At 27.6% G+C, this 72,089-nt stretch overlaps 1 protein-coding gene across 1 annotated transcript; it reads left to right on the top strand.

Moving 5' to 3' along the window:
• Positions 1 to 15,566: 15,566 nt before the first annotated feature.
• LOC107440906 (LON peptidase N-terminal domain and RING finger protein 3) lies at positions 15,567 to 56,096 on the top strand. Its single transcript, XM_016053989.4, has 11 exons — positions 15,567 to 16,378; positions 38,157 to 38,251; positions 40,442 to 40,564; positions 41,658 to 41,756; positions 43,246 to 43,339; positions 45,691 to 45,766; positions 47,203 to 47,317; positions 49,580 to 49,701; positions 52,431 to 52,598; positions 54,354 to 54,538; positions 54,943 to 56,096. Exons 1-11 carry the CDS (start codon positions 15,841 to 15,843, stop codon positions 55,227 to 55,229), a joined length of 1,902 nt encoding a protein of 633 aa, XP_015909475.1. The 5' UTR covers positions 15,567 to 15,840; the 3' UTR covers positions 55,230 to 56,096.
• Positions 56,097 to 72,089: the final 15,993 nt, after the last annotated feature.

The raw sequence follows: 72,089 nt of genomic DNA, 5'->3' as shown, positions 1-72,089 counted from the left end.
AAAATCTGACGAATCATTATTGAGGATGACGAGTTTAGAAACCTCAAGGCCAGTTAGAATGGGGGAGACTGTTTGTTCGTGAGAACAGTAGTTCGAATCCAGTCGAAGAATCCCGGTGCATTAGATTGTGACTGGTGCACGTTAAATATGTCGTGCTCACAAAGTCCTCCAAATTGGCATTTTTTTTTTTCGGGTACTGATCCAGGAGTTGTCTTGCCTGTTGGATTGGGTTCAAAATTACAAGGCTACAGAGTTAAACATTGATAGCTGTAAACTTTCTTTTGGGTCTGCTTTTCAACGACGGTTATAAAATTAAATAGGGATTGTTATATTTCGATCAAATTTTTGCATTTTTCCTCTCTTTGTTATCAGTTTCTGATCTCTAAAGTGTACATAATTTTGATCTTATTTATTTTTAAGGATATATGTCAAAAATGGCACTTACGAAACAACCTGTATTGTCAAAAACTGAACCTGTTCAGCAGAAAACATATTTCCTGACTGTCATGAAAAATGTGCATAGTATATTTTTTAACACTTAAAAACTAAATGATTGTTTACCGGTGGAAGACATTTTCGTGCTCCGGTCGATACTGGAAACAATGTCCCTTTAAACTCAACTTTGGTTTTTCTTTTTTTAAAAAAAAAAAAAAAAAAAAATTAATAATTTGAATTGTTTTGCCAATGTAGTCATAATGCTGTATAAAATTTCTTTTTGTATTGTATGATCATAATCTTATATAACATACAAATAAGCATAAAAATTAGAAGTTATTTTTTCGTGCAGGGGCAAACAAACAGTTTTATAGATTTATTTTCTTTCAGTTTCATTTTAGATAAATATTATTGTCGTAATTAGCATTCAATATGTGTCCCGCAGTGGACTGATTGTTAAGACACGGTTTCCAGCAGATCACCGAAGTCAAGCATCACTGGCTGCGGTCAGTGTGCGGGTGGGTGACCACTTTGATCATCTGAGTAGGGACCGAGGGTGTGCGGTATTGGTCCTCGTTAAATTGTTCTACCGTAAATTGCTCGACTTCGCGTGCAGGTCGTTGGGCTACCGAAGCGGGGGTGACATCCCCTCTGTAGAGGATCAAAATTGTGATGGCGTGTCTTCGGATCGTCCTCGGGGATGTTTCCCAGACCGTCGCCAATAGCCCATTGAGCAGCTCTAGTGTGACGTAAATGAATTATAACGACAACAACAACAGCATTCAATATGTCGTCATTTTGTGTAAAAATTATTCTAAAAAATGAAGAAAAAAAAATTTGTCAACTGCCGTCAAACAGTTTATAGGTTTATAAACATTTTTATGTGTTTATAAACTCATTCACTGATTCAACTATTCACTAAAATACCCTGCAAGGAGCTATTGCTGTCTCGTTGTTAATACAAATATTCACTAATCCATTGATTAGTTTCCTCGCATTTCTCATTCTTGCTTTATTCGCACGCTATATCGAAAATCGATAATGATAACAATTCTCACTACGAAGCGAACATGTAGTGAAATGTTTACGAAGAATATCCGTCTGAAAAATGACCGTTTAAAATAAATTAAAAATGACCTCGTAAAAAAATTATTAAACAAAAGAACGAACGGTTGTTACAGTAATAAGGAATCATTAAATAAGGAACATAATCTGTTTTTTTTTTTCAGAAAATTAACCACTATTATTCTTTTATATTTGCACAAAAAGCAATAATACTTAATAGTTTAATATATACAACAAATATTTTTAAAATACATTCATTTTTTAAAATGTATAACAAAGAGGGAAATTATTTTCAAATAAAAAATCCAGCAGAAAAGACCATATATCATAAAATAATGAATGACAGATCGAGAAATATCGTTAAAAAAATCATTCTTTAAATTATCATCTTTTTTTTTATCTTTGATTAAAAAGTAAATTAAAGTAATACAAAGAAAATGTTTCGATTGTGAACGTTTTCTTAAAATTAACAAGACATGTAACACACCAAATTAAAAAGAATGAATGAAAAATTCGTATGATCATTCTCTAATTTCCCTTCTCCGGATTTTAATTTGGCAATAACTTTTGGGAGCATTGCATAAAATTTACAGCTCACCTCACTTCCCTCGGAAAATGCGTAACTTTTTCTATTCTATGTCACGCTGTACTTCCCAGCTCACCTCACTTCCCTTGGAAAATGCGGAACTCTTTCTATTCCATGTCACGCTGTACTTCCCAGCTCACCTCACTTCCCTAGGAAAATGCGGAACTCTTTCTATTCTAGGTCACGCTGTACTTCCCAGCTCAACTCACTTCCCTTGGAAAATGCGGAACTCTTTCCATTCTATGTCACGCTGTACTTCCCGTCTTCAATAAAACTTTAACCCATTGAACTTCAACCCTTATAGAAAGTTAATCAAGAATATATAATTGAAAAAATAAATAAAAACCTATAAATATATTTTGAGAACATCTGAGCATCGTTTGAGGCCCGCCTTGCCATCCGGCTCTGTTTACCTCAATTAATCATTTTCTCAACAAAAAAAAGTCATTAATGTAATCAGCAATCTTTTTATACCACAACCTTGAATTGAGCGCGAAATTAAATCTAATTTTAGAGATACCTTCCTCATCGGCCTAACAAATTTTATTTTATTTCATAACCGTCGTTGAACATCCGACCCCATTTCGGGTTTACGGCTACCAATGTTCAACTCCGTATCCTTATAACTTTGAACCCAATCCAGAAGACAAGGGAACTCCTGAATCAAGTATTGGGAAAACTTTTCCTTCGGGGAAGACTTTTTGATGGAACTAACCCGCATTGAAAATCTAATTTTAGAGATATCTTCCACATCTGCCTAACAAATTTTGTTTTATTTCATCACCGTCGCTGAACATCCGACCCCATTTTGAGTTTACGGTTACCAATGTTCAACTCCGTATCCTTGTAGCTTTGAACCCAATCCAGAAGACAAGGGAACTCCTGAATCAAGTATTGGGAAAACTTTTCTTTCGGGGAAGACTTTTTGATGGAACTAACCCACATTTGCGTTACATGAAGAGGACAACCACGAGAACCTCACACTCTCAGTCTGACGGCAAGGGGACTCTAACCCATGATCCGTCTACCACTGTGGATATTTTGTGTCAGGACTGTGGTCAACGCAAGCCGGATGCGGAATTCGCATGTACCAGCTATCACAGGGATTCGAACACGGTTCACCTCATTGGAAGGCGAGCGCTCTATCCCCTGAGCCATCATGGCTCGAATAAATCGTTACTCTAAACCGAAATTCTCGTGTTTTAATTACATATTATTAATTTAAAATATCAGAATTTGAAAAATCATATGGAAAGGGCCGAAAAAACGCTGGATTTACTATGTTATCGTAATAAATTGAATAAGTTGAAATGATATATCTCAAGTACAAAATTCGCTCGTCTTAGCAATATCGTATTGAAAATATCGCAATTTGCAATAAGACTATGTGAAAACGCCCAAAAAATTCTAAATAACTGCCGAAAAGAATAATGATCGTATCATCAAACGATGTAAATTTACGATGAGATTGACACAAATCGAGGGCGTCAAAAAGTGATAACTGAAATTCGAAATTAATACGCCGTAATGACATTGTATTAAGATTATCGGAATTTTAAAAACAATATGAAAATCATCAAGGGTGCCTGCAGCGGGGTACAGGAGGGTGCACTTGCACCCCCCTGGCTTTTTTTTTTAAACAATTAAAGAGATACAGAAAAACAATTTTGTTATAAAAAAATTTTATTAAAAATATTTTCATTCAAAAACAAATAATTAAGTAATTATTGATACATAACAATTAAATAATTGTAATCGTCTTGTCTGCTGTCCAAATCTGTTTATAACTTTTTCAATGAGTTCTGAGTCATCTTTGATTCTTTTCTTATGCACACATGCACAAACTTGGCAGATACCTAAGCTATATTTTTAAATTTCATTTAATAAAATATAAATAATATTATATTTTCTATTACTTATTTAGTTTCGCAAAGGTGTATAACACAAACTGACTTCTCGCAACTGTAAAACTTCATCAACACAATAAATACCAATGTTAAGCGTGCACAAACACGTTAGTATACGTTACTACTGTTTGTAGTTATTAGTGTTTCAAAGTCAGTAGCTATGCCAGCGCCATCAGTACAGTTTCTCGTGGCAAAATTTTGCAAGTGCAAGAAAATCTTACTTTTTTTAAATATCTTGTTAGCAATGAAGAAATATATCTTGAAAAAAATTAACAGATGAAAATATTTGTAATAACAAAACATAATGTAATAACAGAATATTTTAATTTTTTTTTTGGGGGGGGGTAGTTTGTTAGAGGGTTGCACCCCCTTTTATATTATTCGGCCGGCGCCCTTGAAAATCATCGAAAAACGGTAAATAACTGATGGAAAATCGAGCTAAAAATAGTTAGGATTTATAAAGAAATCTGCTAGAATTGACAATTTTTGTTTCTTTTTTAAATACGTTATTAAAAATACATATTTAAATACTATTTAAGTTTTTTTATCGTAATTTTTTCAGTTATAGGTTTAGGTAATTCTTTATATTTCTGTTTCATTATTTCGATTTAAAAACTCATTTTCTCCAAGATCTGTTAAATGTAATTTGAAATGCAAATTTATACGCTCAAAAAAGTAATTTTACAATCACTTCATAAAAATTATTCACTCCCATCTGCTCCAAAAACTAAATTTACTTACACCAAAACATCTTTATTCTGCTCTAGAATGGAGCTTCTGTTAGATCCATGAAATTATTGAATTATTAATTCATTTATTTATTCTTATTTTTTGTTCGAATTTATTATTGGCCATGACACGCGTACTTATCTTGATAAGCAACTAGCAATCGTTATCTAGCAACGGTGAGATCTAAGTTAAATCAATTTATGGGAATTTATTAATCGAATTCATAAACTTCTTATATAATTCTCCTTGTTATAATCATATATATGCAGTTACAGCTGTCACTGATATGGGCCACCTGGAAATCCAAAATAGGATCTTTTACTTTGTTGTTACGTCATGCTTAATATTATTCTAATGAAATATTTTCTTAAACAAGAAAGTTAAACATAAAATAAATAAGCATTTCTTAGAATTTAAAATTAATTCTCATTTGACATTGAAATTATCACACCATTCTCCGAGTCTATTTTTAACTCTATTTTTTCTATTTTTACCTCCTTAACTGTTTTTGACCGTTTTTTAATCTGATTACGTAATGGATTCGTTAGCGCAAGCTTTATCAAACGCACAGTGCCTGATTTATCATAAAGCCTGAGAGACCAGGGCCTAGGGCCCCCCACATTTCTTAGACTTCTAAATGCTATGAAATTTTTTTGTGCGTTTTTTATTACGAATTTTCTCTGAGAATCATGAGCTAACAAAAATTCAAATGAATATAAAACCAAACTATCTATTCAAATAACATATATTCAATAATAAATATATTAACAATCGTTATTGTTAATATATATAATAAATACATTAACAATCTATTCAAATAAATATCTTTAACTGTTTTGGGTCGTTTTTTAATCTGATTACGTAATGGATTCGTTAGTGCGAGCTTTATCAAACGCACAGTGCCTGATTTATCATAAAGCCTGAGAGACCAGGGCCTAGGACCCCCCACATTTCTTAGACTTCTAAATGCTATGAAATTTTTTTGTGCGTTTTTTATTACGAATTTTCTCTGAGAATCATGAGCTAACAAAAATTCAAATGAATATAAAACCAAACTATCTATTCAAATAACATATATTCAATAATAAATATATTAACAATCGTTATTGTTAATATATATGGGTCTTTCTCACTAAAACTGTCATTTTTCAGTTCATAAAATCCCAAAAAAGTAAAGTGAATAAAAGGCTCTGAAACTTTTTATATTAATAGAAATATGTAATGGCATTATAAAAAAAGTATATATCCTATAAATTATACTTACGATTTAAATTAATTAATTTTTTAAATAATTAATTTATAATTAATTAATAATAATTAATTAATTAATTTAATAAATAAATTAATTATTTTAATAAATCAATTTATAAATTTTTTAATTTATTTTTCAAATTAATTAATAAGTAAATTAATTATTTTCACTATTTAAAAAGTGAGGGAATGACACTAATAGTGAGGGAATGATATTTTATTTTAATACATGTTTCTATCTAAGTTACATCTACCTAAAGTTTGAAAATGATAACATACTAAGTATATCTAATATTTATTATAATTTAGTCTTATATATTTAATAGTTTTTACAGGTTTGGGAAATAAAATTGGCTGGCACGATTGAACAAAAAAAAATTTGATAATATACTCATCTTGAATCATTCCCTCACTTCAGCGTCATTCCCTCACTTTATACACTAGTGAGGGAATGACGAATTCATTAAAATTTAAAAATAACAGTTAGGCCTAATTAATTTCTGAAGTCAATCACATACAATTATATTCATGCAAGAAAGCAACATATAATTATCCACTTTCTCGATGAAATTGTATTTTATTTTACTCTAAAAAATGACATAAGGGAATGACAAATGTAAAAAATTTTACCTGGTTTGATTCATTCAAATTTATTCCATACCAAAGCTTCTTTAAGTTGAAGATGGAAACATACTACAATTTTGTTCTATGATGCCAGTTGTTAACTTCTGAAGTTTTTATTAAAATATTTTTATTCTAAGAAGATTGCAGGTGAACATTGTTGTGAGGGAAGGACGCGAAACACTGGGGACAAAGTTTAAAATAGTGCTGTGTTGATATTTTTATCAGAAATTAAATTTAAAACTGATTTTCTGAATTCTATATTTCAGTATTCTGAAATAAAAAACACGAATTTGTAAAAAAAAAATTTTTTTTTTCAGAAACAATTTTTTTCTTTTCTTAAATCAGCAGTGGGGACAAGTGAGGGAATGACATATTGGTATATTTTAATTACCTAAAATAAATAAAAAATAAAAATTCATAATTTTATTTTTATTCTTTTGTTAGCTTGCATTCTGAAGGACACTTTCCCTGAAATTTTTTTCTTCGTAAGCTGTAAAACAAACATAAAATATACTGGGGACATGATAATGACTGTTTTTGTGAGAATGACCCATATAATAAATACATTAACAATCTATTTAAATAAATATCTTTAACTGTTTTGGGCCGTTTTTTAATCTGATTACGTAATAGATTCGTTAATGCGAGCATTATCAAACGCACAGTGCCTGATTTATCATAAAGCCTGAGAGGCCAGGGCCTAGGGCCCCCCACGTTTCTTTGACCTCTGAATGTTATAAATAATTTTTTGTGCGTTTTTTATTACGAATTTTCTATGAGAATTATGAGTTAACAAAAATTCAAATAAATATAAAATGAAACTTTCTAGTACACAACAATTTACTTACGTAATAAATAATTTAAAAGCATTTTGTATGTAAACAATATGTAAATTTGGTTTAAAGATACGACTACTGGAGCCTCCTACATTTCTGCGCCTACAGCTCCTGGCTGGATTTCTAAATCAGACCCTGCAAACACGCAGAAACTTTTCAAAAAGCTTAACTTAGGGAATAATAACTAGGTTCTTCAAAGAAAAATGCTTCATGACTTTTCTCTACCGCTACTTGAGAAGATTTAGTACATCAAAGTGGTAAGTTATTGCTGAATCTTATCTCCAAGAAGCTGCGCAGAATTTCTAAAATGAAAATTGTCACTGAAAACGGGCAGCGGGAGAAAGACTCTCTTGAAGTGAAAAAACAAAAAAATAATTATGAAATAGCAGTTTTAAAAGTGCAAATTAAAGTACATAGCTTGATTGACATGTCTGAAGAAGAAGACAGCTCAAAATCCACGCTAAGAAAATGTAGATAGCAAGAAAAGCGCCTACTTTACTTTTTTTACAGCATGTAAGGCGACATACCAAATTTTTATCACCTACGTTACTCTTGAAAATGGCACTTACTAAATCAACTTGAAAATTCACTGAGATCTTTTTATATTTCAAGTATAATCATTATGGACCACGGATTTCATGGAAATTTAGCCCACGGAAAAAGTTCTAAAAATAACTGTGAACCATTACAGTTCATTGTATAAGATCTAGATTAAAAATATGTACAGAGAACTGGCTGCTCGAGAACTCTTTTAAAGTAGTGGGCTAGAATAATTTTATGGTGGATAAAATCCCCAAACAAAATTCAAGAGAATTTTTTTTTTAAAAAAACAATAACTATGCAGTAGTAGTTTTAAAAGTGAAAATTAAAGCTCATAGCTTGATTAACATGTCTGAAGAAAAATACAAGGCACAAAATCCTTACTAAGAAAATGCAGATAGCATGAAAAGCGCCATTTCAGTGTTAGGCGATATACCAAATCTTTAAAACCTACGTTACTCTTGAAAATGGCACTTACTAAATCAACTTGAAAATTCACTGAGATCTTTTAGAATTTCAAGTATAATCATTATGGACCACAGATTTCATGGAAATTTAACCCACGGAAAGAGTTCTAAAAATAACTGTGAACCATTAAAGTTCATTGTATAAGATCTAGATTAAGAATAGGTAAAAAAATGATATATGCACCGCGAATTTATTTGTGTTCACAAGAGAGTTCTTTTAAAATGTAATATTCATAACAGAATAGAAAATGATTTCAAATGCTATGTCCCTTTTCTTAAATAGCTACGTTCACTTTAATAAAAGCTATGAAAAGTGCGCTAAGGGGGAAAAAAAGGACCACCCTGAATAACTTTTGATTTAAAGATCGGTTTTCTTCTATCCCTACTTGTGAAGATTTAGTATACCAAAGCGATAAGTTATTGCTGAATCTTATCTCCAAGAAGCTGCGAAGAATTTCTAAAATGAAAATTGTCACAGAGAATGGGTGGCACGAGAACTCTCTTAAAGTAGTGGGCTAGAATCATTTTATAGTGGATGAAATCCCCAAACAAAACTTTAGAAGAAAATTTTTTTAAAAAAACACAAAAACAATGCATACAATAACTATGCAACATAACTATGTAATAACACGCATTTTGAGGTGTGTTTAAAATAAAACATTCATCGACGATGAGTAATCGTATCTGCAAAGGGGTCCTGGACATTAAAGTTCCAGAATTTCGTGACCATCAGCATAATTATGGAAATGTGATCAGCATTGTGCACCAACCGCTCTTACTTACAGCACTTGATGGCACCAGTCGATCCGAAGCTTGGTGATATTCAAGTCACCACAAGAGATCGAACTGCAGTGCTCAGCAATAACTATTAAGTGCCTAAAAAACTAAGTCACTTCAGCTATGATATTTTATTAAAACAGATAATTATCTCATAAATGCGAGATATCTCATAAACAGATAATTATCTCATAAACAGATAATTATCTCACAAACGGATAATTATCTCATAAAACGCAAGAGTTTTAAAATCATTTTAACTAGGTGGTAGACCAAATGCAAATTGTAGAAAGTAGAAAAACTGTTTTGTTTTCTCTCCGGCAGTACTTGCGTACGGTAAACACCATGTTACCATGTCTCCGAGTGATTTTTCTAAAATTTAACACCATCACGCTCTTGGTGACTTACAGGATAGAGCGTTAGCCTCCCAATGAGGTGACCCAGGTTCGAATTCCAGCGTTTGGCTGGCCGATACGAATTCTGCACCCTGCTTGCAGCGACCAAAGTGCTGACATAAAATATTCTCAATGGTAGACAGTTTTTGGGTTAGAGTTCCCTTGCCATCAGGCTAACCACGAGATGTTTTCGTGTTTTGCTTCTCCATGGAGCGCAAATGTGGGTTAATCCCATCAAAAAGTCCTCCACGAAAGCATATTATATTTCGGCTCTAATTTTCTATAAATGGCAACTAGCCACTGTGGCTCAGGAGATAGATCATTCGCTTCCCGATGGTTACCCAGGTTCGAATCCCAAAGCTGACTGGTTGTTATGAGAATTCTGCTCCCGAGTTCAACTGACCATAGTGCTGATATAAAATACCCTCAGTGTTAAATGGACCTTTCCCGTTGGGCTAACCTTGGGAGATTTTCGCGGTTTTCTTCTCCATGGAGCGCAAATGCGGGTTAATCGCCTCAAAAAGTCCTCCACGAGAGCATAATTAAATTTCGGCTCTAATTTTCTATAAATGGCAACTAGCCACCGTGGCTCAGGAGATAGAGCATTCGCTTCCCAATGGCTACCCAGGTTCGAATCCCAGCGTTGACTGGTTGTTGCGAATTCTGCTCCCGATTTCCACTGACCATAGTCCTGATATAAAATACCCTCAGTTTTAAATGGATCATGGATTAGAATCCCTTTCCCGTTGGGCTAACCTTGGGAGATTTTCGTGATTTTCTTCTGCATATAACGCAAATGTGGGTTAGTTCCACTAAAAAGTCTTCCACTAGTTTAGCTAGTTTATCTCAATACTTCCTCGAGGAGTTCTCTTCCTTCTGGAGGGGACTCAAAATTACAAGGCAGCGGAGTTGAATATTGCTAGTCGTAGACTAAGAATTTGGTTAAAGTTTCTCATCTACTATGTCCTATAAAAAAAATTTATCAGAAAAATTTAAAATAACTGGAAAATCCTTCCCCTAGCATGTCTGAATCTTTTTATCAAACTTATTCAATTTATTTAAAAATTACACGCCAGCATTTCAGAATTTATTTTATTTTATTTTATCCGTCGTTGAACAGCCGACCCAATTTTTGGTTTACGTCTACTAATGTTCAATTCAGTAGCCTTGTAATTTTGAACCAATCCGGAAGACAAGGAAACTCCTGGATCAGTACCCCCTGTATTGATTTGTTATGGGAACATGAAGGACTTTGCAACTCGACAGATTTTACGTGCATCAGTCACCATTTACTACACGGGGAGTCTTCGACCGGCAGGGATCGAACCCACGAACATTTCAGAATTAAAATTAGTACACTGTCCGAATGCCGGGATAGCCTGGTCGGTAGGGCGCTGGGCCCATGTCCGAGAGTTCGTGGGTTCGAACCCAGCCGGCCGAAGACTCCTCGTGTAGTAAAGTGACTGATGCACGTTAAATCTGTCGAGTCGCAAAAGTCCTCCATGTTCCCATAACAAATCAATACGTCTAGGGGTACTGGATTGGAGATTGATCGTTCTCTGATTCAGGTCAAAATTACGATCTGTGGATGAATGAATGGATGTATGAATGAGTCCGCCCTATAAACGGGTGCGACGTATGGTGTGGCAGAAGTCAAATTCTTGGCCATAGATGGCGCCACTGGAGAACAAGCTGCCTAAACAGGCATACGTCAACAGCAAAAACACTGTCCGAATGATGAAGCAAAATGTCAGCAATTATTAAGTGAGGGCTATTCAAACTCTGAGTCAATGAAAATGAACTTTTTTTATAGTCATGTCATATTACATATAATTGTGTTATAGCTGCTACATTTTTTTATATAAATATGTTCAAATAAATGATACTACTAATGAGGGACTGGTGTATTGTATAAATAATAAGTTATTCGAGAGAAAAATTAAATTTCTTGCCAAACAATTCTATTAACTAAGCATTTTTATCTTTTTTTCAGTTCATTCGTAAAAAAGTAGTTATAGGCAAAATTGAGAACTAATTACTACATGACACTTTGCAAGAAAATATTAGAAAGTAAATTTTTCCTTACCAGTCATTGAATTTATTGAAATATTAAAATCTACCATAAGATTTCATAATTCCTAGTTTCTTTGAAGCTAAACAATTCTATTAACTAAGCATTTTTATCTTCTTTTCAGTTCATTCGAAAAAAAAGTAGTTATAGGCAAAATTGAGAACTAGTTACAGTATAAAACTTTGCATGAAAATTTTAGGAAGTAAACTTTTCCTTACCAGTCATTGAATTTACTAAAATATTAAAATCTACCATAAGATTTAATAATTCCTAGTTTCTTTGAATCCAAACAATTCTATTAACTAAGCATTTTTATCTTCTTTTCAGTTCATTCGAAAAAAAAGTAGTGTTACAGGCTAAATTGAGACTAATAACTACATAACACTTTGCATGAAAATTTTAGGAAGTAAACTTTTCCTTACCAGTCATTGAATTTACTAAAATATTAAAATCTACCATAAGATTTAATAATTCCTAGTTTCTTTGAATCCAAACAATTCTATTAACAAAGCATTTTTATCTTCTTTTCAGTTCATTCGAAAAAAAAGTAGCTATAGGCAAAATTGAGAACTAGTTACAGTATAAAACTTTGCATGAAAATTTTAGGAAGTAAACTTTTCCTTACCAGTCATTGAATTTACTAAAATATTAAAATCTACCATAAGATTTAATAATTCCTAGTTTCTTTGAATCCAAACAATTCTATTAACTAAGCATTTTTATCTTCTTTTCAGTTCATTCGAAAAAAAAGTAGTTATAGGCAAAATTGAGAACTAGTTACAGTATAAAACTTTGCATGAAAATTTTAGGAAGTAAACTTTTCCTTACCAGTCATTGAATTTACTAAAATATTAAAATCTACCATAAGATTTAATAATTCCTAGTTTCTTTGAATCCAAACAATTCTATTAACTAAGCATTTTTATCTTCTTTTCAGTTCATTCGAAAAAAAAGTAGTTATAGGCAAAATTGAGAACTAGTTACAGTATAAAACTTTGCATGAAAATTTTAGGAAGTAAACTTTTCCTTACCAGTCATTGAATTTACTAAAATATTAAAATCTACCATAAGATTTAATAATTCCTAGTTTCTTTGAATCCAAACAATTCTATTAACTAAGCATTTTTATCTTCTTTTCAGTTCATTCGAAAAAAAAGTAGTTATAGGCAAAATTGAGAACTAGTTACAGTATAAAACTTTGCATGAAAATTTTAGGAAGTAAACTTTTCCTTACCAGTCATTGAATTTACTAAAATATTAAAATCTACCATAAGATTTAATAATTCCTAGTTTCTTTGAATCCAAACAATTCTATTAACTAAGCATTTTTATCTTCTTTTCAGTTCATTCGAAAAAAAAGTAGTTATAGGCAAAATTGAGAACTAGTTACAGTATAAAACTTTGCATGAAAATTTTAGGAAGTAAACTTTTCCTTACCAGTCATTGAATTTACTAAAATATTAAAATCTACCATAAGATTTAATAATTCCTAGTTTCTTTGAATCCAAACAATTTTATTAACTAAGCATTTTTATCTTCTTTTCAGTTCATTCGAAAAAAAAGTAGTTATAGGCAAAATTGAGAACTAGTTACAGTATAAAACTTTGCATGAAAATTTTAGGAAGTAAACTTTTCCTTACCAGTCATTGAATTTACTAAAATATTAAAATCTACCATAAGATTTAATAATACCTAGTTTCTTTGAATCCAAACAATTCTATTAACTAAGCATTTTTATCTTCTTTTCAGTTCATTCGTAAAAAAGTAGTGTTACAGGCTAAATTGAGACTAATAACTACATAACACTTTGCATGAAAAATTTAGGAAGTAAATTTTTCCTTACCAGTCATTCAATTTATTAAAATATTAAAATCTACCATAAGATTTAATAATTCCTAGTTTCTTTGAATCCAAACAATTCTATTAACTAAGCATTTTTATCTTCTTTTCAGTTCATTCGTAAAAAAGTAGTGTTACAGGCTAAATTGAGACTAATAACTACATAACACTTTGCATGAAAAATTTAGGAAGTAAATTTTTCCTTACCAGTCATTGAATTTATTAAAATATTAAAATCTACCATAAGATTTAATAATTCCTAGTTTCTTTTAAGCTAAATAATTCTATTAACTAAGCACTTTTTTCTATCTTCTTTTCAGTTCATTCGAAAATAAAGTAGTTATTGGCAAAATTGAGAACTAATTACTACATAAAACTTTTCATGAAAATTTTAGGAAGTAAATTTTTCTTTACCAGTCATTGAATTTATTAAAATATTAAGATCTACCATAGGACAAGGGGACTCTAACCCATGATCCGTTTAACATTGAGGATATTTTACGTCAATCGTCGGGAATAGAAGGGGGTTACTCTCCCCACAGGAAGGACAATGACCGCGTTGACCATGAGAAAGGTCGAACAAAAAGTTAAAATAAATATAAGCTGCTATATAAATAAAGGAATAAAGTTTTGAGGAAATTAAAGAGTTATGTAAAAATTAATGATTAAATTGTCACAGTACACTAAGTGTAAATGTGACAGGTGTAATCACTGGAAAAAAAATCTATTGAAAGAAAAAAGAACAAAAACTTTGGAAAGATGTCCTTATTTTAAATTTGCTATTATGTAAATGTTAGCGGGTTTGAAAAGTATAGTTTATTCTACATAAAAATTTTGCTCGAGCTAAATTTCTATTGGTTAAAAATTTTAATTTCATAATAAAAATAATACGGGGTAATAAATTTTAAGCATTAGTGACCTTAGTGATGAAAGGATGCTCCTTTTGTCTGAAAGCCTGCCCGCCACTGGCCACTCATTTGAAGTTAGAGATTAATAAAAATAAGAAACTGACATTTTTCTAATTACTAAAGAAGAGAAATTTTTTTTTTAAAAAAAAGCTCTTTTTTATTGCATAATGCGAAATAATGGCGACTGAATAGTTTCTAAGGTAAAACAATATCAACTAAACATGAAAAAAATTTCAAAATTAAATAATTAGTTATATCTAATTAAATGTCAATTGTTTATTATTTAAAAAAAATCAAATTTAAATTAAAATCTATATTCTAGTAAAAAAACATTATTTCTTACAAGAATGCATATTTTAATACTTTGTAATAGTTGTATACTTCTATATCTATTAATAGTATTATTATTTTTTTTTTAATATTCAGAAACACGTTTCAAAAACAATAACTCATCGTGTAACGAAAATTTTAATTAACTTTTAAAATATCAAATTTACTTTCATAACGAAAAAAGAAGAAAACATCAAAATGATATAAATATTATATAAAAGAGGTAGTGACTATTTTGTCTTATATAGATTTCTTTGTTTTGTTCCAATAAATAAGCATGCCATACATGAAATTTACTTTTTTAAATTTTATATTTATGCTTTTTTTCTTTCATGTATGAATTTTGCGTGTATTAATTATATCAGACAAGTTTCGAAAACAAAAAAAAATTCTCGTGATTTGAGATCATTTTTAATTGAAAGTCATAATAAACCAATTTGTTTTCATAACAAAACAAGCTGAAGAAGCATAAAAAATTATATAAGGATCGCAACGACTGCTTTGTTCTACTTTTAGAAGTGTGTGGAATCTTTTTTTTTCTCGTAAGTTCGAGTTCACAATCTATTCTGTTTTATTATGTAACGAATTAAATATAAGATTTGAATTCTCACCATAAACTCATAGAGCATTAAAAAATATAATGCCTAATCTACACAGCACACGTGATTCATCTATTGAAAGAAGAATCATTTCGAAAGGCCAATAAACCTGAAACCTCGTTTATAATGGACACGTGCTGTAGAACCTGTGACGTCAGGGCGCAGTGAATCGTTATGTAACAATTTTTAAAAATACTTACATGCTGAGGGCGCCACTAGGCAATACAAACAAAAGCTGTCAAATGAAATAACTTATTTCCCCACATCGTCCCTCGCGTGCTGACATTCAATACTAGCTACAAACTTGTGTTGATACATGTGTGTATGATTTCTGTTTTGTAAACACTTATGTTGCTGCACCATTTATCAATGATCTCCTTAATAATGCTCCTCGAATTAGACGTAAAATATAAACATCATTGCCCAGTTTCTGAACTTAAACTGAAATCTTATTTATATGAAAGACAATAGTTAATAAAATATGGGAGAATCCGGTCTGGAAGCTAGTTATAGCAGAAATAGTACCAAATATTTTGAAAGTTCCGATCGTTCTAATACAGAAAACAGCTCGTCTATTAATCGAATTAAACGGTTAGTTTATTCATTAAATCATAACGATAATCAAGATGGTCTGGTAACATATTCTCGTGCTTTTCAAGTTTACAGCTCGGATTTTCGGAATTTAGAATGTCTTGAAAGGTTTGTGGATGGCCTAATTACCAAAGCCAGGCAAAGTCTTTCCCGAAATATATTTAATCTAAATTATTTTCTTTGTGTTTTTTGTGGTGATATTTTAAGCGATCCTGTTACATTAAAATGCGGTCATTCTTTTTCAAAAAAATGTGTTTTGTCTGAAGCATATTCGGGTTCTTTTGATTGCTTAAAATGCCGTAAAACCTACAGTCATTCATATTTATCTGAACTGCAAACCAATGTTGTGATGTCAACTATCATTGAAAAGTTTTGGGCATATTCTGAGGAATCTTCTGTTAAAAGTGAAAATGAAGACAATAGACCTGGTAAGTTTAACAATTTCAAATTAAATAAACTTATGAATCCATTTATTGTTTTATTATACTTAATTTTTCTATCATGATTAACGGATAATTTATTATTAATTGAAGTTTATTAACATGTTATTATTTTTGTAGTTTGTTACTTAGATTTTGTAGTTTTATTACTTTAAATAAGTAAAGGAAATAAAGTTTGATTCATAGTCATAATTAATATGACTTTTCACTAGATTATATTGTAAAAGGAGATTAATCTATTTCTTAATATAATGTAACTAAATATAATGCACAGTCAGTTTTTATAGACTGGTTTAGAATAACAAGTTTTTTAAAAATAGATCAGTTAATTTACATTGTCAAAGTGCAAATTTTTTGGCATATATGTTTTGGTATTTGAAATGCCTCTTCAATTTTATGTATTTTAAAATTTTGTATTAATTTATCCAATTATACTTTTGTGAAAACACTAATTTTTAACATCTAATCCTTTTTTTTTGTTAAAAAATAACAATTTCAGTTTGCATATTTTTAAGTTTAGCATAGGTTTATGGATTTTTTAATTTTTCACTATAAAATGACCAATTGTGTACAAATATACCTGTGAATTTATATTTGTCAATTTTTGAAAAATATTTTTGTACATTGTTTTCCTTTTTTAAAATCACTCTTTTTCAATTTGCTTATTTTAAAAGCTATAAGCTATAGATTTCATTACAATAATTCATTATGATTTTAATTTTTCAATTTTGGAAGTATTTGTTAACTCTGAGTATGTTATCTAAAATTTTGAAATCTATTTCTTTATTTTAAAGACAAATTTTAGTACAAAAATTTATTTTTAATAAAATGTTGGATTGAAATTGACATGTTTACTTATTTATTCCATAATCCATTTTTCTACGTTTTTTTTTTTTTTTTTTCATTTAGTGATTTACTTGGATCAAGTAGTAAAAAAAGCATGTATAAGTTTAAATATAGTTTACCAATTTTGTGTTAAAAATAATTTAACTTATTTGTAATTTTTTTCAGAATGATTTATTTATTTATTTACTTATTATTTTTATTTATTAATATTATTTTACTTATTCATTAATATATACAGTGCTTTTAGATTTTTTTTGAAATTTTTTATTTAGTGTTAAAAATTTATTTCATGAAATGATTATTTACAACTCATTGTTTAACGTCAAATTTACATTATTCAGTAGAAAAATTATTTAAAAAATTCTAGTGAATTTTTTAAATAATTTTTCTTACACTCTCCAAGGTTTAAGTTAATAATGCATTTGGTTAACAGTATTTATCCCTGATGATATTATTTGTATTAATAAGCATAACAAAACACTTTAAGATAACTTAACATTAAATTTTTAACTTTGACTGATTATGAAATCGGCTTAAATGTTAGGAACCTAATTGTTAGAAAACTACCAAGTTATCTATTCTATATATCTGTTTCATATCTCTACTTTTTATGGTAATATTTTACTATATAATTGTCTACTTTTTAGAACATATTTAGTACTGAACTTGTTATCTTAAAAACTCTCTATCTTGAAATTTTTTTAATGTCCCTTAAACTTGAGATATTGAGAGTATGCTCTAATATAGCTTCAAACTGTCACAGATATTATATATTACATTTTTGTAAATGCTAAAAGGTCTTAAAATTTAAAAGTGGTAACCTAAAAAAAACAGGCCGTGATCGGTTAATGCATTTGTGATCACTACTAAATGTTATTTTGTTAAGAAACTTTATCTGCATGAAAACTCTGTCCTACTAATTTTATAAATGTTGAAGTCTTGTTTAAAAATAGGAAATTCCTACTAGCACTAAGAGGAATTTAATAAATTCATTCTTGTCTACAAAAAAAAAATATTTTTTCCTTCTTTTTTTTTTAAGAGTGATTTTAAGTTCTAAAAAATAATTTTTTTCAATACTTAAAATTCTTAAATATAATCATGTCTTTTAAATCAGATTATGCTTCTAATGCACTATATATGTGGCAATTTATGCTAAAATCTATAAGACAATATACTTTATTGAAAACATTATTTCAGTGCATATTGCAACATGAAATTCTACCTCGAATTGGCAATTTTCCTTTTTTTTCTTCTTTTTTTTAAAAATCTTTTAATAAATGTTTCCCCCCCCTTTTCAAATTAAATTTTTTGAGAAAATGGAAAAATAACCATGTTGCCGAAATTACCTTATCATGCAGTTTTCAAAATGCATACAAACTAATCAAAATCGAATCAACTTAAACGTGTGTTGAAAAAGATTGAGGTAAGATGATTAAAAGTTGAGATTTTTAAAGTGAAAATTAAAGGCTCTCATATTGATTAATTTTAGTGAAGTTTTAAATTTTGCTAATTAAACTGCCATTTCTGCAGTCAGTTTAGCTAAAGTCTTTTATATTAGTACTTTTTATGTTTTTAATGCAACAGTAAAAGTTTTTATATATTGATCTTATATTTAATTATTCTTTTTCGATAAAATTTGCTTTTATTAAACTTAAGTAAAACAAGGCATACTTTTCTTAGTTTGCCATTTGCCCGTTTTAAAAGCAGTCTAGCTTATGTATACTGTTCCAAAAATGCCCTAATTTTTATTTATTTATTTAGGATATTTTTTTTTGTTAGTGTCTTGATCTTTTCTTTTACCTCTTCAAAATCCATTTTTTTCCCTTTTACATAGTGTTTAGCGTTTTTAAAAAGTGCTTAAAGGTGCTTATTTTCGTTATTTAAAAGCCCTTAAGGGTGCTTTTTTCATTGGGTGTTTTTAAAAAGTGCTTAATTTTCCCTTTTCAAAAATGAAATTTTTTTTCGTTACCATATCGATTTTCGCCACGTATTATGCAAAAGCGTGCTTTTCACAATGTTCTATTCAACGTTTTCACAATTCATTTCGGCCTACCGTCGGTCCATAGCCTATTAAAGCGCCTATCATTTTACATGTTTGATGAACTACTTGCGAGTACGTATGTGCGTCTACTGAGCTGAATTCAGTGAGATTATTGCCTTCTCATGTGCTACTCTGCGGCATATTACAAGATATTCTCAATTTCAGACGTCATTTTCCACCCTCTGATATCGAAACGAAAAATCTCTCGATCATTTTATAACGGCTAATAATATATAATTTTATAACGGCTATAATCAAGTAAAGAGTTCTTTGTCAGAAACTAGTTATTTTCCAATGATCATGTAAAGTGTGTCATGTAAAGCATTTTGTTCGTGTATATAGTGCTTAAAAATATTTTTTGAGTGCTTAAAAGGTGCTTATTTTTTGTTGAAAGATTTGGCTACGCACCCTGTTTTAATTTCGCATGTTTTTCTTCTTCCTGCTATCTGCTGCTTGATTGTTATCGAAACAAAGAAATTTTTAATTATTATTGCGAAAATTGAATCTTGCTACTTCTTATCATAATGTTATGTTTAATTTTATTATAATTGAAAATAGTAAACTCGAAAAAATTTAAAGTGGAAAGAAATTTCACATTTTTATAGATATCGTCGTGAGTTAAATTTACTTTTCTTTCAAACGAGGAAAAATGCGCGGAAACGCTCTAGACGTTATTTTATTGATCGAATACTACGTTTCAATTCCAAGAACATAAATAACGAGTTTTACGTTTTAATTTGCTTAAGAAAATGCCTTCTTTCATTGTAGCATTATTTTACTCTATTATAATATCAAGAAAAAACTTAGTTTTTATTTTAATTTTCTTGAATGTTTGATTTGCTTATTAGAAATAAGTTCAGACTCACTTATTTGAGCACCTAGCGCGCAGTACGTAATCATCAGATTTATTAATATTTCATTAAACAATATATTAGTGTTGGGCGATATCGTGAATTTTAATATTGTGATATATCGTTAAAAATAACGGTATATTTTTTACATTGGTCAATATTTTCGCTACCTAATTACGGAAAAACATTTTTCTGAATGATAATTTGAAAAACTCGTAATCTTAAAAACGTAACAACAAATCTGAAAATTAAATTAATATTGTCGCTAACTAATGCAATGTTAAATTCGATATGATCGTTTTTTATAGTTAGCCAGCTATTATCGTTGTCAGTAATTATCATGATATTATAATTTTATGCTCTACATTTATTGTTAGACATGGTATTTATGATTTATTGTGAGAATATCGTTATAGTGATATTTAAAAACTACCGATGTTGTACAATTTATCACCCACTTTTACTATACATACATCAGGTTTAGGTATCACAGATAATAAATAAAACAACAATAACATATTTAGTTACCGTTTGTATTCCCGTGTTTAGGTAGAACTTTATTTTTTTAAATTCTTTACTGAATATAAAGCACTGTAATTTTTAATTTTGTCATGAGGTTTTTATGAATGATAAACATTTTTATGAATGATAAACACATTTTTATGAATTCAAACATTTTTATGAATTAAAACATTTTTATGAATGATAACTTAAAAAGTGCGTAATTTTAAAAACGTAAAAATAAATTTGAGAATTGATTTAGTATTATCGATAACTAACGCAATATTATATTCAACAAGATCGTTTTTTGTGGTTAATCAGCCATTACATTATCATATCCAAATAATACAGTTAACTATAATGCTCATGATATTATAGCATTAAATAATTATCATTGACAGTAATTATTGTATATTATCATTATCATTATAGTATATTATCATTGTTGATAATCATTTATGTGATCTGCATTTATTGTAAGACGTGGTATTTATGATTTATTGTTTTATTGTAAGAATATCGTTACCGCGGTATTTAAAAACAACCGATGTTGTGCGATTTATCACCCATCTTGACTATCATAGATATAAAGGCCCTATATTAGTCCCTGTTTTATTATAAAAAATGGTAAGATATATAATTCCTATGCATAGCCAAAACTTTTCTTTTTGAAATATTTGGACAGGTATCTGCTAGTGTTGTTCTCAGACTGCGCCAGGCTGTTATTGCAAATGGTAGTTATTTTGAAAATATTGTGGCGCCATCTGCGAACGATCCTTTGGACTAATTTTGAAACGTAGGGAGAATAAATTGTGGTTTTCTAATCACAGCACTCTATATTTCTCTCTCCTTCCATGTTTCTTAAATTGATTTTTCAAATTGTCAATTATTTTTTCGAGATTTTGTATTTATTTCATATATATCTTAACTATTTTGTTGTTATAATTTTTGAAAGTAACGTAGAACATCTCATGTATCTGCCTAAAAACTATTGTAATACAAGAAGTTTAAAATGCTACCAGTATGTTGTTGAATTTAGTATTATGTTATCCGAGAACTAAACGAAACTCCAGTTAATTTTTTATTTAATTGATTTTCTCCAACTAAACGAACTGTCTCAGATCAGTCGTGCTGGAATTCCTTGTAAATGAATTGCAAGAAGAAAAAAATACACGCTTTCAAATACCAATCGATGTTGTTGAAATTTGTTGTGCGTTTAGCTTATCTAAAAGAACTGTAACGTGACATATCTTATTAGAATACCTTATCACTTAAGCAATCAAAGTATATCACATGTTAAGATTTTCAAGTTCAATTTTGCATAACAAAAAACCTTGAGCTTTAATATCTCCCTCTTTTTTTATCACTATTGTAATGATTAATACTGTAAATGAAAGCAAAAGTTAGACTGCTTTCTCCCTCTTCCTATGTTTGAAAAATGATTTTCACTTCTTTTAATAATCATTGCAGGTTGAGTCTAAAATTAATATGAGTGCGGATAAGGGTGTTCTTCGAGAACTGTCTTCATTTCAAATAACGCATTTTAGCGAAAAATATATGCTATTTTTGCGACTTTTGTAAGTTAGTAGCAGTTATGTTACATTTTATTCATCTTTAGCCAGCGCCCTCTTATGTAAATGAAAAAAATGGCGCAAAATATCAGTATGAAGAAAAGCGCCCTCTATGCTAACAATAAAAATGGAGCAAAATGTCAAAGTGAAGAAAAGCGCCCTCTTATGTAAATGAAAAAAATGGCGCAGAATATCAGTATGAAGAAAAGCGCCCTCTATGCTAACAATAAAAATGGAGCGAAATGTCAAAGTGAAGAAAAGCGTCATCTGCTAATTATAATAATAGTGCAAAATGTCAATATGAAGAAAATCTACAGTTTTGTGAAAATGACTAGCGTTTGTTATTCAATTTTTTTAAGAGTTGAAAAGTTGCTCTGATACTGCATTACTTAGTCTCTTAAAAATTAGTTAAAGAACTAAATAAATTGTGTAAAATATTTTTTTTTAACCCACCTACTATCTTACATAACCCACAACTTCTAAAACTTTTTTTTTGCTTTGTCTTTTTTGTTTATTTATTTTTTAATTATAGATTCTAGATTCACGGCCTATACAAAAACGCATCGTTAAAAGCAAAAAAAAAAAGTTTGTCAAAATGCAAAACAAGACTGATTTTATTGTTTTCAGGAATTTTTGGATTTTTTATTCATTTATTTATTTACGTTGTGGTTCTAATTAATTCACTACTTCTACTTTTTATCTACCAATTATTTATTCCCCGGGGTCTGAAATAAATGTTTTTACAGTAAAAATAGTATATGAAGTATATGTTTCTATTTTAACAAAGTTCTCCAACCCTTCTTATTTTTCTCCTTTATATCTATTTTTCTTTGATGTAAAGTACTTCCTTTTTATAAAAAGGAGTTGATTCACGAATAATTAAATAATTTTTAGAGTTGTTGATATTAAATTTTTCTTAATTTAAAAAATATGTTAAATTTAAATTATTTATTTCCTGTTGTCTAAAATAACTATTCATGTTTTTTTTAATTGTCTGTTTAAATTTATTGAAATTAATTTTTAAAAAAAAACTTTTTTTTAAAATTAATTTTTAGTTGAATTTTTAGTTTTTCCAATTAATTTTTTGTTGGATTTTTAGTTCTTCCAATTAATTTTTAGTTGGAAGGCATTTGCCCCGGAACCACTGGTTGTGTCCAGCCTAATAAAAATCTTAAATAACTATTATTTTTTTCACTTTAGAGTTGCGTTATACCTTAAGCACCCTTTCATTGTTATGACCGTAAAAAAATACTCTACGAAAATTAAAAAGAAACCATTTTGAATAATTTAGGTATCGTTAATCTCGCTTTTATGACAGCTCTTCTTATTATTGTTTATTATTGTAGATCAACCATAAATATTACATTTACCTGTCTGATATGACTGGTTATTACGCAAATTCATGGCTCAACTTTTTTTTTGTGTGTGTTGTTAAGAGAATAAAATAACCTACGTCAGTGTCGTATGGCGTTTCTTTGCTACCTAAACGTGTTCAGAATTTCAATAAATCTGTACTATTTAAAAACATTCTCGCGGCGTGATAATAAATACGACGCGAAAAGAAAAGGTCAATAAAACCTGCTTTTATGTTTATTTGTGCGTTTTTAAATCTACACTCATAACTATTCTTCGCCATTTATTCTCTAAAAAAATTCTTAAGGTGTGCGTTTGATTTATAAGACCTTCGTTGATTTTTCAACTTGAGTTTTCCTTCCTCACTGTTTCAATCTGCTGTCTAGTGGTCTGAAAAATTCAGAATTTAATTTTTATGCTTTAACATGTTTCCTGATTGTGTGTTTGATGTATATGTCAAAAATATCTAACATACATATTATCAACAATATAGGGAAAAACCACCCAAAACATTTCAAACTTCAAAATATGATAATTACCCGAAAATACCTACTTAATATACAAATTCATTATTCAGTGTTTTTTTAATTCTTACAAATGCCTCAAAACATATTTTTTTGTCTCTACGCTGGAATTTCGGAACGGGCGAGTCAGAAATGTATTGGTACGGAATCAGAATCAGGATAGTAAAAAATAAAAAGCGGTGGCTTAAGTTTGGCTATAGCTAATTTGACAGACTTATTTTTGTTTTCACTTTAAATCTAATACATCCAATCCCTGTGTGTTAAAGGTGTAACTATACAATTTTTAATTCGAGCTAAGTAGTGGTGAATTAAATAAAGCAAATTATTATTACCCCGCCCACAAATGAACTGCTATAAAAACAGTTTGGCTACCAGTTTTATCTTTTTTACCCTGATAATCAACTCCCTGATAATGCATTTATGACTCGCCGTCTCGAAGTGGTTAAAGTATAATCTTTTTATGTTTGAAACTCAAAAAATATGTAGTTTTATTCCAGTTAATAAGAACGTTCAATAGTTGATTCATGTAGTGAATATACAGGACTTTTAACTCCGTTTTCTTATAGTTTTGAGACCATACTGGAGAAAGCAACCCATTGCCATTGGGGATTTTTTGTGAATTCGAGATCACCTGATTATTATCGGAATTCGAACCCTAATCACCTTAATGAGAAGCGAGCATTTATAATTATAGTCTCAGTCACAACTAATTTTTAAACCATATTTCCTAGCTTACGCTGAATCACTAAAAGTAGCGCTGATGGAGAAAAGCGGTTTCCATGTTTCAAATATAGTTACAACAGCAAAAATCACACCAAATAAAGTTACAACAGCAAAAATTTCTCATTGCAATCTCGTCTTTTTTCTTCCTAATTTACGCTCTATCTCCAAAAGTTAAAGTCATGGATAAAAACAATGTTCATATTTAAAACCAACACATCAATTATAGTCGCAAAATTCCTTACAAGCAAACTTCTTCCTTATAGAGGTCATTAAATCGCACGTTTTATGACTTACAATGAAACTCCATAAGTCGAGGTTTATACAAACGGTTTACCGCAGATTTTTAAAGCGTTTTGGTAATTTTGATGAAATGCATAATTAGAAAGTTTTTATTAATATTTAAAATTTTTATAACCATTTTTAGGCAAATTGAATATAAATTGGTACTAATAAAATCAAAGAAATCGTTTGTATTTTTATCGTTTCGTAAATTTCTAAGCAACCCTTTCAAAATCATGTGTCTTTATAAAGCCAGCTGCAGTTACAAAATATTAAAAATTGGGATGAATAAATGCAGTTTATCCAGACGTTATATCCGTTCGGTGAGTTGAATATATGAAATTCTAACAAAAATAAATTCTGAGTGTTGTTAGTAACTTTGTGACTTTGACACGTGAATCACGCGATACTAAAATAATAAGTGCATTTTCAAAAATTAGAAACCTTTTTTTATTGCTACTGGGAAAATTTATTGGCTCACTTTTATCTTCGAGTATGAATAATAAACCAAAGTACGAGATTTTTGGCCTTTAAAATTTGGACTAGAGGTATAAATGAAATAAAAATTCAAAAAAATACTTTATTGATTTTACTCATTCCTATGTAGAGTTTTGTGAAAACAAATAGTAATATTTAACTCACAAGTGCCGTAATTTTTTACTAAATGTATAAAATTTCTCCTTAGCGTGTAGAGTTTTGTAAAAATGATTAATGTTTGCTCACCAGCGTCATATTTTTTTAAGGAATGAATTAATGAAGTAAAAATCCGATAGAATATACATTCATATAAATTTCTTATTACTTCATTTTTGTGAAAATAAAAAATAACAGATTTTTGCATATTAGCATAGTAATTTTATAATAAAGTTGTAAATAAAGTAGAATTTCCAAAAAGTACATTCCGACAGTAATTTTTCATTACTTTGGGGAGTTTTTATGTAAATAATTATTATTTTTTGCTTCCCAGCGCATTAATTTTTATACTTCTAAATGATGTGGAAATTCGATAAAAATGCATCTTTATAAAAAATTATCATTCCCGCGTAGAATTTTCTAAAAATAAAGAATAAAAAATAATAGTTTAACTCATCTTAATTGCGAATATTCATATATTGCGTTATTAAATTGTACGTTTTCTTATAATAAAGATGAGATTAATTCACGTTTTCCATTTCAGTATAAAGTAAATTACCTCTCTTTTTCAAATTAGTAATTATAGTCATTTAGTGCTATTTCGAATCGATAATTCTTCGTGTGAAATATATCTGAACAAACCACAATATGGTGCAATATACAAATGTGAAACTCGCATATTAAACTTTCTTTGATAAAAGCTATGCAACATTAATTCAGTGTCTAGACAGTGAATAAGAAAAGAAATGGCAAAATACTACATTTGTTCTAATGATGCAAAAATTTTTCCTAACTAACAAAGAAGGTCGGGATAAATTTTAACTGCTGATTTTTAGGCACCGGAAATCATTTATTAAATTTATTTTGTCTATTTCGAAATAATTATTTAGTTATTATTCATATATATCAAATAATATAAATATAATATTATACATCAAAAAGTAATATTTTTACCTTGATTTACCGTTCTATTCATCTTGCAGACGACGAACTTGGGCTGTATAATAAAGCTTTAATTTTTAGACTGCCATTTTTAATCGATAATTTTATTATTTACGTTTTAAGAAGCTAAAGCTAAAATATAAAATCTTTTAAGCTAGAATGAAAAATTCTATTAAATTTTTATTAATAAATTCCAATTTTATAAATTCCAACTCTCCATTTTTAATTATTTTTTTTAAATAGTTTATTTGCTTGATTAGAATTCGAAAGAAAAATCGTTTGAAGTTAAATTATTTTTAATGTGATTCTTCCAACTGAATTCGTTATCGTTCGTTTTGCGAAATCCTTTTTTTTTAAACTACTTAATTTATTTTTTTTCTCTTTTCCTCGAAATATATTTTTTTATGCCCGCAACCAAAGCCAAATAGGTAAATAATATAAAAAAATCATGCCAATTAGTAATTGGTACTCGTGGATTTAAATAGCATATCTTTTTCAGTAGATATACCGTTTTTCAGCTGATTAGAATTATGATTGAGATAAATTTTATGAGGTTTCGTAAGTTTATGAATATAAATATCAAAGTTGTGATAACTAATCATAGGTTTCATTATGAGGTTGCCAGTTTGGTATCTTTCTTTAATTTTTTTTTTTTTTTAGTTTTTCCAAAACTATTAATTTGAAATAACTTTTATTAAATTATTATAAAAATGGCAGAAAAATTAATAATTTCGAAAGTCTTGGAAATTTTTCCTTTTGCAATTCTTTTTCTTCTATCTTTAACTAATTTTTCTTACAAAATAAGTTCAAAAAAAAAATTATCAACAATTTGTAATTTATGTGCTTATTTCTATTTTATAAATTTTATCTTGTATATTAAGAAATAATTCTGAATTATTGAAAATATTAAAAGAATTATTCTAATTCGAGGATTTATAAAAAATTTTGGAAAATTGTCTAAATTTCAGTTTATTTTAATTACTTGAGGTTTTTTGAAATATATTATTCTAATTTTTGATTTTTTTCCCCTAAACAAATTATTTTATTTTTTGGAATTTTCTCTAAACTAAAATTATTCTAACTTCTGAAATTTTTTGATTCTAATTTTTGATTTTTTTTTCCTAAACAGATGATTTTATTTTTTGGAATTTTCTCTAAACTAAAATTATTCTAACTTCTGAAATTTTTTTTCCAAATTATTAACTATTCTAACTTTTAAAAATTATTCAACATTAAAAATTTCTAAATTCGCTTTTCGTCTCCGATTTCATATGAACATATAAAAACTTCTCAACTCTAGATATTTTCATTGCATGATTGTGAAAGTGAAATTCCGTTAAAAGTTCGTTTTTATCCATTCGCTGAACGATATCCCTTTTTCGTCAGATGAGGGACTTATATAAGTGACATACATTCTAAAATTATACCCTCACTTCCAAGCATTGACGCATCGTGTTGTAAACTAATTACGTAAAGCTAGCCAGACGCTGCAAAAATGAACCCGAGAGAAAAAAAAAAACTGAGAATATAGAGTTCATAACTCCGTTTATTCATCTGTTAACGGCACGTAAGATTAGAATATTTGAAAGAAGTTAGTGCCTGTTTTTTTCGATTGTTTTCTAAATTTACATAACTGATCCAATCTAAAGCTGCGTTCTATTGTCCTCTGTTTCCGCATCGTTTCGTAACGTGAATCTTATGTAAGTGACCTTGCCTCTACACTAGTGGTTGCATTTGCATGAAGTAGTTAATTTCGTCATTATCTGATATGGCTGTAATAATCAAAAAACCAATTTAGTTTTCAATTCCATATGCAGTACAGAAAACGTATAATTTAACTCATTTTTATTTTGTATTATTTATTAATAGCTTCATTTTGACAGTTACAATTACCGTTTTCTTATGTAATATTTAATTATCATTTATAGTAAAATCTATTTTTAATATCTTACATAACAATTTATTCATGGTCACTAGCTTTAACTAATTATGAAGATATTAATTAAGTTCTATGATGCGAGTCTGATAAATCCATCGCCTTGTTAATAATTACTTATTAGTAATTCATTACACTAGTAATGAGTTAATTAGTTATAAATATTTGAAATAAATCAAAGAATTGTTTCGCACTTTATAGAATTATGAGGATATTAACCGCGTTCTATATGCGAGTCTGATAAATCCATCGCCTTGTTAATTACTTATTAGTAATTCATTACATTAGTAATGAGTTAATTAGTTATAAATATTTGAAATAAATCAAAGAATTGTTTCACACAGTCATATAGTTATTATCATTTTTAAATTCCTGTGTAAGAACAGTTTATTTTGTGACCAGTAATGCTTTATCTAATTATGAGGACATTAACCACGTTCTATATGCGAGTCTGATAAATCCATCGACTTGTTAATAATTACTTATTAGTAATTCATTACATTAGTAATGAGTTAATTAGTTATAAATATTTGAAGTAAATCAAAGAATTGTTTCACACAGTCATATAGTTATTATCATTCCTATGTAAGAACAGTTTATTTTGTGACCAGTAATGCTTTATCTAATTATGAGGATATTAAACACATTCTACGTTGGTCCTATGGTGCGATTCTGATAAATCCATTTATTTGATAATTATTACTTATATTAATCATTCATTACATTAGTAATTCATTACATCAGTAACGAGTTAATTAGTTATAAATATTTGAAATAAATTAAAGAATTGTTTCTCACTGTGGTATAGTTATAACCATTTTTAAATTCTTATATAGGAACATTTTTTTTCGTGGCCAATAATGCATTATCTAATTATGAGGATATTAACCACGTTCATGTTGCGATTCTGATAAATCCATCGATTTGGTAATAATTACTTATATTAGTAATTAATTACATGCAGTGTTAGAACTTTTGGAACTCTCAATATCGTTTTAATTCGCTGAATTGCTAATAACTCTTTGTTTAAATTTTTATATATTACAGTTTATCCCCAATGTCACCTTATCTAATTATTCGTTCTGTGGTACGATTCTGATAAATCCATCGGTTTAGTAATTCATTACATAGATTTTTGAAATTTTGCTACGTGTTGAATCATAATATCATTTAAATTCGCTGAATTACAAATAACTATTTAAATTTCTTACATAAAACAGTTTATTCTCATTGTTACTTTATCTAATTATTAGATATTAGACACGTTCTGTGGTATGATTCTGATAAATCCATCGGTTTGGTAATTCATAGCATAAATTTTAAAACTTCACCTTTAATCATAATTTCATTTAAATTTACTGCACTAGTAATAACTATTTTTAAATTCTTACATAAAAACAGTTTAGCAACATCTCATAGTCATTTAATCTAATTATAAGGATGTTAACCACTTTCTATGAGGCGATTCTGATAAAATCTATCGATTTAGTAATGCTTACTTACATAATTAATTCATTGTATCCATGATTTAAAATTTGGAACATATTGAGCCATATCGTTAACATTTTCCTCAATAATAATCACTATTAAATTCTTACAAAGTAACAACTGTTTATGCATGATCAATATCGCTTTATCTAATTATGAGGATATCTACTACATTAGGTTGTCTGGCCCTGTTTAATTCCTCAATTTAGTAATAATTACTTATATGAGTAATTCATTATGCTCATTTTGAGTTGTCAACTCTTCTTGATTTTCATTTTTTTTCTTCCTGTTTTTATTAGGTAAACCGTGAAAGTAATGTAGTTTCGGTGCACTTTATATTTGTTATCAAGATTTTATTTTTTAACAATAATGTATTTCACCCTCTTTAGCAACAACCTTTCAATGCCAGATAGAAAAAAATGAATTGGTTTTTAAGATTAATGCGCCGAAACGACATTACTTTCCGGTCCCCCCTTATATTAAAAAATGTGTATTATGGAAAACTTCCTAAAATTTCATAAGTTCTCACTAAAAATCCTTATCAAAACAAATGCTTTACTCAATTTATTATTTGCATGAGAATTTATTTAAGTAACTGCACTACTAAATGATGATTCATATAAATTATTCGATTCCGTTGATTCGAATCGCAGAATCAGTCGATTTGAATTATTATTTCGTATGCACAAGATCCCGATTTTGAAGAGTAGCATATTACGTACAGAAGTGTATCATGCAACGTATTAGCAATGCAATTAGTTAAATTTACTTTAAAGTAAAGCGGAGAGAAAATGTTAAGAATCCATGTTTATAATTGATTGATCTAATAAAACTAATAAGTGACTGTTACAAATAAAACGAATAAGTGACAGTTACAAATAAAACAAACAAGTTACTGTTACAAATAAGCTGTTTGAATGAATAGTTTTAAATCATTGATTCGGAGCCACAGTGGGTTAGGAGATAGAGCTTTCGCCTCCAATGAGGTGACCCAGGATTGAATCCCAGTGATTGGTTCATACGAATTCTGCTCTCGCTCCGATCATAGTGCTGACTTAAAATATCCTCAGTAGTAGACGAATCGTGAGTTAGAACCTCTTTGCCGTTATGCTTATCATTGGAGATTTTCGTGGTTTTCCTCATCGTGTAACACAAATGCGGGATGGTTCCATCAAAAAGTCATCCACGAAGGCTAGTCCGTGAAAATGCTTGATCCAGCAGTTACCTTATCTTCTGGATTGGGTTCAAATTCAGAAGTGGGTCGGCTGTACAATGCCGGTTATGAAATAAAATAAAATCCGAAGTAAAATCAAATCGAATTCAAGTAGCGGATTCGAATCGCTACTTGAAATAAGTGCTCCGAATTACACAATTAAACTGATTCGTTTAATCGAATTACCTAGATTTGTTTTGTCCAATTATTTAATTTAGATTTTTTATACTACAACAAACTTTTTTTAATTCATTTATATTGATAAAAAGAATTATTTTATGTAAGATACATTAAAAAAAGATATAATTTTAAATACTTAAAAATCCTAATAATATTTGTTACATTTTCTAATTTGTTTTTAAATAATTTTTTATTCCAGTCGTGGTTTTTATACGTATCTTAAGCATATTAAATCCAGTTAAAAACCACTTAACTGAATAAAAAAATATTTCAATTTATTTATTAAATTTTTTCTTATATAACCGTGTCCTGATTTTAAAATTAATCCCTTACATATTTTTTTAACATATACGGTTAAAAAAGTTAAATGACTCTAGACTAATGAAGAGTTGTAGTGAAAACGCCGAACCGATCTATTAACCTTTGCCTCAGCTAATCGTGGTGTGAATTAAAATTCGTAGTAGTGACGTCGGCGTTAAATTGAACATCTGTGTTATTTTAATCTTACTGTAACTAATTATAAGAAAATCGAAATAGAAATTTGCTTTATATAGAATTACCTGACTTGCTTATTAAGATATTACTGTTTGGCCTACAACGCCCAGTTTATTTTGTTGTTATTCGACTTATGTAAATTTAATTATCAGTAATCGTTTGAATTACTTAGAATCTCTGTTTTTATCTTTTTCATTGCAATTTCTTTGCCTTTAAGATTTATCATTATAATTGTAGTTGTTGCAGTTTTTTTACTTCTTATTGTTATTGTTTTTTTAAACTTATACAGTATTTTATTCACGTTTCATTAAATAAGCTTTGTGTGATTTATCTTCTCCCGACAAGGAAAATTGAAGAACATTTTAAGCGTTATAAAAATAAATGCAAATTATGGTCTGATTGCCGAAGAATTATTATGGTCAGTAAGAATTGTTATGAATAGATTGGTAGTAATCATAATATTAATTTAGTCTGCAAATATGAGGTGGTTTTAAATAAACAAAGAATAAGGGGTTTTGTCATGGGGGACGATGAGTGTATGTTCCCCTCAGTAATTATAAAGCTTTAAAAATTCCCCTCAATATTTCAGATTAATAAAGAAAATTTTCTTGAATTATTGTGGATTTAAATTCTTAAAAGTTAAAAACAAGATAGAAATAAGAAATAATTAATCTTTTTGTCGGTATTTAGCACATTAAAGAAGAAGAAAAATTCTCATGTGCGAAATTTAGAGAATTATTAGGATTGTATAATTTTACTATTAGGATTGTGTATTGTGTAATTTAATTCCACCACCCCTAAAATATTAAGCTTCTGCTATGTCCATATGTTTTGTAAATGTTTCAATATGTCCTGAAGCTGGTTTTTTTCTTCAAATTTACTCAAATACCACTTTTTCTTCTACTAGGATGCACATTTGGCTTTGTTTGTTGCCCAATCTTTTGCATTCCTGGATTATTAATCTTTTTACGATCAACTTTTTTACGTTTATTTTTTGAATGTTTACTGTATTTAAATCAGATAAAAGTAAGAATAAAATTCTAATTTACGTATATGGATTCTAATTTACGTATGTGAATTCTAATTTACGTATATGGATTCTAATTTACGTATATGGATTCTAATTTACGTATATGGATTCTAATTTACATATGTGGATTCTAATTTACGTATATGGATTCTAATTTATGTATGTGGATTCTAATTTACGTATGTGGATTCTAATTTACGTATATGGATTCTAATTTACGTACATGGATTCTAATTTTCGTATATGGATTCTAATTTACTTATATAGATTCTAATTTACGTGTCTGGTTGTAAGAGGAGTTTGAAGGAGTATTAAAAGTAAGCTAAGTTATTCGCCCATCATAATAGAACTCTTCATTTATTTATTTATTTTTTAAAATTACATACCTTTTCCATCCACTTATTCTCTCACAGATGCTAAATTTTAATCAAATATTTACAGAATGAGTTGCAATCAGTAGCATTTTATACAGAAGCGTTTATTTTAATTATTTATTTAATTCATTTACAAATTTTTAATGCTTATTTCTAAACCAGTACCATCCATTTTATACACAACCAAACTTTTTACTGACTTCCATTTATTTTATTTATTCATTATTTTTAATTGAATGGAAGGGGATAGAACATATTCTCCTTACGCTTGAAGAGAGTATTTTGTTTGAAAGGAAAGAATTATCTTAGTATTTATTTATTTATTTGAACTTCTTAGAATGAATTTTTACCTTTCTTTTAAAATGGTGTAGAATAAAAATTGCAACAAGTTTTAAACATTCTTTTTTAATAGAAACCTAAATCTCCTCTCTCACTGTGCTTTTTCTAAACTTAAAAATGCATTCAATTAGAAAAATAAAGCTTTTTTTTTTTTTTTTTTTTTTTTGGAAAAAACTGCTATAATTTTGAATTACAAAGAATTTTTTAAAAACATAATCTATTTAGTTTTGATTATTTTTCATTGATTATGCGATTTTTTGGCAGAGTAGTGATGGCCTTTTGATAATATTTGGGGATAATGCGTTTTTTTGCATTTCACTGCTCTTTTTACAATACTAAAGCCCGTATATGCAAGCTATGAAGTTTTTTTTTTCTTCTAAGGATCCAATTATACTCCACCCTTTCACTTTGTTTTTTGCACATGCAGCAAATATTGTAAATAGAGCTTTACAAAATACATCCTGCGTTTGAATTAATGGTATAGTTTTCAAATTTCCAGACTGTTTATATTGTGAGCTATTGTTGCTTCTAAAAAATTTCATCGAAACTTCTGCTGATGTTTTTTTTCTCTATCAAATGAAGTATATTTTATTAGTTCGTTTAGAGAAATAAAGATGGCAGCACTAAAGGTTCTTTTATAATATTATTCCTTCTGGAAATGGAGTATCTCAGTATTTCTAAATTGTTGAGAGAATAAAAATCATGCTATTCGCAATTTTTTTCAGATTTCTAAACGGGTTAGTTACTTAACCCTAAAAAAGTATAAACATAAGAGTATTCAAAAATAAATTTCTCTCACTGTTTTTTGTAGGAGGAATGTGCTGATTTTTCTCTTTTTCCCCCCTATTGAATCCTACATAATAAGTAATCTAATGTGAATTATATTTTATAAAGGCTCATCTTGAAATATTTAGTAATTTTAACAGCAGTAATGTAAAAAGCCAATTTTTTTTTTTTTAAATAATATTAAAAAGGTCATTTAATTTTTTTTTAAAGATTATATTTCTAATATACTAAAAGTAGAACAAAAAATTCTAAATCATTAATAAAACACTGAAAGTACCAAATGTTGCAAATTCTGCCAAATCTTTGAAACACAATTTTTATATTTTGTCATCTTGAGGCTTGTTTTTGTTACACTGTTTAAAGTTAATAAATAATTAGTTGCTATTTTCTTTGCTTTTTAATGGAGTGTTATATTAATTGATTTTTGTTACAGAGAAAACAATTGCACTGAAAGTGCTAATGGCAACTATTAATTTTTTTACCTGCAATTATATTTGTTATTGACCTTTTTATTTTACTATTTTTTACTTACTGTACAAGAAAATACCTGTTTATACAGTGTGTCTATAAAATCTCCCTTATTCCTATTTTTATTACAAACCCAGATACCCTAGCATTAGTCTTAAATCATTTGTCTAAAGCATTATATTGTTTAAATATTATTCTGTATATATTATTTTCCACTATTTTGATATACATGCAGAAGCTGGAAGTTATTTTTCTCATTTTATCATAAAATAATTTGCATTGTATATAATGTTTTTACATTAATTTGCACATTTGACTTTGTTCATAAACTTTTTAGCTCTAATTATGTAATTTTATGTTAGTATAATTGAAATTTATAACTGTATTACTCATAGATTAATCCTTAGTTTATGGATAAGGTTTTATTACATAATATTTTGTGTCTGATGGCTCTGAATTCAAAACTAGCTAAATTCATTTTTAAGAATGTTTTGAGTCAAAAAAACACCTGTTGGTCAACTATTAAATGTTTTTGTGTCAAAAACATGTAGGCTAATGTAAATTTTAAAAAATAAACCAACAATATCTTTAATTTGCTGTTGAGCTATATATGTTCAAGAAAATATTAAATACAAATTTAGCATTGTATTTTTTTTCTAATGTTATTCAAAAATATTTAATGTAGATAAATATTTTAGAAAAGAATTAAATATCTTCAAAAAATCAGGGTTGGGTTTTTGACGTCAAAAAGTGGTTTTTGACATGACAAGGGTATAATACTGGTTTAAACCGTCAAAAACTGAAGTTTGCCAAGAAAATATATAAACTTCAATTCTACCAACAGTTGCCATGCATTATATTGAAATTTAATTATACTATACAGGGGTCTGTTTAGAAGAAATTTGGGTCCGTTAACGGACCCTTCACAAAATATCTTTTCATAAAAACGGACCCTTCACAAAATATTTTAACTTAAAAACGGTCCTTCACAAAATGATTTTTCTTTTAATCGGACCCTTCACAAATTTGTTTATCTTCATTATTATTTTGTTAATCGAATAAACCCTTTCCAGGGCATAAAACAAGAAAGATGGATGTAAACGAATTAAGTTTTGTCTTCGGCAGACGATTCTTCCATTATTCGTCCAAAATTAATATTCTGCGTTCAGCAGTATAGGCTAAATACCAAATATTTGTATGTTGTATCTCTAATTTATAAGCAGCAATTGTTGTTTATTTTTTAAAATTTAATATTTTTAATTATAATTTTACAGTGTTGAGCATAATCTTGTATGTCTTTACAATTTAAAAACTCCTTGAAAAAAAATTTTTTTGCAATAGCGGACCCTATTTGCACAAATTTGTAAAAGCGGACCCTGGTTGAAAGAATGTGAGTAATTTTTTCACAATTTCTCGAAAAACGGACCTTTCACAAAATGTCTGGACAGACCCCTGCTATAGGCAATCAGCAGGTTTTAAAATATTTTTTAATTAAAATTAAGGTAAAATAACAGATTTAAAATCTCAGAAATTTATATTCAAATGCATGTGCAGAAAAATTTTGCAGAAAAATTTTTTAATTATTTATGTTTTGAAAAAAAAAATTTTTTTTTTTTGATACTTTAGAAAATTAAAAGTTTATTACTATGCATTTTTGACATATAAGGAACATATAACTAATATTTATAAGGAACTTACAAGTTATGTTGTGTAAATACAAACTTGATACAAGTGTATAAAAAAAATTTTTAATGTTATACCGAATATCTTTATTATCCAGTATGTTAATTTGAATTTAAAAGTAGTTATATTTGTGAATAATGATAAATATAATTCATATTGTTTATTATATTTATTTATAATTATTACACTTATCATTTTAAAACAATTTTTACCTCTTAATTTTTTTTTTGTCCACTTGTATTAAGAATACAAATAATGCATATCTTGAAAGCAAGAAGTAATTATTCAACAGCTGAATATTTAGATATTCAACAAAACTATATGGTATTCAGCAGAATGAAATTCACAAGTATTTGGATAAACTAAATTTTCAGCATAGTAAATGAATAGGCTGAATATACTGTAAATCGACACTAACTACACTGTGTATTTAACAGAAAGCACTTAAATTTGTATTGTCTTATGTTAAAAAGATTATTAAGAATATTTAAAAGAATATTAAAAAGATTTTTCTTTAAAAGATGTCTAATGTACAAAACTGCTATTGTTTATCTTTAAAAATGTCTAATTTTTAGTATAATCTATACTATACACTAAATTTGGTTATAAATAAATTTGGTTATAAATAAATTTCTTAATAATATCACTGCAGATTTTCAATAACACATGAAAATGAATACATAATATTACAAAAGATGTGAGCTTACAAAAGTACAAGATGTTGGTTACTATTCAAAATATAAGTGTGTCTTCAAAATTTTAAATTTATTTTTTCTAGAACATATTTAGAAACACTATCCTTTATAAAAAATATATAAATTTTATGTATTAATTAAATTTCACATATGAATATAGGTTTTTGACATTTTCAACATTTTTGACAGTGAAGTTTTTGACGTGACGGTTTAAACTGTCAAAAACTGTCACATGTCAAAAACCTGCCAACCCTGCAAAAATAATAAATATCTAAAATTAGTTGGGAAATTTGGATTTTATATTTAGTTATTGTATAGCTATTTAAAGTAAAAATATTTAAAGAACTCTGATTTTGACAGAAAATTTAGTTATGTATTTTTCAAAAAGTAATTTGTTCTAAAACTTTTTGAAAAAATTAAAAGAAAGAATATAAATTTATATATTAATTTAAAAAAAAATCCGATTTTGTTAAATGAAAAGGATCCTTCAAAAATAAATATTTAAAATTAAAAACATGTAGTTCTTATATTTAGATTTTTTAAAAAAAAAAAATGCCTGGTTTTAATAAAAAGGTGAAAATTTAAAAAAAAATTCGGTGGGTGACTTGTTTTTATTTTTGATCAAAATCACTCAATGAAATTTGAGATTAAAGGTAGGACTGACTCTAACAAAGTATTTAGAAAATAGTTCTAGCTAATTTTGAAAAAAAAAAAATCTTGCTCATGCTAACAATATTTTTTGCTGTTATACTAATTTATTAAGTTATGACTAAGTCGTTAATTATAATATTTTAAAGATTCATTTTGAATTTTAGATCAGTCTACTACAGATGAGAACAATGCAAATAATGAGGAATCATTCCAGAACTTTGATGCTTGTTGCAGCTTTATTGAAAGTCCTTCCTTAAAGGTACATAAATTTTGTTACTATTGGAAACAAAATAATATTTTTAATAAATTTTTATGTTGTTTAATTCAAAAATAAGATACATTAATGTTAGATTTAATGCAGGATAAAAAAAAGTTCAATCTAATTGAAACCAAGCTGTTTTAGACAAAACGATATTTTTACAAAATTTTTATGTTGTCTTATTCAAAAATAAGATACATTAATGTTAGATCTAAGGCAGGATCAAGAAAAGTTCAATCTAATTGGACCCAAGCTGTTTTAGACGAAAATCATATACACCACATCTGGCTGGGGGAGCAGACATAGTTGGATCAAAATTACACTCTACTAGTACTTGTAGATAAGCATTTCAAGATATAACAAATTTTGTAGAAATTACATGGCCTACAGACAAGACTGTTTCTTCTCCATTTTTTATTTGAATCAATGAGTTCAAAAATGGGTCATCTAGAAATTAAAATCATCATAGTAAATTTCCCATGGTGTTTGTCTATTTTTGGACACATTGATTAAGTTATAACTAATGTTAAAAACAATTCTAATTGTGTAGTACTGATTACATGAAACTAAACTCAGTTGCATGATAGCCCAAAGAAGGCTAAGGTATTTGAACAATGCCTAGGGGGGCACATTGTGTACCTTCTAATAAGCCTATAATTATTTCCTACTGTGCAGGAGCAGATGTTTCGGTTGCCCTCAGTGCTAAGTTCCCAAGCATGCTTGGTACTCATTTTATCAACCCACTGAAGGGATGAAAGGCTGAGTCACCCTTGGCCAAACCTGAGATACTGATTACATGAATTAACTATTATTTTTACATTTTTCTTTGGCAGTTAAACAAAGAAATATTTCCTCCCATTGTTTTTTTTTCTCCAAACCATTTTTAAGCAACATTGTTTTCAAAGTAAGACAACTTTATACCTCCTTTTTTTTCCATAAATTATTTTTTATATTAACCCTCTAAGAATTATGACTCAGAGCAAAATTTTGTCCCTGAAAAGTACTACTTTACTTTTTGAGCATCAATGGGAAAATCTAGTTTTTGTTGCTGGGAAGCAGTCAACTAAAGGTTTGGAATGGCAAGTTTCTTCTACAGTTGTAAAAACCACCTTAGAAGAAATAGGTTTCTTCCAAGCCTTTATAATTGCAATGTACAGTAAAGAACCCATTATCCGGAAATCGGAAAACCAAAAACGCGGAACAAAATTCGATAAATTTTCCCTCCATTTTTTTTAGGAACATTTTTTTTTCCCTCATAAGATTTTAGGATTTTTCTTTCTTTTTTGAAAGATGTTTACCTTACCATCATTTTGGAAATAATCATTAGTGAATTACTTTGTTTTTTCTTCTTTTTTAGATTATTTCTAAAGATTTTTTTAGTTGGGTTTAACAATAAAAAAATGGCTTTTTGTAACGATTCAGAAAACCGGAAAAATCAGTTATCCGGAATAGCGATGGTCCCGCTCATTCCGGATAATCGGTTCCCTACTTTAGTTTAAACAGCAGTATTAATTTCCAAGCTATTTATTCCGGTGTATTATTTTTTATGTTTACAAAAACTTAAAAACAAAGATTGGAAAGAAAACTAAATTTCTTAGGAAATTAAAATAATTTTAGTCCTCCAATATTTTACTTATGTAAAAACCTATTTCACTTAAGAATATAGTAAAACCCTATTTTATAATTAAAGAACTTTAAAAATCTTGTAATAAAATTTTATTAATTCTATCAAATTAACAAACCATTTACAAAACATATATTTTATTATCAATCATATTTTGAATTCACAATTTCAAATAGCCTATTAGTTTTCATATTCAAAAACTGTTAAATATACATGTCCAAACTGACTCTTATGTAATGTACCTAGATTTTAAATTTCTGTATAAAATTAAAAGAGTTGATTTAAAAACTTAACTTTCTGGTATAATATTAATCTTAATTTCTTTGAATTTAAGCAGTATTCATAATACGTATTGCTAAACCACTGTGTTGTATTGTAATGTTCATTTTAGTTTTTTCCATTTTGTCGAGTTTTTTCAAGCTTCTTCCAGTCTTCTGGGAAATACCCAAAATGCCGACCCTGATTTGGAATAAATTATAACTAAGAGAGTTAAAAAAATTTATTTTTGTTTCCAATTATTTTTTAAGCAATTACTAGTTTTACATGGTTTGTAATTTTATTTATAGGAGTGCTTAAGGGAAGGAAACTTACTAGTCAACTCAGAAAAATATCTTGAAGCTATACAGTTACTTTTAATCTGCTCTGTTTTTCATCCCAGTGATAATAAAGCTAAAGACAAAGCTATTGAGGTATGTTTAGCGTGTTCTCACTTATCTTACAGTATGTACTTTCTAATACTTGTGTGTAGATTATACTCCAGTTTGTTTTCTTACAAATATGTTAGAATCTTATGTAACAAAAATCATTATACTTAAATATCTAAGCAATTTTCATTACATGATTTATATAACTGTAAATGATTTTTTTTTTTTTACTTAACCATGTTTTTTTCTGATTTTCTGTGTCATCTGTATTGATATTTAGTCTAGATATTCCTATCGCAATTATAAATATTTTTTTGGGTAATATTTAGGTAAAACATATATAATTTTTAATTTTTCTCAAATAGAGATTCATATTTTTAATTATCGAGATGTTTTTATAAAGAATGACTGTCTTTTTACGGATGGAATTTAGAGCAGTCAAAGGTTTATCTATGTAAAATATACAAAAGTTTTTTTTTTTTAATTTATTTCTCTAAATAATCTGTGTTCTTTATAATTTCTAGAATTTTACAGTAATCAACTTTATTTCCTAAAGGTAAAAAAGATTCAGAAAAATATTATTTAAATTAATTTTTCACACAGTTCCTTTTCTATACAAAAAAATTTTTTTTTTCTGATGTCTTATTAATTGCTTTATTTTTCATCAATTTAGAGAGCAAAAATTATCTTAGTTTCATGCATACATTGTATCATAAATAGGACATTATGAGATAAAATATATGTATGTGGTATTGATGTTGGAATGAACTATATAAATTATGAATATACTATAGGCAACAAACTATAAAAATACCTACATAAAAGTAAACACTGAATCATTGGTATCAGAAACTCAGTTTGGTTCTTTGTTAAGATCGCACATATATCAATACTTGATACTAATTATACTTATCGTGGATGAAAGCTAACATACAATTTAAGCAAAAACAAAGAAATTTGGAAAAATGAAATTGCGTAAGTTCTTGAGGGTTAGTCAAACAACTTTCAAAAGTGCAGAATTCTGCATAAAATGTATTACCCAGTCATGGACATTTTTAAAAATATTATATTTAAAATTTCTAATTGTCTTTTCCTTTGAATTTTGTACATAAGTTTGACAATAAACTTCTTTTAATAGCTTTTCTATAAACATTTGCTGAAAGATCCAAAATATATGAAGAAATGTGATTGCAGTTCAGTGACAAAGGATTTAGAAAATATTTTTGACCCTTTAAAGGTTAGATCATTTAATTTTTTAATCAAAATTTATTATAAATGTGATGAAAATTTTTAAATATGCTAACTTTTTAAATTTTTATAAAATTTTTAATATACTGTTTTAAATTGTGTAGTTTATAAGTAATCTCTTTTTGCTCTCTCTCTCTCTCTCTCTGTCCTTAAGTGTGTATTGATTATTGTTAAAAAAAACTGCAGGAAATTAAATTTAGATCTTTAGCTTTCAGCCTTGAAATCACTATTAATATAAAATATATTATATAAAATTTCAGATTTGATTCTGATCTGATTCTTATTTCAGATTTGCGGACTTCCAAGAATCACTTGTAATCCGATGAGATTTTCACCGCAATTTAAAATTTAATGTGAGAATTAAATTCTACAATCTAGAATTTAAATTTTGAAACATTCGCTGAATTGCGTTAGCAAGATGTTTTCAAACATGCAACTCTTCCGCAATTATAATTTTTGGTTTGTCGGATTTTCGTAGTTTTTAAATCTTTGAAACTATGCCGGAATCCTCTAATATCGTGAGATTCATGTTCACGCAATTTTAATATCTAAAATCGATTTTCGTATTTACCTAATTTAGAAAGCTTACACCGCGATTCATATTCAAGCGAGTTTAAAATCAGATGTAGCTATTCCTATTCACTTAATCTAAAGAGTCATGCGTATCGCGATTCATATTTACGCAATTCAAAAGCCCAATAATATGATTTGTATTTTAGTGTTCTTAAAATCCAATATTGTGATTATTAATATTCATGCAATTTTTAAATCCAGTATCGAGGTTCTTTCAGAACTGAGTTTTTTCTTAAGTAAGTTACTTTAAAAGTGTGTTATTTTTATTGATGAGTAATTTAATTATTAAAAAAAAATTATATTAACTATGAATAGTATGTAAACTTATATCTTATCAAGTTTTTACACATAAAATTTTCAGTAAGTGTAATAATCATCCCTGGTATAGTAAAAAATTGACTTTTTAATGTTAATTAATAATGTTAAGATTTGTTAATTATGCTTAATGTGTACTCTTAAAATCTTGAAAATTGGTGATTATTGCTGATTATCTAATAATTTTATCATAAATAATTAGATCATAGATTCTATTACTAATAAACTATTTTACTAACGTTCAAATTTGCAAGAATTTAAACATTAGGAATAACAAACCATTCTGTAATAAGTTGATTGTAATAATAATCAATATCATTAAATAAGTGAAAGCTCAAAATTATTCAAAAGCAACTTATAATGAAGTTAGTTTAAATGCAAAGTAAGCATGATTGTCAAAATTTCTGAAATTATTTAAAATTCTTTGCATGAAATTAATTTAAAATTCTCTTATACAACTTTTTAAAATAGCATCTTTTTTTTTAAAGAGAGAAAAAATATAATTTTAAATCTCAACTCTTGTTTCACATGTTTATCCATGAATATATGACATCTTACATCATCAATAATTTTGATACATATTTTCGCAGGTTATAAGCTGTGAACATCTGAATAAACCAAAAGAAAACCAAGATCTAGTCCTTCTTATGAGAAAGTTGTGTGAAGATATTACAAAGCTTAGTGGTAATTTTTTATTTTATTTATTTAATTTTTTTTTTGTTTTTGTTTGACTGTTTCTAACAAGTCTATTTTAAAATGACTATAACTTTCAGATTGTTTGAATCTTTTTCTCTTCGAGAATAGAATTTGGAGTCAAGCTTGGTTAGAAAATGAAAGTTTAAAAATTGTCTTTAAACACAAATGAAGAAAATTAAAAAAGGGAGGGGACAATGAAACATTTTTTTTTTATCAATTCAATAGATCTCAAGAAAAGTTAGCTTTTTTGACAAAAATAAGTACAAAAAAAATGGTAGAAACATTTAAAAATATAAATGCATTTAAATTTTGCAACAATTATTACTTAGTGTATAAAAATTACTCAATGGTCCAAATCACCTGTCAGAATCTTTAATCAGAATTAGCTTAAATTTGTTGTGGAGACATATTAAATATAAGTAATAAATTGATTGAAAAGTTAATTGCAAATTTTACCCAGACAAGTTTTAATTATCCCTTTAATTGATTGATACAAAATATTCTGGTAATGATAATAATTCCAATAGGAAGTTATTTTGTGAAATTTTTAGTGTTGATAAAACTATTACTAATCTGCATGAATTTATTATAATAATACGAAAAAATTCTGTTATTTTGTGATTGTTCTCCACACTTATAGTTGCATCTTGACTTGCATAGTGAGCCAGTCTTTTTTCTCTGAAAAAAAATAGTGTATAACAGGAAAATTATTATTACAAATCTGTACATGTTCTAGAATACTATGTTTATCAGAAAAAGTGTAACTTTATGAAAAAAAGTCAAATGAATGGAACAACATGTTTAAAATATTTTAAATTTAATTTATATATTATGTGAATTGCGTTTTTGAGATTGTTAACTTGATTGGACAAACTTGATCGGACTTTATTTTCCTTTGCTTGTTTATTATTTTTTTTGACTTTATTTATTTAATTACTTTTTAAGCAATAGCAACACAGTACCTACTTTATTCCGTAGTTAAACCACTTTTCTCAAAATAATTTATGTGTATAAAATAAATTGCTGGAATAGGTAAATTGTTAGAAGAAGAAAATAATTGGATTTAAAAAATCTTTCAAATATCAGCCTGTCTTCTGCTAGGTCATGAATAAAATGAAATCATGTAGAGCATTCATCATTATTAACAGCAATCATATCTTAACTAGTTGAACAAACACACAACATACTGAATATTTGGCATAAAGGGGAATGAAGAAAGTTATGTGTAGTCAGCTGTCTAAAAGTGGCAGAATCGCTTATAAAGGCAAAAAATTCATGGCCTTTTGTCTTGTGCGAAACAAAAGCGTATTAGGATAAAAATTGATTTGAAATTTTTGAGAAATATTTTTTTAAAAAAATAAGTATAGATTATGAAAAAAATATTGTTGCTCAAAACAATAAATATAATGGTGGGTGACGTGTAAAAAGCACATTTTTTTACAACCTTGGTTTGAAATATTTGAAACTAAATGTTGTGTGTATTTTCCAGGTAACTTGTTCTAGACAATCTACAAAATAAGTAGTATCTATTTAAAAATTCCATTTTTTAAAATATTGTATTCTTCTTAGCATGTAGGGCAGGGGTGGCTAACCTTTATACACCAACGTGCCGTTTTCTCTAAAAAATTGCTTAATGAGGTCATAGACGTGCCGTCAAATAATTTTGACTTCCTGATTATTGGGAAAAGAATAATACTAAATACTATCAACTCAAAACTCTTTATTTACATTGAAAAAAAAATACATTTTGCAATGTCTCAGTTATACAAGTAATTCAACTTAAAGTAACATCAGTGTGACTTCTGTTGTTGCAGATTAGATGACCAATAACTTATATTAGATTGTAAGATGTTATTTTAAGCAGGACTGTTGATTTTTTTTGTTATTTATTTATTGTTAGCTTGTTTTTTACTGTTAATAATTGTTTTTTAGCATTAATTTTTAATTTTTCTATTAATAATTGTTTATTATTTTGTTTGTTTTTTGTGAATTTTAATTTAATTGTTACATATGCTTCATAGCGTAATAGCATTTGTGTAATAACAATTCATAGTGTAACAACAATTGTGATCGGTGGAGTGCCCAAAATATTGTGTCGCGTGCCATTGGTTCGCCATCCCTGATGTAGGGGATACAGAAATGACACTGTTTCTGGAAACACACATACATTCAGGTAAACTAATCATCGAGTCAATAAAAAGATTACTCATTTGGCTGAACTAATTGACAAAGATGAGTGTTCACAATTTGCTATGTATGCTCAGACCTGCTACTAATCTCCAACTTGCATCTCCTGTTGCTACTTATTGTTTTTAACAGTGAATTTTCTATTTATTCAGGAGAAAAGTTTGTGATTAATAGAATTGGAGCATCTCTTATTGACAAGCAGGATTTTGAATGTCCATTGTGCATGAGGTACTGAAAAATATTTATTAGATTTTCTTATATTCTATTTACTCAAATTTAAATTTGAAATAAAATGGTTTGCTTATTGCTATGTTAGCCCGAAATAAGCTACTCTATTTGAAGTTGCAGTAAATTTTTTGGTTATTAATCAGATATTTTCTAGTTGTATTATGGTTTCTTTGACTTGTCATGTTATTTATGTTATTAAAACCATGCGAATTAATTTACCAAACAATTTGTTTATAGTTTTATTTCATTTCTTTATTGTACAAAATGTTTAAACTACTATATTATATTGTTTCATTTTAAGAATTGATCTTGACATAATTCTTAATTTATTTGAAGTCCCTTAGGGTTTACCTTTTTTTCCCCTCTTGGAAATGTGGGATTTTGAACTCCTGAGCTCCAATTGTAGTTATCTTTTCTATGTTTTTTCTTTTCTTTGACATCAGACTGAGTTAATAATGCCATTTGTTGATCAGCTTCAAAATCATAAGCATGCCCAGACATATTTTATAAGGGTGGGCTATTATAGTTATAAAGGTTTACACATTTTAGTATTTGTCTTTTCTGTTGAAAGTTGATGTTAATTCATAATAAAACACTGCATTTTACTTCCTTTTGGCTCATTGTTATTATTCATATTGTGCTAATAGTCTCCCTTATTCAATATTTGATTATAAAGTACTATCTGGGCAAAAATTAAAAAAAGAAGAACGCGTAGGTTCCAAAGTTTTTTTAATTTTATTTATTTAAATAATCTTCAGGATATCACGTTTTGAAAACAGTAATGGAGTTCAATGAAGTATAGAATTATTGCGATCTTATACATTTTAAGCTCCTTAGCTAATTTATTATTAAAATAATCTTTTTTATATATAAATTCATTTATTTGTTTATAAAAATATATTATTTGATTACAAAAGGAAAAATAAGTTATTTTACTCTAGTACTTTTATTGCTCTACTTTTACAACTAGCTATTATATGTTACTTAGGAACTTTAAGACACTTTTAATGAAGACAAGTGAAAAGATTTAAGTTTATAAAAATTAAAGTTTAAAAAAGTAACTTTTCAAAATTATTGCATCTTTTTTTTTTTGGTAACACAAAAAACCCTACTCACTCAACTTCTAATTCGAAATATCTATAAATTTATGTTTTCCCCCCTAAAAAAGTTGTGCAAGCATATCGCTAAATATGGCCAGTTAAAAAAAGAATGTATAAATAAGTAAATTTAAAAAATGAAAATGTGTTTTATACCTAGATATTAATGTAGCTAAAATTACAATTTAAATGAACAACTATTTTTTTCGAATCATATATCAGAAGTTGTCTACAAAGCTAAGTCTATATGTTTTTTTCTCAGACTCAACTGAAACTTTTTTAAAGAATTGATACTAATATTATTATATAGTATTACTTAAGATTTATTTTCTTGTTAAGGTTTTTGTGGGAACCAATTACTACTCCTTGTGGCCACACATTTTGCAGAGTTTGCTTATATCGCTGTTTTGATCATCAACCAACTTGTCCCCTCTGTAAAACTTCTCTCACCACTGTAAGTATTATAAATATATTTTCGGTCTGTTGTTTAAACATCACATTAATTGACTGAACATGGTTAAAATATTTTTTAAATTTTGTTCTGTAAATCTGAGAATTTTCAGAACTAAACTACTATTTTCTTAATAGCTTTTTATGACTTAGTTAATTTTAAAAACTGTTTAATTTTTTTTTTTTTAATTTGAAATATAAAGCATTATAAATTTTGAGGTCACTTTTTCTGCATTATGTTTTATGTATATTTTATTTCACTTGATAACTGTTACTGTCTATGAAGATAGTAATCAATGATCAAGAAGCAAAACAATGATCAAGTTTGAAAAACATTTGTAAGTCAGAGTTCCTGCACTAAAATATCTAGTAACCAGGAATTTTCTGATTTCACCAAACATTTGTGCTAAGTTTTAAGAAAAGTTGTTTTGAAAAAAATCTAAATTCCATTTTTTAAAAACATAAACTATATGATCAAAGCCTGCAAGTTTTCAATGTACATAACAAATATTTGTTTTAATAAATTTTTCAAAAAATTTTAATTTGCAAATATATTTTTAATACTCTCAATAAGCTATCACTTGGTGGTCGAAAAATGAAGCTTGCTACAAGCATGCATTACTTTTCCAAAAAGTTTTATAATTTAGCTACTTATTCAGTACACAATTTTTCTTTCTTTCCTCTTTTTATGTATGAACCTAGAGGTCTTATTGTTTTTAAAAATATCTGTTCATAACTTGTTATGTGCACTAAAACAAGACCTTTTTATTAAAACTTCACACTTTGAAAAAACATGCAAAATTAAAGTATTTTAAAGAATTCTATAAAGTGCATGCTAAAAAGTATGGAAAAATATTAGGAAATTTTAATTGTCGTGGGATAAAAAATTCTGCCTAAATCAAAAAAACTGATAAAATAGAAATTTATTTTCTTTATGTGTAAGTAGTAACAGTTGCTAGTGTGCAAGTAGTTTCTCTTCACCATATATTATAAAGGACATCTATAGTTGGAAAACATTGCGGTAGTGAAATAGATGTCTTCTTTAATTTCTACCTTAAAAATAATTATTTTTATATGTTTTAAACAAATAAGTTTAGTAATTTATAGCATTTTTATCTAACAAAGGAAATTATTTTGTTTAGCAATACATTAAATCTTAAAGCATTTTTCCTTACTTTAAACTTCAAATTAGCTGCTTTCATTCCGTAAAAAATTTTTTATTCCTTCGCAATTTTGAATATACAGGACTGCCAACTACTGCGCTTTTTGAAAAATATTTTAAACAGTGTTATACATGTTGTGGAAAATAACTTTAAATCAATATTACAAAGCAAAGAATAATACAATAAAATGTTAGAAATTTTCCCAAAAAGTGCAGAAAGATATCAACTCTGAATAAATAATGCTTGGGTAAAAACCAATAAAGTATAAAATGTAATAACTAAGAATAAAAATATATTAGATTTATTAATTTAAGTTATTTAAAAAAAATCTGAACCTTACAATCAAAAATCAGTACTAGAGGAAAACTTCTAAGGACTCATTTAATCTATCCCTTTAACGAATAAATTTTTTTCATGCTTCACATAATGGAATATTTTTAAAATTTTTTCACATTTAGGTTTTTACAGAATTCTCTTTTTTTTATTCTAAGAAATAAAAGTATCATTTCCATCATGCACCAATCACAGTGCCTACTAATGTACACATATGAAATCTATCATGTTAAAATAAGAAAGGTTGACATTAACAATTCTCTTTTTTTATTCTAAGAAGTAAAAGTATTATTTCCATCATGCTCAAAAAACACAGTGTCTACTTATGTATACATATGAAATTTATCATGTTGAAATAAGAAAGGTTGACATTAACAATTAGTTACCCACCAGAATTTCAGAATTAAAAAAGGGTCAAATTTCTATAAAAGCAATTTGCTCAAATATGATTTTTACATGAGAAAAATTCAAAAAATTAGAATTAAAAAATTGTTAGTGGCTAAAGTGTAATTGTTTTGGTTGTTTTAATATTAATAATGTATATTTTAATGTTATGCAATTTATTTTTATCAATATTAATTGCACTTTTTATGTCAATGTATTTTTACTTTAGCTTTTGGCTTTCATGGGGTTATGAATGCTGAAATAATAATGCTGTGAATTAATTTTTTATAAACTTTCTCTGAAGAAAAAGTTTTAACCTGTATTAACTTTGATCATTCATTCAACTTTTCTTGTTCTTCCCCTTAATGAATCACCATTTTTTTCAGTGCTTAGCTGAACGTGTTCAAAGCACGAACGAAATGATTGAATTAGTTATGGCAAATGTATTCTCTACTGAATATTTTCAAAGGAAAGCATTATTTATTGAAGAAATGGAAGAACTTGCTAAGTAAGATTTGTAATTTATGATTTCTGTCTAACATAATTACTTGAAACATATTTCAAATTAAGAAACAACACAATTTTTAGTGTATTAAAAAAAGGTTACATTGCGGCTATAGATTAAGAGTGCGGCTATAGATTAAGTACATAATTCTAATCTCTGATTATCTCAAATTCATTATTACATGTATAAAGATATTGCCTTATTATGTCATATACAGGGAACCTACTAACAGCTGATAATGGATATCATTTTCAAACTTATTAAATTTTCTAAATTTTGTTTGATTTCCATTAAGCTTTACTTTTTATCTGACAACTCCTAACTAACCTTACGTAGAGCCTGGCTGTTTATATATATATATATATATATATATATATATATATATATATATATATATATGTGTGTGTGTGTGTGTGTGTAACATAAAAAGCTTCAATTAATCTTTTTATGTTATTCCTTTTGTACAAATCCTTTTCTTAATTTATTATTCAAAGCGAAACGCTTTCTCACACTTTTAAATTTGCATTTTTTAATCTATTTTTGGTTCAAGTATGCATTAATTAAAAGTAAGACATTTTTCTCTTTATTTTTTGTAGGAAGCGCGCGACCTATTTAATAAACCAATAACAATTACTAAAATTTCACTGATTACCTAAAACGAGACATTGTACGGATTTTCTTTGCAAGAATTTCCCTAACGTTTATGGAGCAGCACAACGAGTTTGTGTCACTCTCTCTCTCTTTCCCATCATCACATAATGATTAAATAAAATTAATTTGCTCTTTTTAAAATCCTGTGCTTGTTTGTTTTGCTCACATGACAGCTAACATTACATATATATAGTTTTCATTCAATGGAAAAACTTTGCTTGGTATTAAAATTGCTATGCAAATGTGACTGAGTAATATGTTTTCTTTGTTCACCAATATGAAAAAAAAATTAACAAATTCCGCTAGGTAACCTTTAACTGGTTTTATTTCACTCCTAAATTGATAACGGTAAAGTTGACGCTGGATATAACAACCTCTGTCATTTGAATTAAAATGGAAGTTATAACATGTGTGGTTGTTATACCATAAATGCAAAAAAAAAAACTTTAAATAATTATTCATAGGTAAAAAAAACTAATTTTAACCAAGCAATTCTTCACTTCAATAAGAATTTTAAAACTAGCAGAATAATCAATAATAATTAGCTGTTATTATTATTCTGCATGTTAATACATGCTTGAAAATACTTTCAAAGTATTTTATTATATAGGAAAATATTTTGAAAATAATACATTGGTTCTGAGTGTCCATATTTATAATGTCTAGATAACAACAAAGATTACTTGTTTTAACTTTTAAAATTAACCACCCACACCATCAACTATTCACAAAAAATTATTTACTATCGACGTGAAGACATCTTTATTTCACTAGCTTTTTGACATAGACCATGACACCTAGGATACAAATCAAATAAAGAGAATTATGTCATTTTTCCTTTATTCAAAAAAATCTCGAGAAGTTTCTTATTTAATGTCTAGTAACATTAAAAGAAAAAATAATTGAAAAATTTTTTTGAAACCTTATTAAATTAAATGTCTAAGCTTTGATCGCTGTATTCAAATGATCGGTTCAGTTCCATTCAGACGTTGTAATGGGCATTAAACTGATATCATACCTATGGTCAGTTGTCGGAAAACATTATTTTTGTAGTTAACAGCAATTATTGTATTAGAAATGTATTTAACTACATCTACTGCTACATTTTTTGAAATGTAGTAACTACAAATTACTTTCAAGATGTAGTCATTGCTTCACTACTTTTGGGAGACTAACTTTGGAGAACTTCATTTACACCCATGTTCAAAATGGTTTTGAATAAAAAATTAGCTTATTTTATAAAGAATTATTACGAAATATTTATTCGCGTTTGCATGACATAGTTTGTTATTTTAATGCATTTTTTACGAATTTGTTCTTTTAATCTTCAACTTTTTATGACTTTCTCAATAGCAAATATTTAATTTAGAAAATGCTAGGATATTTTTAATTTTGTTAAGTTTTTAATGCTCTTTTAATTCCACTAAGAAATAAAATACTTTGAAAATTACAGAGAGAATATATTCCTTTCTATTGAAATAACATCAATGTTACATGAGAGTACATTCACATGTGAAGGTAATCAATTAGCTATTATTCGTAATGGCTAGTTTAAATATTCGTAATACATAATTCTTATTAACGCTTAGTCACACTCCTGGGACTTTCTCATTGCATTCATTGACGAACCTGCAGAGATTGTATTAATCGAGGTTTGAAAAATTAGTTATTTTTAAGCCTTGCGTCTTTACTAAACTAACATTAAAAGTAGTTACCAGGAATAGCTAATAACTATTTTTTTGTGCTCTCTACTTTTTTTAAAAAGTAACACATGCAACAAACTGTGAAAAAAATTTATTGACTACAGTAGTTTAGCTACCTGAAATCCGCCACTTCTGACTACGGCATACTGGATGGGGCTTTTTGTGTTGATTGTTATTATGGAGCATTGCTATATTAGGGGGTCATACTTAAGAGGGATAAAAAGGTATAGAAACAGATTAAACCATGAAAATTTGATTCTTTATCAAAAGTATAGCTGTTCATTTATATTTTTTAATATATTTTCCTTCTTAAGAAGTATTGATTGACTCTTTAATTGATTTTTTTAAACTCTTCCTAAATTCACATTTTATTTTTAGTGCTGGAAAGGATCCAAATCACGAAATTCCTCTTTTCGTGTGTACCACATCTTTTCCAACTGTACCTTGTCCTCTTCATATTTTTGAACCACGTTACAGACTTATGATTAGGCAATGCATGGAATCTGGCAATCGCAAATTTGGAATGTGTGCTTATATTGATAACAAGTAATTATCTCGTTTTAATTTTATTTTGCATTTCAATTATTTTCTTGTGCCAGACAATCAAATACACGAAAAATTCTCCCTTTTAGAACTAAAAAGAAAAAGTTCAAAAATTTTATTGTGTGAAATAATTATTTATCTTTGACTATCTAGATTGATATAAATTTTTATATTATAAGCATTCCATAATTTTAACATTTCAGCTATAACTTGATCTATCACTTTAGGATAATTCTTTACTGAAAGAAAATCCTGTCTTATTTTAAGGAAAAAGTTATCCAAACTGCTAATATTTAGCAATTTTTTACATTTTAACTATTTCACTTTTAACTACAGTTGTACATCATGTAAGGGACAATTTTAAATGATCTTCTATTTAAGGTCCCTTTGAATCATAAGCCCTTGTGAAGGTGAGGTAGCTCACCTTTTGTTTTCAAAAAACTGTTCATAAAGTTGGAAGTTTTATTGATACATTTATATATATATAAAACATAAATATGCATGTACACATAAAACTTAAAATAAACAGTTTTCTATAAACGAAAAGTGTCCTCCCACCTCATACTACACCTATGCTTTGAATAGGAGCTTTAATATATTTACCTTTAAATAAGGTATACTATTTAAAGGAAACTGAAGAAAGTTTCAAAATTAAATTGGAGATAAAGAAATACAAAATCAAAGTTTAAATACTCTTTATTAATATATTTATCCTTCTCTTAATAATTGCTGCTTCAGACCTTGCCATGGTGCAATGAGGAGAAATTTCACATTCAATGAAAAAATTAATTGTTAGTAGAAGGAGGGAGAAGATTTCTTACCTCCCAGAAACTGACTTGATTGTATTGTTGGAAACAATGGTCAATTAGAAACAATTTGGTCAAATCAAACTTTAATGGACAAACCACCCAATGATAATCAAAAAGCTGTTAATTCAAAAAAAAAAAATTTAAGTGCGTAGGAAAAATTTTTATCTGTTAGGTTCTTGCGTAGGCTGTAATGTGTGAGAAGTGTAGTTTTATTCTTTTACATATTATTACTCTGGTTTCACAGAGGAAAAAATGTATATTGAAAAGGAAAGTTAACATAATTAATCTAGTAGAAATTGAAAAGCTTAATTTGTGTGATTTAAGACAGAATTTTGGAATAAATACAGCCCAAGTTAGTTATGTGCTAAATGATAATGAAGAAATATTTATAAAAATTTATGGGTTCTAAATTACAAGAACATAGAAAAACTTTTATATTTAGAAGAACTGAATCGTAAAATATTGATATAGTAGTTTTCAACTGTTTTTTTTTCTCCCGTAAGAACATGAAATATCTCTATGAATAAAAATAAGACATTCCTACAAGTTAATACACGAAAAAACAAAACAATCAGACTCTACTAGTTGGAGCCTCAATGGTTGATTGAACAAATTTAAGTAAAGGCATATTATTTTTATAACTATTTGTGGTAAAGTAAAGTCAGTAGATAGCAACATGAAGCAGACTGCATAAAAAAGTAGAACAAAGCCTGGGAATTTGAATTTCTAATGGAATTAAATGGGTTTTTTTTACTTTTCTTATTCTCTTTGATTTATGAGCTATCTCTATTTAAGGGACAAGATGATTTGTCCTAATGATGCTCCTGATAAAGATGTGCAACTGTATTTTTTTGTTTAAAATGCTTTACAATTAGACAAAAGGTATAATTTTGTGAAAAGTAATTTGTTCCTATTAAAATTAGTTTTATTTTTATGTTTTCTTTTTTAGCATTGCTGAGTATGGAACAATTTTGGAAATTAAGGATGTTCGATATTTTCCTGATGGAAGATCTGTTGTTGATACTGTTGGAAGTAAAAGATTTCGCATATTAAGTAAAGGGGAACGTGATGGTTACAACACTGGTTCGGTTGAATATATAAAAGATGATGTTTTATCAGGATTTTTTATTCAGGGTATGTATATATGTCTAAAAAATTAATTAATTAACATATTTTATGAAACAAAAGACGTAGAGTATTTATTAGAAATAGCTGTGTTGAAAAACACAATCATGCTTGTGTAATCACTTTTTTCATCTAACGTTTGATTTAAAGGGGTCATTTTAAAGGTCTTAAGAATATTCCTACCTTCTTTCTATGAAAGGCATTTGCATTTTAAATTTCTTTTAATTCCTTTTTTATTTTAAGAATAAATTCCTGGTCTGAAACTTATATATTCGATGTTTCATATAAAAACAAAACTTTGTTTAAGGTAAAAGGAGAATTCAATTCTAATGTATCATGGATGCTTTCTTTGTATTGAATGTATTATATGTTATAAAAATGTTGTTTTCTCATCATGTATTCTTTTTCTTTAGATCTAAAGCAATTGCATGATCATTTATACAAAATATCTCAAGGTTGGTTTATGCGTTTACCTCAAGATACAAAGCATCAAATTTTGCAACATTTTGGTCCGATGCCAAGAATGGAATCAAATTATCTGACCAATCCAGATGGCCCTTCATGGTTTTGGTGGATGCTAGCTATTTTGCCTATTGAACCCAAATCCCAAGTCTTAATTCTTTCTATGACATGTTTAGCTCGTAGACTAAAAACTCTTGAGAAAATTCTTTTACATTTAGACTCATCTATTGTTTCATAACACTGATATACTTTCCCTTATTATTGAAGTTTGTAATTATTATAATCATTTGTTTTTATTTTATTATAACTTTTGACATTATTGATGAAATAATTACTTACTTGAAAGCTGTTTGTAGTTATCTAATTAAAAATTATTAATTGTAAATTATTTATTTATACTTCTATTTAAAACATAAATATTAGGAAAGCATTTTCTTAATTTTTTAATTTGTGTTTTTCACTTCCTTGAGTTAATTTCTTTATACAATAAATTAATGAGAAACTATTCTATTCAATGCTATAATATTTTTATTGAAAATTATTTTTATGTTATGAAGGGTGTCATCACTTAGCTTCATTTCGTTCAAATAGTTTTATTTTAGATTTATTCTAAAAATTGTTGTGCATCTAAATTTTATAATATATTTTTCAATGTGAATTATTACCTCTTATATCAGAAAGTCCTTACATTATATTTTAGTGCAGGTTTTGTTACAGTTTAATAAAACTTTGTTTTTGCTGGTATCTTTTATTTTTGATAGTTTGGAAAGTAAAGGGCACTTTAAACTGAATTTTTAGCAAATTAGATGGAGCTTAGTGTGTTTAAATGTAGTTTGTAATTCTACTTAATTTACCAATGAATTAATAATTGCTTTGCATTTGACTACATACTCTTGTCTCCAACACCCTCATTAAATACTTTAATAAAATAAAAAATTCTACTTTAATAAAATAAAAAATTCTAACTCAATATCTTACCTGGACATTCCTATTGTCATTGTAAAATAATATGTTCATTTTGTATTTAATAACCTGTACATACAGTTGTATATAATTTGATCCCACCTAATACATGGATTCATGTGAGTTAGAAAAATAATTTTATTGTTTACTTTGAAAAGAGTGCAATAACAGTGCCATTTGTTTTGTTTTGGGATCCAGGGTTTCTTTTATTTGTTATGGTTTAAAACAGCTTTAGCTAATTTGTATACTAGCATAAGTTTAAAATATTTTTTTTATTGTTGTTCTGAAACATATATATATTTGTGTAAAGTAGATCTTAGTATAAATTTATTTGAAAACTGTGTTGTCACTGTTATAGAATACTATTATTATAGTGTATTTTTTATTTTAAAGTGTTAAATCTAACTAAAAAGTAATATTCTGCATCATTTTCTGCAAATTTAGTTTTCTTTTTTTTATTATGTGACACTGATGTTTGTTTCAGTAAAGTGCTCTTTTTCTAAAATCAATTTTTAAAGTTTAAGTTGTTTGAGCTCACAATGATATATTATTACATAACTGAAAACTACAAAAATTACATAAACATACTCATAGTAATCAAAATTAAGATATCACTTAGTGATAAAAAAATAATAAAATATATTTTTCTTCGTTAAATATGTATTTAGAAAAATATTCGCGATTAATTTTTTTTTCTTTTAAGGTAATGTTCAAGCATCCTTTACATGAGATAATGGACATAAATAGTTCACTGGAAAAAAATTTGTAGTGACTAGTATTTATATTATTAATGTCAGAATTTTTGCACACATTAATCATAATATATAGTAATGTCTTAACACATACTAATCATATCAGTCTAACTGTGCAATCTAAGAATATTTGTAGAGTGATAGTTTCACTTATAGACGTTTAAAAGTTCCCCACTTTAATGTAAATTTATCGTGTCATATCAATTTATTAAATGTGCGGTAAAAAAACAAATAATAGAGTACTGCAGTTTATGCTGTACACATTAGCATTCAAAACAGATAAAATACTATAGTAAATAATACTCCCTGATATCTCTGATGCTTTTTTGTAGCTCTTGTTAAAATACTACAGATTTTTAATGTTATAAAATAGTGATTTGATTTATTTCATCTCTGTCCACTTTAAAAAAAATGGCAGTAAATTTCTGTGTTAAGCTTTACAAATAGACTTAACTCTCCAAGGCTTTGTGTAAATCTATACAGCATTAGTTTCCCCTTTGTGATAAATTTTAACTAAATATGTCATATAGCGTGATAGAATTAAAGTGTGTTAATGTATTTTTGTCACTGTCATTAAGTGTTTACTTGTTCTCTGGTGTATAATAATGTCTTGTCTATTATAATACTATTATATTTAATGATATCAACTATGCAATATTACCAACTAGTGCACTTTTATACATTTTGTACTCATGTTGCCCATTACATGCTTTGGTAAACTTTTATGCTTCATTCATTTAGTGTAGAAATGTCATCTATGCTTTCTGTTTTCATAGGTATTTTAAGCCTATTCTCAATTTGTGTCTTCCATTTAAATAAAAAATGTTTATTCAGATTCCTTTTGCCTTTTTTAAAAATTAAGTTTGAAGTTACAAAAAATTATTTTGTAAATTATGTTTATTCATATTTATTTTCTATTATGTAAATTTATATATATTCATTTATTATATTTGGCTCTATGTTAATTCATAGTACAGTAGAGGACTGGTTATATGCTTTTAAAAAGACCATCATGAAAATGAAATATTTCCACAACTGAAGGCAGTTGATGAGCCAAGACTTTAAATATTTATAACTAAGTGGAATTTAATCTGAGAATAATATATTTAGGCACTTTAATTTTAAATTTTTTATAATAGAAAAATTTGTTACTGTTATAAATTATAGTTTAAAAACCAATTTAATTTTATTATGTGTTATTTTAAAGGTGACTGGTGTTCAATGCTGATCTCATTGCCTTTCTAATTCTGTTTTTCCATAACGTTTTTGACCCCCTTTGCCAACAGCTGGCTGTTGCTTGAATGAATTACAATTTGCATAATATTATCTACAGTGTTTTTCTCCTTTCATTTCTTGTAATTGAATTGTATTAAAAAATTTTAATGTATTGGATATTAAAGACTGACATATAGTTTTTTTTTCTTAATTTAAACATAAAAAGTTATTAAGTCAGTATAAATTAATAAACATGTATCCTCCAACTAAATAATCCCATTTTAAGCCAATTTTTTTTTAGATTTCAATAATAATAAATTGTACTGTATATTAATTAAGTTAATCTTCCTGGTTAATTACAGTGGTTTTTAAGAAAGCAATTAGATAGTACAGAAAAAATAATGAATGCAAAAGTATGTATGCAAAAAAATTAAAACGAAAATAAAAAAATTTTTACTTTATATTTAAAACATTTGAAAAGTAACAAATATAGTATCTAACATGCATTTTACAATCATATTATTTTAGTGCAGTTTTGGAGTGTTTGCTATTTGATAATCAAATTTGTAAAGCGTTAAAAGGAAATTATCTTCCGTATAATGTAATAGTATAGGAGTAGTAACATGTTGCACTACTGTTGAGGTGAAAAAGTGTATAAACAGTTATCTACTGTATATATTTTTATTATGTTCTATTTTGTTTGGTTTTTTACAATCACTGACTTTCACAATATGTATTATCTTTAAATTACAGGAATATTTTCAAAATAGAACTAATTTATGTAACTAAACGAGTTTATTAATAAACAAACTATCAAATCATTACCTGCAGGAAAAACCTAATTGCATATTTTTAACCTACTTAAAATTTGTCTAAACGTTTCGTAGTCTCTGCTAAGCTAATGTTTGTGCTAGTTTAATTCAAAAGCTGCTGAAGAGTTTTTTTTTTTTTGCTTCTTACATTAATGTTTATCTACTTTGTTAATAACACTTGGTTTTGAGGTCATACTGATATATTTCATAACAATGTCTGAAGATGTTCAGGCATCTGGGTATCTCTAAACTATCTCATAATCTGCATATTAAAATAATAATTAATGGAGTCTTAATCAAAACTGCATCTGAATAATTAAGTATCACTATATGTAAAGTTATAATTTTTTGAAAAAGCATTAACTATAACTTAAAGTATTATCTAGTATCTATCAATTTAATGCAAAAAATGTTGTGATTGTTGTTATCAGACTAAATATAACACAATCAAAATAAACTCATAAAATAACAACTTAGCAATTTTGCAACTGGTAAATACCATAATGCTAGGTAGAAAACGGTAGGAAGTAAAACTGAATAAATTTTAGCTTCATAATATGTTTTCATTGTCTTCACTTGATAGTTTTCATAATTGAAATCGTCTAGATAGGTGTTAGTACAGCTTCATTTTCTTATTTTTTAAAATAAAAACCTAGTGGCCTTGAATTGTATGCAAGATTGTACTCAAAAAGTTGGAGGGAGGGAATAATTGTCTTGGGAAATGGGCTTGTGGGCTCAGCTGAAATTCTTTTCTAGAAGTAATTCTTAGGCCAACATGTTTAATTTTACACCAATGTACTTATTGAAGGAAATCCATCATTTACTTTTTTCCACTTCTTAATTTGGATTAAAATGAAGTTAATATTTACCTGAAGTAATGGACTTTCCATATAGAAGGGACTACAATGTTAATGCAAAACAATACTAACCTTCCTGCCCATTAAATGAAATTAATTAAAAATTCTCGTATATCTTTATCATGTGATCTTCCATTGGGTGAAACGAAACAAAATCTTGTTCCTGTTAGTGAAAAAATAATTGTTCCTTTTCTGTGTCTTGAGTAAACATTTTCTAAGCTGTTATGAATAAATATTTTCCTTATGCTCTTCTATGAGGTTGTAAATGTATTATCAAACAGTATGAATCCTAATGTAATGCAATAAATGTCTTTACAAACCAAAGTATTTGGAGTGTGCACAAAAACTAAATGTAAATAATCATTTATGCTTGCTAAAATAGTTTATATAAACTTGTCAATCTTTTGTTTTTATATCATTCGTAGTTGAATATTTCAAAATTACAGTTAATATTTTTTTAACACTTTAAACTACTATATCCTTTTAAAGTTTATACTTAACTCTTTTAGCAAGTTAAAATTTGTTTGGAGAAAACATTGGATTAATGTCGTATATGAACCTTTGTGTCAGTTGAATGTGCTTGTTATTTATGTCATTCTATTTATATTAGTATTATTAATGCAGATTGTGAACTATATCTTGTGTTTTGTTATGTGTATTTATTTTCAAGCTAAACTTAGATATTTTTATTAATCAGTAAAAAATACATTTATTGAAAGATGCTTTCTTAGAAACTGTTTCTTCACTTTTTCTTTTCTTATAATTTATTATTTAAAAGTTTTTAAAGCATTTTTTTATATTGGAGTAATTCTACGTGAGTTTTTTTTATAAGTTACAACAATTTATATTATATTTCAGTGTTACATAACTCTTTATATGCCAAACGATTTTAATGTGATAGAAAGTGAATTAGCTTGTATTAGTAATAAAAAGCTTTCTTAACATATTTATTAAATCCATACAATCTTATATATATATTCATTTAAGCTTGCTTATTTATTATTGCCATTTAATATAGTTAGTGTTTTAAAATTACTTTTTTTATCTATAAAAACATCGATTTTATATTTTATTTAAAACAAAATAAATAGTATGTTTCAATTTCAGAAAGTGTCTGAAGGCATCTGTAAATTTTTTTTACTTGCTTTATTCGAGATATTTTCATACATGTAACTGTATCAATAAAAATATTGCTTGTAGTTTTTCTATTTTTGATTGTTGATATTTTAACACACTCTATAATATTATAACAATTAAGGAATATTACTTAAACTATTTCACAGAAAAAAATATAAATCTACTCGCAAACTATTTAATCTGTATGAAAATAAGGATCTAAGATTAAAAGAGCTTCTAATGTCAGTAAAACTAGATCTAATTCACATTGCTAAATGACCATTTAAAGGTGCTTTTTATATTAAAAAAGGTATTTATTTAAATTAAAATCAGTGAAAAAATTAGAGAATACCCCCCCCCCAAAAAAAATTAAACCAGTAAAGAATAATCCTAACAAAATAAATATTTGTAATAGTAATCAGAATTATGCCTATAACACAGATAATTGTACCACTGTGTAATTATTATTTAAACAGTGAATTAATTTTTTTAAAAACTGGAATATGAATAAAAAGGCAGTGTTTTTAAAGAATCGCGGTTTATTTTTACAAAAAGTGCAAAGATTGCGCATCAAAGGGTGGGTTGCCCTTCTTAAAACGCTTAGGATTTATTTTTGTTTATTTACGTCACACTAGAGCTTCACAATGGGCTATTGGCGACGGTCTGGGAAACATCCCTGAGGATGATCCGAAGACATGCCATCGCAGAGGGGATGGCACCTCCGCTTCGGTAGCCCGACGACCTGCACGCGAAGTCGAGTACTTTACGGTAGAACAGTTTAACGAGGACCAATACCGCACACCCTCGGTCCCTACGCAGACTGATCCAAGTGGTCACCCACCAGGACACTGACCGCAGCCAGTGATGCTTGACTTCGGTGATCTGCTGGGAACCGGGTCTTAACGATCAGTCCACTGCGGGACTAAAACGCTTAGGGAGAACATTGCATATATATATATGTATTGGCGATCGAAATGGGTTTAAGGTGGCGTAGATCAGAACTCTCTACATATGGCAAAACTTCGCTTGCCTTCAACAGTAGCGTGTGGAGAGTCATAGAAGAAGGAAGTACATTAACTTCTGTCTTGATTTTCAAATAAATTAAAATCTTTTAAGTTGGGCAACTATATGGAACTGAAAACTACATTAAACATAATTCCACTTACACCAACTCTCATAGTTTTCTACCTACGTGTAATCCCCGCTTCTTGGTTCCTCATACTCTTCCATTTGCATGAACTCACCTCACGGTTCCAAATAGTCATTTACTTGCACGAACTCACCTCTTCCAGGTTCTACATAGTCTTCCTCCTGCTCGATATCTCCTCTCCGCGATTTAATAGCGCAAGAGCCGGAATCGGTTATGCTGCGCCAAGTAATTGCAGAGAACCGATTGAAAATCACCTCATCAGCCTGGTTGATTTGAAGTGAATTTTGAACAACCTCAAAATGAGTTGAACAGTGGCGTATCTAGGGTATGGCACCCATGGCAGGTGCCGCAGGGTGCATTATTTGAAAAAGGCGCAAAATCAGTCAACACCAACGTTGCTTTCACCCCCTCCCTCCTTTTTTTCAAAATATTTTGATATTTTTTTATTTTATAAACAGAATTTAAATAAGAAAAATAAAACATTGAAAAGAATCATTTAGAAAACTCTCCAGAATGCAGAATAAAAACTTCAAATGATCCTTAGATAAATCTTTATTTTTCCAGTACGGCCAGGGCCAAAGAGAATAGAAGGGCTGGTTCACTCCTTTGAAGAAACTCTCGCAGCGACAATCCTCCGATTTTCTCTAGTGACGTCACTTTGGCGCAAAGCTCGCACTTTTACTTCAAGAACAGAGCGTTCGGCCTTACTAGCTCTAACTAATATTGGAGCATTTCTTTTTGTGACATATTCTAAGACATTTGTTATTTTCTATAATGACTTTCCTCAGTTTTTGCCGTGAATTTACAAAATTTCAAAACTATTAACGAAATGCCAGTTTGCGCGATTGCAACTTGCAAAAATTCTGATAGAAAAACAAAAGGAAAAAATATAATTTTCCGCGTGTTCCCTAAAGTAAATGAACAACTATGTAAAGAATACGTTTTTTCTATCGTTAAGAACTTTTATAAAAATTCGTTATCTAAATAGAAACCGCCTCGTTACTTCAAAAAGAAAGGCATGTGAAAAAAATTAAAATATGGATAAAGTCAAAGAAAATTAAAACGTAAATAAAAAGGATAAATAAAATATATAGTGTAGTGTTGAAATTCTCCTAATTTCATAACTTATTTTTTTAATGTAGTTATTCTAAATATTTATGATTCTTTTAAAAATTATATTCTCTTGAATTTAAATATCTATAAATTATATCATCTTAAATTTAAATATCTATAAATTATATCATCTTAAATTTAAATATCTATGAACAATTGTAAAATTTTTAATATCATTATGAACCTAAATTATTATTTTGTTTCAGTAATTAGCGTTTAAGGTTGATGTTTCCTAATGATTAAGTATGAACAAATTGCTATTAACGGCATATTTTAAAATCGGGGATTCTAAATTTAACTCAACTTATTGTAAGAATATGTAGATAAAAAAAGTGTCGATACATGCTTTCATTTTTCTTAATAATTAAATTTAAAACTGAACTTTTCAAAATAAAGTTTTTATATTGTCATTTTCGCCAACTAGTAAAATATTTTTATAAGTTTAAAATGGTGTTTTTTTAATATACTGGCCAAGAAAGTTTTTTTAAACTATGTTTATGAAATAATGTGTTAATTGTGTAAAGTTTGAAATCTAATAACCAGAAAAAGTCTAACTTATTTTTACAAAGAGAAAGATGCAAAGTTATCATAATATCTTTGCGTGCGATCTTCCGAGATCTGTGGACACAGTGACGTCATGAGGAGGGAGATCGTGGCTTCAGCTCTAAGAGCGGAGTGAACTAGCCCTTCTATTCTCATTAGCCCTGAGTACGGCAAGCAAAAAGAAAAGATAAGCAAACATCTCTTCATATTACATTACCAGGACCGGCTATTATCCGGGAAAGGATAGAACACCTGCAGACAGAGAATAGCCCTTTGGTGGTGACAGAGGGCAGAGAAATGTGAAAACCATGGGGTGTCCCTGTCTAGCCCAATTATAATACCTAAAATGGTTGTAGATCTTAAATTTTATCAAAGGCGGCTTTCGAATTTGTTGAATGTACAAATCGAACCCCTTCTGTAAATTGGCATAAATCCTTCCTCACAGAAAGGTATTTGCCACACATGGTGGGAATCACTGTCACAAAACCTTTAAATACTAAAAATAGGAGGTGCCTCTGCCCCGCTTGAACCAATAGTAATCAATATATACACTCCATCTACTCTTTTTTTTAAAAAAAAAACATAGTCATAAGTGTAACTAATATATACTTAAAACAAATTTTACAAGGATTTTCTTATAATCAAGAATTCAACTGTAAGTAATCATTTCTTATACATTTATATAAATGCATGAAACTAAATTTTTTAGCTCACATTATATTTTATAGGGATTGATATATTTTCTAGCAATGCCAACTGCTCCACTTTCTTTAAAATATTTTATTGAATGGTTAAAGAGTTAAAAGACGAAACCTTGCAGAATTTAAGATAATTCTGGTAAAACAAATCATACAATAAACATAACTTTTGCCCTCAATAGAAAATATTTTTCTACACGGAGCAGAGCAAATTTGCATCTCTGTATATGTAGATTGAGAGGGACGTTTACCCTCCTCCTCCTCCTCATGAGGTAATAAATTTAAATTTATAATATTTTGTTTTTGTATATAACTACTTTTATAAAAAAAAATAACATTTAATCTGTACAATGATAGTTTGGGGACAAAAAGTGAACTTGGTGTAATTAAATGCTCGTTATTATTATTATTTAGAAAAATGTCTTTAACGCGGCATTTGTTTCGCGGTATTGTTCAATATAATGAAAAAAAAACGAATGCTAAAATTTGAAATGTTGGGAACATAATTTTTTAAGTTTCCTGAAAAATTATTGCAATAAGTAAATATTTTTGTGCAAATTACGTAGCATAGGCTCAGTTAAGAGTGCCAACTACCGAGAAATAAGTTTCTTTTCATTCATTAAAAGTTAGATTTTAGGTTTAACCACTCATAAAAGTTCAATTTATTTATTTTTTCATGTATTTATTTATTGAATGAATAGATTAAGGAACGTATCACGTATCGTTAATTGCTCAAACTGATTTTTCTTGTCTCAGATATGTTATTCACACACAACTTTTATTTTAAATTAATAACTTAAGCTTAAGTTTAAATAATTCTTCTGTTTACAAATTGAGAAAAAAAAAGAGTTGTGTAATTTATTAAGACCTTACTTTGTATATTTTTAATTTCAAAGCATCTCGAACACAAAATGTTTTAATCATTTTTACTGCTATAGACATATTTTGGTAGTTATAAATTATACTTATAAAAACGGATTTTAAAAGGGTTCATGTAAAGTGTCCTTTATTTATATATTTTATTTATATATTTGTGTATTATAAATAAAGTAAAATGGAAACGAAATATTGAGACTATAATGTATATTTTATAACTATCTATTAAAGCAGCACAATAATAACAATATTTTTTTTCATTAAATAATACCCTTTTCATTAAATAATAAGTAAAAAAATTATAATAAACATCTTATAGAAAAATTAGAGCTTGTTTATTTATGAAGCATGTGCATTTTTATAATGTATTATCATAAAAATTCAAAAAGCCCTCTCTGCTCAAAATATTCAAAAAGACTTACATTTCTCCTGTTTTAAAAAAAGAACATTTTAAAACTAATTAAATGCAATTTTTGGAAGGTTAACTTTATTAAATACATTTTTTCTTTGCTATACTGGCCTGTGGACCAAATTAAAACAAGCTAATTAGTTCAAACACGTAGGAAACTACCGTAGATTTGTACTTATAACTATAAAGAAAATGATAAACTCTTTAAACAAGATCAAATTCGTGGAGATTTATTCGGATAACGGCTTTTTTTAAAAAAATACTGATGTTTAAATCCTTTATTTTATATATTAGTTACTTGCTGCTTGTAAGCTGAAGTTGCATTTTAATGGAAAGGTTCTCGATTGGGTTAATTTTAAACCGCTTAAAATTTTCAAATTACTTATCACCCCAGACAATATTTAAATTTTAAAAAAAATGTGTGTGCACCATTGAATAACCGCTGAGGCAAAAATTTACTTTATTAATAATTATGTATTTGTATATCTATGTGTGTGGATTAAATTTGATCATATGAATTTTAAATTTTTTCTATAAACGTGCACTTTGTCTGGATCTTTTTTTTATGTTTTCAACTATTTGCCGCTCAAGTGCAACAATTAAGAAACGATTTTTTTATTAACTAAACTTCAACGGAGTAATTTGGTCCCAAAACAGCTTACTTTGGTTTTAATAAACCGTAACTATAGAAAATTCTCAGAACTATTAAAAATATTTAATAGTAATATTACATTACCTTTTTTTAAAAAAAACATTTTATACCCGTTCAAAATAATATCTTTTTTAGCTAATTCTTTTAACTCTTAAAATAACACTCTCTTCATCATTCGACAAGTTTTATTTAGTATTTAAATTAGACACAACTTAACAAAATATGTACGTTTTAAAAGATTTATTACCTAGTTAATTTTTATAAGTTACAAGATTAAAATGAAGAAGAGAAAAAAATAATTTTCTCCCCTCGTACATGATTTTAAGATCATCCAAGAATGTTTACCCCATCCCTCTCTCCATTTGAAACTGCACTAGTTTTTTTCTTCATAATTTAAATTCAGTCTTCAATTTAGAATCTGCTTAGAGAATGAACGTTTTTCCCTTTATTTCGAATTAAATTAGTTCTGCATTCTATTTTGAACTCAACATTTAAAATAATAAATAAAGTTTTCTTTATCCTCCATTTTATTTATTTATTTATTTTGTGAAATAAGTAAAAATTGTGCGACGAATATGAGCAAAAGAAATTAATATGTGTTTTTAACATTTTATATTAGTGCAGATTTTATAAATGTGTTTTCAGTTATTATTTCACTATTGTAACACTTTTGTTTCTTTACGTAAAAATAATATTCCATTTAGCGCAAATTTAAAGGAAATATATTAGGGAGGAGGAGGAGGAGCATCATTACGATGCGCAGAATTTCGACGTGTTTTCTAGTCTAAGCTTCTGGGAAATATTTTGAAGATCAAAAACCTAAATTCGATGAAAAATGAATGACATGTTTATTAAGGGGAAGTACGTTTTCATATTCGATTTTATTGTTCTAATTATTGTATGCACTAATTTTTTCAACTTATTTATTTGGGTTTAAAGAAAAATAAAATAACTTATAATTTTATCGTAATATTTTGTAATTTAAAATAAAAGAGTTAATGTTTCCCTATCAAACCATTAAAATTGTAATAGTACATGATTATCTGATACTAATAATTAGGACTATCAAAGGTAATTCTTTCTCTAATTTACTTGATGGGTTCCAACCATCTTCGGACTTATGTGCATAAAATGAACAAACAAGAATTAAGGAGAAAAAATTTTAATTTAAATACACAAACTTTTAATTAAATATTTTTTTGAATATTTCCAAGTCTAAATTTTTGATTTAAAAAAAAGTTACATTATCCTAAAGAAGAAGAAAAAAATGCGAACGAAACTTAAGTGTCTATACTTTAACTGCCTTTATTTTCCTTTTAAAAATTTCAAGCACAATGCCGGAAAAATATGTACATAGTGGTTTCCATTTTCACTAACTACTGAAATATTAATTATTAACAATATTATTACAGAAGGTTTTTCTTGAATTATCACTAATAATCACCCTAGCTGAGAATTTATTAAAGATAATAAAATTAATTCTATTGTGACTTTTGATTTCCAGGATCTTTTCTGTAGCATTCCCCTTTCTAAACTAAAAGATGTCTTTTTGAACTATTACTATGATTTTAAAAATATCCTTAATTGCGACTTTGAATATTGGGAAATTCTAATTAATTTTTGTCTTTTTAATAACTATCTTTACAATGGAAAAGAATTTTTATTCAAATTGATAGAATACCACAAGGATCTAATTTTTCATCTCTCTTAGCTAACTTATTTTTGCACTATAATGAAAAAAAAAATCATGCTCTCAATATTGAATATGTTTTTAGACTTATTCATGATTTAACTATCTTTAATTTTCAAGGTTATACAATTTTTTTAAATAATATTTACCCTGTAATCTTACTTCGTAATCATGATGATAATATTAATTTTAATTTTTTAGATTTGGGTATTAAAGAAGAAGAAAATATCTGCTTTTGTGATTTAAACGATAAAAAAAATTATTTTAATTTTAATATAAATAAAGTAATTATTTAGAATACGAATGTTTCTAAACATATCTATTTAAATACCATTTTTAATCAAATGAATAGAATTAAAAGAACATGTAGTAATGTTTATTTATGCACAAAAAAAAATAGACACTCTTTAAAATTGTAATTAAAAAAAAAACAATGGATACCCAACTAAAGTATAAAATTCTATGTGAAATCATTGAATTAATTGTATGTTATAAATAAGTTTATTAAAAACTTCTTGGATAATTTATATAATTTTTACTATGTGCAAATCTATTTCAAGTAATTCCGTGGCTAAAAATATCTGCAAAACGGCAATTCATGTTTCTTTCTCTCGTTTTTTCCTTCTTAAATAAATGTTATTTTTGTAAAATCATTAAAATTGCGTAATTAAATATCACCTTGCGCACATCCATTATTGAGCCAATCCTTGGTAACTAGCAAATCAAACACACTTCAGTACTGATGTAAGAATGAGCTTTAAAATGAAATTCCTCTATTTAAGCTTCTGTTTTCATATTTTGTAATCTGACAATTTTACTACGGAAATATTTTAAATCATTCTTGAAAATTTTCCCTTATATGTAAGTTTATATGAATTAACTACTCGCGCTCTGTAGATTTTGTTTTGTGTTCTGTTCAGTTTTTCCTTTACATTTTATTTTCTGTTTTTTACGTGAATTTTACTACTTAATGTGTTCTGTTTTGTTTCAAAATATTTTTTGAGTGCTCTTCACACTATTGTATTGATATATTTTGCTTTGGCTATTTTGATACAATATTAGAAAGCACTCCTTTCGAAGGATAAAATCGTGTAAGCTGATAAAGATATTATATCCTTTTTCCCCGAATTTTTTATAAAGAAAACTTTTTATTGAACTTTATTTTAATTTTTTTTATTTTATTTTAATAATTTCCTTCTTCTCTTTTCATTATTTCCTGTTTTCTCTTTATACATATATATATATACCTCAAAAATACCTTAAATTTTCGTAAGGGTTCATACCGTATCATTGCTCTGTATAGCGGTGGAGCTCTTTATTAGATTAGATCTCGGCAGAATGATAGACTGTGTGGACGGTATTGCGATGAAAGAAGTCGAAGGTTCGTGTTTTTAAATCTCTGAAGAACTTCAGTGCTTATACTCGAAAAACTTACAACCATTTAATATTAAAACAAACCAAAACGTTACTTTTAGCTATGCTGATCTATTTAAATTAGCGATGTCACTTAAAAAATATTTCAAGATGTATAAGTTGGTTGGTCAAGTTATACAATTGAGCATTTATTTGTATGCTATTTACTTTTATTGCAAAGGACGGCATTCTTCAGTGAGTTTGGGTTTTTCGTATAGTTATTTATTTATTTACATATATATAAGACAGGCTTCTGTGTTCAATATACAGAAAAGCTTAAAGCCTTGACAAATTGGAGAACAGATAGCACAAATTAGAGACTTAGGATAATTTGAACCTGTTACCTGTGAAATTCATAGCATTTGGTGGAAGAATAAAACTCCTTGGCCACAGTGGTCACTTTTCGTCTATTACCCTTTTCAATCTTTCGGTCATGACGGTTGTCTATTATTGCTCTATATAACTTTGAAACTCTAGGTTGATTTGACCCAGGGACTAATATAGGGGATAAGGACATTTGACTTTCCCGGGGGGTTTTAGAAAAGCAACACGCTTTTGACAGACCGGTTTTACGCACAAAAAGTGGCTTTCGCGTCGTCGTAGTGATTATTTTCTGACATCCCCGCCGTACCTTTGCATTGCGCGTAATCAGTGTTGATCATTAAAAAGCAATTTAATTTAAATTCTAAAACTTTTTCATTTCCGTAAACCAGTTTATTATTTTGTATATTGCTTAAAGATGTCTATTCATTACTCATAATTTATTTGTTTGTTTATTGAAGCTTTAAAAGCAGAGATCATTCAGATTACGAGCAATTATGTACTATAGTTTCGGTTTTGTTTAGTTTTGGTTTTCAGAACTTAGATTAATTAAAATCGAAGGAAGGATATTTACTTATCCAACCATAGTTATTAGTTTGAAGCGTCTGGTTCTATTATAACTGAAGTATAGATGCTTATATTAGCATTTTTTTATATTTAAAAATATGATTTAACAGAAGGAGTTCGAAACTAAAATCCTTTGAATTTTATAAGTTTACTATTATTGTTTTAAAATCGTAATAATTAAAAATGCACATCAATGACACATTTTTTTAAAGCCATGCAACCGTAAATTTGTTAAATTTTCTGATGAGAATTAAAAATAAAAATCTTTTTCATGAAAACAATTATTCGCAGTATGTATTATGAGCTCGATTGTATTATCTATTAATTTCCGATCTTTATTAATGCCTTTGCACAAATAATTATTCAAATTATTATAATATATATATATATATATATATATATATATATATATATATATATATATATATATATATATATATATATATATATATATATATATTTATATATATATATATATATATATATATATATATATATATATATATATATATATATATATATATATATATATATATATATATATATATATATATATATATATATATATATATATATATATATATATATATATATATATATATATATATCAGTATCAAAATCTCCCAATTCATTACTTAATGTCCGCGTAAGACTATGTACCTTGCTAATTAATTGCCCACAATCAAATGCTCTTCATTTTGTTTTGATTTACAAGGAATATAGATAAAATAATTCATAATTTATGTAAATATTTAAACATTGCTGCCTTTATGAATGTTTTTTTTAAGAAAACAATCATATTTTGCGTTACACGTAAAGGGAAACCACGAAAATATCTTTCAGATTGCTTGACGCTTAAGGAGTTCCAGCGAAATGCTCAGTAATCGTAATGAATTTTTTTTATATAATAAATAATTTTTTTAGCGTCTTTGACAGACAGTCAGTTATTTCGGTGAATATAGCGAGATGCTCTTCATATTTTTTGTAATTTTTAACTCATTCCAAAAATCAAAGTAACGTGCAATTTAAATATCGGCGTAAAACAATGTTTATAAAAGTTATAAAAATAATTTATTTTAACCAAGATTAAGTTGAAATTAAAGTAATAAAATTTTGCGTTACACGCAAAGGAAAACCTAGAAAATGTTTTTCAGATTGCTTGGCGGTAATAGGATTTCAACTAAATGTTCATCTTTTTCTCAATGAAATTATTTTTTTATAAGCAGTCATTTTTTATTATTAATCAGGCCTAGCCGTTGTGGTTCAGAAGATCAGGAGTCTCCTTGAAGTCAGGCTAACCGTGGGATGTTTTCCTCAAAATGTAACGTAAATGCGGGCTAGTTCCATCAAGAAGTCCAATATGGAGGCAAATTTCTCTCAATACTTTATAAAGGACTCTCCCTGTCTTTTGGATATGATTTAAAATTGAATTTACGGAGTTAAACATGAGTAGGCGTAAGCACATAATTAGGTCGGCTGTTCGACGACGGTTATAAAATTATGAAATAGATAAGGTATCAACTCGCTGAATATAAACGAAAAGCTCTTCTTTTCAACTCAACCAGTAAAACAAAATAAGCCACAATTTAAGTATCGAATTACAATTATATACTTATGAAAGTTATAAAAATAATCTATTTTATTAAAGTTATAAAAGAAAGTTATAAAAATAATCTATAGTTATAAAATAATCTATTATTGATAATTTATAAAATTAAATTATCAAATTTTGCGTTACATGCTAAAGAAAACTACAAATGCGTTTTTCAGGGTTTGTTTTTATCGGTAATAGGTATTCCAGCTAAATGTTCATTATCTAAAAGAAGTTATTTTTAAATAATCAATAATTTTTTTTCTTCCCATCCTTGATAAATGGCTTAACATCTTTGTGAATATAAGGAAACGTCCTTATTATTTTTAATTCAACCCAGAAATCAAAATTACTCATAAG

The sequence above is a fragment of the Parasteatoda tepidariorum genome, chromosome 12, assembly GCF_982258835.1.
Source record: "Parasteatoda tepidariorum strain Cologne lab strain chromosome 12, Ptep-v5.0, whole genome shotgun sequence".
Classification (NCBI taxonomy): Eukaryota; Metazoa; Arthropoda; class Arachnida; order Araneae; family Theridiidae; genus Parasteatoda; species Parasteatoda tepidariorum.
The sequence above is the reverse complement of the archived record's forward strand: the minus strand, read 5'-3'. Positions and strand labels throughout refer to the sequence as shown.

Coding starts and splice junctions, on each gene's coding strand:
- LOC107440906 (XM_016053989.4), top strand. CDS start 15,841: ATGGGAGAATCCGGTCTGGAAGCTAGTTATAGCAGAAATAGTACCAAA. Junction 41,757..43,245: donor ATATTTTTGACCCTTTAAAG/GTTAGATCATTT, acceptor ATATTTTCGCAG/GTTATAAGCTGTGAACATCT. Junction 47,318..49,579: donor GTAAAACTTCTCTCACCACT/GTAAGTATTATA, acceptor CATTTTTTTCAG/TGCTTAGCTGAACGTGTTCA.